The sequence below is a fragment of the Sesamum indicum genome, linkage group LG4, assembly GCF_026168435.1.
Source record: "Sesamum indicum cultivar Baizhima isolate 11 linkage group LG4, ASM2616843v1, whole genome shotgun sequence".
Classification (NCBI taxonomy): Eukaryota; Viridiplantae; Streptophyta; class Magnoliopsida; order Lamiales; family Pedaliaceae; genus Sesamum; species Sesamum indicum.
In genome coordinates, this window is record NC_142660.1 from 4,382,792 (window position 1) to 4,443,739 (window position 60,948).

The 60,948-nt window shown below is 34.3% G+C and overlaps 2 long non-coding RNA genes across 4 annotated transcripts; one reads left to right on the forward strand and one right to left on the reverse strand.

Annotated features, from left to right (window-relative positions):
- Positions 1 to 40,902: 40,902 nt before the first annotated feature.
- Positions 40,903 to 44,827, forward strand: LOC110011444 (uncharacterized). 3 transcript variants are annotated; one of them, XR_016065251.1, is made up of 7 exons: positions 40,903 to 41,181; positions 41,824 to 41,889; positions 42,332 to 42,515; positions 43,409 to 43,560; positions 43,802 to 44,018; positions 44,137 to 44,284; positions 44,450 to 44,827. It is a non-coding gene; the product is annotated as an uncharacterized LOC110011444 (long non-coding RNA). The 3 variants fall into 3 exon arrangements; XR_016065250.1 differs by having other exon boundaries at positions 40,903 to 41,889; XR_016065252.1 differs by lacking the exon at positions 41,824 to 41,889.
- A 6,888-nt stretch (positions 44,828 to 51,715) lies between these two features.
- LOC148788284 (uncharacterized) lies at positions 51,716 to 54,086 on the reverse strand. Its single transcript, XR_016065071.1, has 3 exons — positions 53,961 to 54,086; positions 51,953 to 52,037; positions 51,716 to 51,873 (listed from the first exon to the last, which is right to left on the reverse strand). It is a non-coding gene; the product is annotated as an uncharacterized LOC148788284 (long non-coding RNA).
- Positions 54,087 to 60,948: the final 6,862 nt, after the last annotated feature.

The following is a 60,948-nucleotide window of genomic DNA, read 5'->3' on the forward strand; positions in this document are numbered from 1 at the left end:
AAAGAACTTCCATGCCTGAAAAACCTAGTAGAGTAGGTCGTTGTCGTCGAATGGTTACATTTGTAACTTAGGGGGCTAATGGGTGCAGCAGCTGGAAGTTGAACTTGGAATGTTATAGAGGTGATGAAGGTGGAGGTGGCAAGGGAGGCAGAAGAAAGGTAAGGATAGGAACATAACTGAGGATGATGGAATATTGGAGATTTTGTGTTGGAGGTCCGCCATTGATGCTGCTAAAGTTTCATGGTGTTGTTCCATGGAGGTGTAAAGCTTCGACAGTCATTCGGTAAGATTCAAGATGGCTTCTTTGAGAGCTTGTATGGATTTGGTGGCATGGTAGATAGAATAAAAGCACTAATGTTAAGGTTATGTTGAGATATCTCACTTAAAAACGAGAAAAAGGCTCTAGGAAGTTTGGAGGAAAAACACAGAAGAATTTTGTGACAAGATTTCTCATGTCATTTGTCTTACTTTTCTCATGCTAAATACAAGCTAAAAAATTAATGTTTTTGATAGCAAGTGTTCCAGCCATCTTAAGTAACTCTAAAAGGACTTGTTGTCTTTTATTTCTATAAGTAAAAGTCATTACAGCAGGTAGGCTTCTTAGTGACACGATTGGGCAAGCTTGAAGATGGGTTAGTGGGCTGCTTTACTCCTTCAGCTGACTTAGGCCCACCTTCCTACACCATTGAATTGGGCTCAGTATTTCATTTGAGCCAAATGAGGGCAGACCCGATATTAATTTGATTTTACAATATATGATACAAAAAATTGCAAATAAAAAAAAATTGCATTGGTGATTCAAAATTGGTTGCAGTGCGTGCCAAAAGATTAGCTGCTCTATTTCCCTCCCGATAGCAAAAAACAGTAGAAATCTTAATAAAATCAGTTGAAATATGTCTGGAATCCTTGAGCAAAAGGATTAATCCTTCTTTGAATGTTCCTCCCTGCAAATAAGTTGGAGCAAAGTTTGAGAATGCGACTCGGCAATAAGTTTTTGTATGTTATGTTTTTAAGCAATATATAACCCATCTTGTAGTTCCCAACATTCAGTTAAGCATGTTATTGGTTGTGAAACCAATGAAAGAAAAGAAAGCCACAACAAACTTACAATATGCATCCCTGATAATTCCCCCACAACTTAAACGACCAGGGTTTCCAGAACAAGATCCATCAATATTGAACTTTTACTATTGTGTTGGACGAGGTAACCATTTGCAAACGATTGCAAATATTTTTTTTTTGTTGTTAGGTTGTTGGGCTAGGTTTATTTAATTAGATAACAGTAGGCAACCTTCAGATTTACATAAGTATTAATAGTTGTATTATTGAATATGAATGAGTTTCGACGACTCCGAATCTGCCATAATGTATTAACTAATAAAGTTTGTCTATAGGGGTTGTGTATCGATTTATGCATAATGAGAATGATGTATGTAGTTTTAAGTTCAGCAACGTTTGGTACTACATTATTTGAAATAGATGAAAATAACTGTAGTCAACAACCATATGCTCAATTTCTTCTTGTGTCACTTTGCGAAATTACAGATGGTTGAAGGAATTTCTCTCCTATCATAGAAAAAGACCGAAGTACACAGGCAAAAATGGCTAAGCAACCAAATGATAAAGATTACCTCAGGCGTAGCTTTCACCTTCCATAGAGAAGGCTAATGGAATTGGGGAATTGGATTTTGTGTTGCATATTGTATTGTGTAAACCCCATTGTCCAACGTTAGGTGATAGTACGATATCCATAAGCAATCAATGTGCCTAATGGTGTCGAAATGGTAGGGCGCCAAGGTTGGCAATCAGGTAGGCAGCATGTGTCGGTAGGGTAGTCAGTGTTGCTAGGTTGCAGCATGCGTGACAAGCCTGTGGGCATTGTGCAGATGGTTACGAGCGTTGGACGAACTTTGTGTGGATGGACGATGTGTTATGCACTCAGGTTGTGCCCCATGCATACTTTTACGGGATGCTGCATGCACAGGCAGAGTGGTTGAGGAGTTGGTTTGATGCTACGAGCGCAGGAAGCACGGGACATGCGAACGATAAGATGTTGTGCAGACAGGATGCCCTTGTGTGCGGCAGATGGATATAAGTGTAGCGCACAACACTTGAGAATTGTGTGCAACGCCAGGTAGAAGTTCGTGTAGGGCTCTACAGCTGTGGATAGGCTAACCGACATTGACAGTTATGCTTAGTAGTTGACATGGGTGGTTGCTGAGAACTTCCAGGCAATTGTGAAGAACGTGGCTGGAATAGTGGGAGGTAGTTGGTATTGTCCATAGCCTTGTCAACCACCGCCACTGGATGCTTAGTTGGCTTATTCTAATTGAGTAGTTGAGGGTTGTTCACTGCACATTTTTTTATTATTTTGGCATCAGAGATGTGCAGTGAGTTGTGTATGTAAGCCTAAGGCATTCCTTGTATTCTTGCTTTGTGATTAATATAAGGTTGGGTTAATTCTTATAACCAATTGTGCATTGGTTACATTAGTTGCTAATTGTGCATGTGTGATTGTTAACTTGCTAATCTAATTTGGAACTATATCAAACACGAGTGCTTGTGAGATTGAGTGAAGGCTGACTAGCTTTAGGCGAAACTAGGCCACATAGTGGGGGGAAATTTACTAGATATAGGACCCTTATGATTGTTGATATTAGAGCTAGGTTGCATTGGGGTTCGTGAATTTTGGGCTATGGTAGAACAAACTTCTTTGCGAAATCGTGTTGTTGAACCCAAATTCCCTACCAGTGGCACTTTCTCCATGGGTTCAGACCATATGCTTGTAGGTTGAGACACAGTAGAAATCAATTGATGATTTGCCAGGCTTTGTTGAAGGTTAGGTAACTTTTATGGTGGAGGCTGTGAGCAACCTCACTGATGCTATTGACTTAAAATTTGATGGCATGAAGATTGAGGTGAATCTATTGAAGTGTGTTATGGTTAGGGAGGAGGACCGTGCTCACTTATCCAAGATTAATGTTCCAGATTCGAAGTCCTTTTGTGGTGCTCATAGTGCCAAAGATTTTGAGAATTTTCTTATGATGTTGAGAAAGTTTTGATCACCAATATGTATTTGAAGGATGATGCGAAACTCTGGTGGTGTACACATCTATCTAACGACACCAGAGCGAACCGTGACAAGATTGAGATATGGGAGGTCATGAAGAAGGAATTAAAAGATCAGTTCCTACCTTGTAATACATCTTGGCTTGCAAGGGAGTCCCTTCAAAAGACATTTGGGTACGGTGAGAGATTATGTGAAAGAATTCAGTTCATTGATGCTTGATATGCGAGATATGTCTGAGGAGGACAAACTATTCAATACCTAATAGGGTTGCAGACTTGGGCTCGATTAAAGCATCAAGGTGTCAAGGACTTGGCTTCTGTGATTGCTAAAGTAGAGCGACTAGTGGACATCAAAATCACTAGCGGTACTAATCCAAACAAGATGAAGAAAGAGTTTGGAAGGGACAAAGGAAAGGTTGGCAAAGCGAGTAAGAATGGTAAGTTCAAATTAAAGAAAGATAAGGATGCGACAGGGACGGATAAGAAGGACACCTCCCAATCAATTGTCTATACAACAAGTAAAGGATGTTATCTTTGTAATGGTGACTATTGCATGCGAGATTGTCCCAAGCGTGGGAAGTTGAACTCTCTGGTGGCTGAGGCGAATGACGATGAGGAGGGTGGATCCTCTAGGGTCAACATTTTGCAGTTGCTTAGTGCAATGCAACAGAGGCCCCCAAAATGAGAAAAGGTTTGGTGTACGTTCGGGTGCAGGTAAATAGAAAAGAGGTGATGGTGATGATTGACACGAGTGCCACTAGCAACTTTGTGGCTAATCGTGAGATTCAGAAGTTGAGACTGCCTCTAACAGAACATTCCAGTTGTATCAAGGCTGCGCATTTTGAAGAAAAGCCGATTCAGGGTGTTGCTAGTGTGGAATTGAGGGTTAGCACTTGGCAAGGGAAGTGTAGCATGATGTTTGTCTCCTAGACGACTTTGATGTGATACTTGGGATGGATTTCTTATTATTGTTGAAAGCAACGATAATACCTTACTTGAGTCGATTGTTTATTGTTGATGTTGGTTGCCCTTCTTTTGTATAGTGTTGTATATTTGTAGGATTCCATTAAGCCAATAGAAAAGAGAGATGGCTTGTTATGGGCCATGCAGCTGAAGAACGGGTTAAGGTGTGCTCTGAAGAATTAACTTGCTACATTGATCGAAATTAAGTTAAATGTGTTTTGAGAGGTGCCAATTGAAGTAGTTCAGGTGTTGGAGGAGTTTTTGGGGATGTGTTCCCTCTCGAACTACCTAAGAAATTATCCCTATGAAGGGCCATTGATCACGGCATTGATGGAGCCAGGTGCACGGCCGTTAGCACAAGCCCCTTACAGTGTGTGTCTAATAGAGCTGGTTGAATTGCAGAAGCAATTAGATGGTTTATTGGAGACAAGGTTAATCCATCCGTCCAAGGCTTAATATGGTTTTTCGATTCTATTCCAAAGAAAGTAGGATAGGTCAATGAGAATGTGTGTGGATTACAGGGTATTGAATAAAGTGACTATAAAAAAAATTAGTACCCTATTTCTAATGCACTAGATTTGTTTGACAAACTAGCAAGAGCTAAATACTACAAGAAGATTTACTTAAGGTTATGCTATTGGCAAGTTTGTGTGGTTGTGGGAGATGAACCAAAACCAAATGTGTAATGTGGTATGGTTCTTTTGGTGATGCCGTTTGGTTTGAAAAATGCTTTGACTACATATTTTATCCTGAGGAACGACATCTTTTTGAATTCTTGGACCACTTTGTTGTCGTCTATCTTGATGACTGTCATTTATTTTGGATCGTTGACTCATCATTTGTAGTTTTTGAGAGCTCTAATACAAAAGTTGTGGGAATATGAGATGTATGCTAAAAAGGATAAGTGTGAGTTTTATCGTGAACAAATTACTTTCCTTGGGCACATGATTAGCCATGGACGGTTTCAGATGGATAGCAAGAAGGTGCAGTCTATGATGGACTGGCTAATTCCATCGAAGATGACTGAATTGCGTTCGTTTTTGGGACTCATGAATTATTACAGGCGATTCATCAAGGAATATTCCAAAACTAGTAACCCCATGACTGATTTGCTGAAGAAAAACTAGAAGTGGGAGTAGACCGTTTCCTATGTTGATGCGTTTAGGTTGCTAGACTAGGCTATCTCGTTAGAACTAGTGTGTATACTTCCTAAGTTGGACAAGCTATTTGAGGTGCTGGTAGACGCTTTTTATCGAGCACTTGGGTTTGCATTGGTACAAACACTCTATTGCATTTGAAATCTGCAAGTTAAAGAATGTTGAGTTTCGGTATAGCATACATGAAAGGAGATTACTGTTGTGGTGCATCACTTGGATGAGTTGAGGCATTATTTGTTGGAAACCAAGTTCACTATGTGTTAGAATAGGTGACCTAGAAGTCAATTAGAATGGCACACTTGTAATCCATTCTCACAATAACTTGATTGTTGGAATGGGTAACCAAAATCCAATTGGATTGGCGGTATTGAGAATCATCAAGCAATCTTTATTTAAGCAATGTTGTCCTGATGAATGTGGTAAGAATTCGTCCTCGGCATACGTATGGGTTGTGATTACCAAATTATATCAAGCAGTATTTGAACATCACAGCAGATGCCCATAGACAACTTTAACAAATGTGCAACAGTTGGACTCCACATTGGATGGCGGTCATGAAACCAACTGTTTAGGGATAGGTATGGAATGTTCTAAGTTGAGGACCTCGAGACTGGGTATTGGGAGTCCTACTGAGACTCGCATTGAGAGTCACATTCATTTGATGAGTGTCGTGCTTCATCGGCGACAGACGTGGGACGTCTATGCGATCTTAATGGGTCAATTGGATAGGTGTCGAATTAACTGAACTTACTCGCAGGGATTTTTATATAGAAGCCTTGGAGGCTTGGTCGGTATGACTTGAGTCCCCAGCTCCGATAGTACGGGAGTAATCCCCAGACTTGAGAAATTACCGCAGTCAGGTGCATGCGATGATTGTATCTGAGATTTGTGCGAGAGGTGATTGTGTCTCAAACATGGTTATCATAAGCTTTGTCTAGTGCAGTCAAAATATATAGCAAGGACGGTGAGTTCCAAGAAGAGGATCTGTCCCATGTCAAAACATGACAGAGGTACCTCCTATGTACTTGGAGATGCATCTACGCTCTATAAAACTGTGACCACGGTCATTTATCGACAAGGATGAAGAGGTTCCTAGGTCGAGCAGTTTGGCGTAACGCGATCTTAAGTATTAAGCATAGATGCTTAGTCCAGGATGGGAATCGACACCCAATTCCATACGCTAGACTAAGGCTGGGAGACGATAGAGGGAAATACCGTACCCGTATGGACTCGGGAGCCTAAAAGTTCACATGAAAATTTGCCTAGTCACTAGTGCCATGTACCGTTGCTAGATGGCCACCCATGATGACGGGTTTTCTTCATCATGAGTTGATCGAGAATTATTAATTGAATTGACTTTAATTAATAATAGTGTTGTACACTAGCCCAAGTCTGGTTGAAAGGTGAATCTAAAGAGATACACAAATCACCGAGAAGAGACGAGGGATTAATTGGGAGTTAATTTCGTAAGTAATTTGATTACTTATATATGAAAGGGATCCATTTGATTGATAAGCCCACGGATAAATTAATTAGATTAATTTATATTAGGATTGCCTTTATTATTTAATAAGTTGGACTTATTATTTAACAAAGGGTCCTTGGGCTCATATATTTAGATTAAATATATGTTGGACTTAATTAAGTGGGCATTAATTAAATTGAATTTAATTAATTGAACCTTTTATTTTAATTAATTAAAATCTCCCAAGCCCATTAATTAAGTTGGTGGAAATTATTAGAAAAGAAAATTATTGACTAACAAATTCACTTTTGGAAAGTGCCGTGTTAGTCATCCTTTGTTTGGAATAAAGTATTTTATTACCTTAGGAATGGTTAAATGAACCTAAACATATTTAAATGCATCGGTTCAAGGTATATATATGTGTATTGGTTATTTGGATAACTAATGAATGAATACACAATACACAAAATAATTTCCTACACACTCTCTACCAATCGGCCGAACACCTCTCTTCTGTACACATTTGGTGTGTATTTTTCTCCCTAATTTCTTCTAACAAAGAGAATTGATTGATCCCAATTCTGGTGTAGTGTGGAGGAAACTTTAGAGGGCTTCTACATTGAAGCCTTGCGTGAATGGATCAAAAGAAGGTGGTTCGATGTAAATCAAACAAAGAGGTAATTCTTGATTTACGCTCTAGAACCTGTCGTATTTCATTCAACCATTAGCCCCATTAACTCTATTGTCGTTTATTTTATTAACTACATCGAACGCTAAGAAACTGCAAGGGTACACCCCCTTAGAACTATGATTTTATTTCATTTTTATTTTAATTTATGCAATTTATTATCGCCGCTTTTGCTTGCGCATTCCCGAGCTGAACCACTCACACCTCGTGGTGCCTTTTCATCGATCCCATGTAATATTATTTAGTATAGAAAATGAGTATTCCCTATTGGCATTTCCTTTGTTGTGCTCGTTATATATATGTTTGTATTTCTTTTGGACATCACAACAAAGCTCACAGACCACTTTGACAACCGTGCAAGAGTTGGTCTGCTCATTGGATGGGGATCATGAAATCAACTGCCAAGAGTTGGGTCTCAAATGTTCGAAGTCAAGGACCTCGAGAATGGGTACCAAGTGTCCTATGGAGACTTGCATTAAGAGTCACATTCATTTGATGAGTGTCACGTTTCATCGGCGACAGACGTGAGACGTTTATGCGATCTTAGTGGGTCAGTTGGTTAGGTTTCAATCGACTAAACAGACTCACACGATCATCATATGGAAGCCTTGGGGGCTTGGTCGGTATGATTCGAATTCCTGACTCCGATAGTATGGGAGTAGTCCTCAAACTTGAGGAATCACGATAGTCACAAGCATACATGGACTATATCTTAGATTTATGCAAGAGGTGATCGTGTCTCAAACATGGTCATCATAAGCCTTGTCCAGTGCAGTCAAAGCATGTAGCGAGGATGGTGAGTTTCAAGAACAGGACCCGTCCCCTGTCAATACATTATAGAAGTATCTCCTATGCACTTGGACTCGATCTCAAGTATTAAATATAGATGCCCTAGACCAGGATGTGAGCCGACACCCAATTCCATGTCCTAGACTAAGGCTAGGAGACGGTAGTCGGAAGGACCGTATTCGTATGGACTCGAGAGCCTAAGAGTTCACATGGATATTCGCCAAGTCTCTAGTGTCATGGACAGTTGCTAGATGACCACCCATGGTGACGGGGTTTCTTGAGCAAGGGTTAATCGAGAATTGTTAATTAAATTTGATTTAATTAATAATAGTGTTTGACACTAGTCGAAGTCTAGTTTAAAGGTGAATCTAAAGAGTCACACACAAATCACCGAGAAGGGATGAGGAATTAATTGGGAATTAATTTCATAAATAATTGGATTAGTTACAAATGAGATAAATTCATTGGATGGAGGAGCCCAAGGATAAATTAATAGGATTGATTTATATTGGGCTTGGCATTATTATTTAATAAGTTGGACTTATTAATTAATAAAGACTTATTGGGTCATGTACTTAATTGGATTAAATATATGATGGACTTAATTTGGTGGATTTTAATTAAATTAGATTTAGTTAAAATTAGTTGGGCCTTGTATTTTTATTCCAATAAAATCGGCCAAACACCGCCTAATTAAACACATTGGATTATTCAAAGAAAGAAAATAATTGACTAGCAATTCTCACTTTTGGAAAGTGTTATGTTGGTCATTCTTTATTTTGAACAAAAAATATATTGCCTTATGGATAATGAAATGAATCTAGACACATTGTAGTACATCCATACAAGGTATATATATATATTCTAGTTAGTTATTTGGATAACTAATTATTACACAACTAAAAAAAAAGTACTCCTACCCGTAGAACTCCCTAATCGAACGCCCCCCTCTGTCTACACACTTCGTGTGTTTTCTCCCTTATTCTCTTCTAGCAAAGGAAATTAATCGCTATATTCTGGTATGGTGTGGACTTGTCTTTAGAGGACTTCTACGTTGGAGTCTTGTGTGAACAAATAAACAAAAGGAGGTTCAAAGGAAATCAAATAAGAGGTAATCCTTGATTTATATTTCTTGCGCTCCTCGATTTTAATTTCACTATAAGCCCCAATTTTTATATTTTATTTTATTAACTACATCGAACATCCGAAAACTCCAAGGGTACACCATTTAGAATCATGGTGTTATTATATTCGATTTTGAATTTATGAATTTTAATTATCGCTTTTGCTTGCGCGTTCTTGGGATGACCCACTCGCTTGCTCCCTTCACTATGGTGACTGACAATGTTGCTAACACACATTTCATAACGCAATGGAAGTTATCCCAGAAGCAAGATCATATGCAGGAGTTCTTGGAGAGTTTGAATTTGAATAGGTGCACCGGCCGAGGAAACACAATGATATGGCCGATGCTTTAAGCCAAAAATTGATTGAGAAATATGTTACTGCCTTGACAGTGGTGGAGTCTGATTTTCTTGATGAGATTCGTGAGAGTTCCCAAAAGAATGCAGGTTATCAAAAGTTAATCGAACAGGTGATAGATGGCCAAGTTTGTAAAGCTTAACTGTAGGCTGTTGTATGCTAAAGGTGAGATAGTTTTTGTGCTGACTGGTGCATTGCGTAGATCCTTATTGAGGAGACCCACGATTGTTAATGGGTTGGACATCTCGGTATTGAAAGATTGTTGGCATTAATATTTTGGCAATATTATTGTCCAAGGATGGAGGAGGATGTCAAAGCTTAAGCGAGGACTTGTTTAGTGTGTCAGTTAGATAAGGTGGAAATGAAGAAGGAAGCCGAACTAATGTAGCCATTGTCGGTTCCAGACAAACCGTGGCAATCTATTTCCATGGATTATACTTTTTTTTTTCCCTAAAGTTAACAATATGGCTTCTATATTTATTGTTTTTGATGATTTTTCCAGGTAAGCAATTTTATTACTAGCCACATGCTTGCCTCTTTAAGATAACTGTTGAATTATTTTTTAAAAACGTGACTAAGAACTTTGGTCTTCCCTACATTGTGAGTGACAGGAACACTAGATTTATTGGAGGGTTCTGGACAGCTTTGTTCAATATGATGGGCACAAAGTTCAAGGTTTTCACTGCTACCATTCCTAAACCGATGGTCAGATACAGAGGGTGAATGCAGTGTTGGAGGACTATTTGAGACATTATATGTCTGCGAGCAAGTGAGATTAGGTTGAGTTGTTGGACGTTGCCTGATTCTGTTACAATTTGCATACATCGTCTGGGACGGGTATGAGCCTTTTTGAACTAGCATGTGGCAACAATCTATTACGCCCCATGAGGTCGTTGTTCAGAAGATAGGGGGCAAGTGCCCTGCTGCCTATCGGTTTCCAAGGTCCAAGCAGGAACTGCTGGATCAAACGAATGATAGTTTGGCAAAGATACAACATAGGATGACAAAGTATGCTGATATGCAAAGACGACACGTGGAACTCAGTTTTGAGGATCATGTCTGTGGAAGCTTACCCCGCAGATTTGGAAGAAAATCAGCCTCAAGTCTGTGCATCGTGGACTGATTCCAAAATACGGCGGCCCCCTTGAGGTGTTGAACAAGGTGGGTTCATTAGCTTATAGACTGAAGTTGCATGATATGTTTAAGATTCATCCAACTTTTTATGTTAGCTTTCTAAAGAAGTTCCATGAAGTTCTAGTAGACATGGCGAGACAACAGACTCAACGTGCCCGTAATGACTAGGGAGGAATTCGAGAAAAAGTGTTGAAAATTCTTGATCATAGAACGATGGACCAAAGTAGAACAATAGACGAACGAATTATATGGTTCATTAGATGGGTGAATGTGATGCTGATGCTACTTGGCAACGCGATGTTACTTTGTGGCAGTTTGAGGAAAAGATTAATGAATATTGGGAAGCAAACGAAGGAGTAGCACTCGACGAGCGCGTCAGGCTCTTCCCATGGGGGGTTTGCAAGCTCCTTTATGCAACATCTGGTGTTAGTGCGACAAGCATGCGCATCAGTGTTCCTAGTGTTGTTGGCATGGTGCAGCACCATGTTTGTAATCAAGCAGGCAACATGTGTCCGTAGGTTGGTGAGGTTGCTAGGCTTTGGCGTGCACGTCGTGTGGGCATTGTGCGAACAGTTGCGGGCATTGGACCAACGATGTTCGGACGGACGATGGGCTATACGTGCAGGCAGTACCCCATGCATACTTTTATAGGATGCTATGCAGACAAGCAGGATGGCTGTGTTGAGTTGCCTTGATGCCGCACTACAGGCAGTGAAGGATCTCGTCGTACGGCTTGGAAAAACACAAGCGGTAGTGGTAGAGCATAAATGCATAATAATTAAAATTAAAGCGTAAAATAATGAATCCAAGGGGTGTGCCCTTGGAGTTCCCCGACATTCGATTTATAGAAAAATAAAATATACATGCACGAGGCTGAGGCAAATATGCATAAATCGAAAAGCAATATAAAAAAATAAAAAATAAGATACCTTTTCATTTTTGTAGCGTTCGGTGGAAAAATTGTTCACTTGAGGCTCCAATACAGGGCCCCTAATTTGTCCAGCACACCGGAATTGAAATCTCAGTGCTCTTTGCTACAAGAGAACAAGAGAAAAAATTGCTCCAAAAGCAAGAGAGAGGGGGCAACCGAGAGAGACTAGGAAAGAGGAGAATCTTTTTTATGCTTTTTTTGTATATTGTGTGATAATATTATTTTCTTATTAAATTATACAAAATATATAAACCTTGTATAGATGTATATGAATGTGTTCAGATACATTCATTTATCTATTTGGTATGTCTTCTTAATTACAAATCCAGAAGATGGCTAAAATTGCAATTTACTAGTCAATTATTTTCTTACCTATAATTTTCCAATGGGCTCAAAAAGGTGCATTGACCGTTTTTTGTGCTTAAAAACACAAGCCCAATTAATTTTTATTTAAATTCAATATTAATAAAAATCCATCCAATTGAGCCCAATATGTATTTAATCCAATTAAATGGATTAAATACATAAGTGGTCATTGTCTTTATTAGTTAATAAGGTCAAACTTGTTAAATAACAAAGACAAGCCCAATATAAACTAATTGCATTAATTTATCCTTGGGCCTTCCATCTATTGGATCTCCCATTTGTAAGTAATCTAATTATTTGTGGAATAAATTTCAAATTAATTTGTTATTTTTTCCGATAATTTGTGTATGACTCTTTAGGTTCACCATTCAACTAGACTTGAAGTAGTGTCTAATACTATTATTAATTCAATCTAATTTCATTAATATTTTTTTATTAACCCTTAATCAATAAAGGTCATCGCCATGGGTGGCCGTCTAGAAACAGTTCGTTGCACTAGAGACTAGGTGAATGTCCGTGTGAATATTTAGGTTCTCGAGTTCATACGGGGATGGTCCTTCTACCGTCTCCCGACCTTTAGTCTAGGGCATGAAATTTAGTGTCGATTCCCATCTTGAATCAGGCATCTATGCTTTAGTACTTGAGACCATACTAAGCTTATTGATCGACATAGGAACCTCCTTTCCTATTCGATCAACCACTGTGGCCACAAGTGTATCAGACTGAGCCTTTTGGCAGTTAGTTTCATATCGTCATCCAACGTGCGACCCAACTGCACGGTTTCAATTGGTTTGTGAGTTTTTTTATTATGTTCAAGTCGATGCAAACGTACATAATGAGCACAACAAAGTAAATGTCAAATAAGTAAATATTCATTTTATTCACTTAAAATAATATTATAAATATCGATTTATTGTCAGAACAAAATACATCCAACCAATCTAATTCGCTTTTTGGTCGTCTATCCTAATAAGCGGCACACTGCACGCTGACGGTGGGATGCTGTGCAAGCAAGCAACACCTTGGTGTGGTAGATGGATGCAGGCGTGCACACGTAGTGTCCGGTTGACGCACGAGCAACACTTGGCAAATGCGCACAGGGCTCGGTAGCTGTGTGCAGGGCTGGCAGAAGTTGGGAGTTATGATTGCCATTTGAGATGGCTGACTGATGAGCACTTCCAGGCAGTTGTGGAGAACATGACTGGAGTTGTGGGATGCGGTTGACATTGTCCATAGCCTTGACAGTCGTTGTCCACTTGGCGCTGATTGGATGCTTAGTTGACTTATTCTAATTGGTCTAGCAGTTGAGGGTTGTTCATGGCACGTTTTTGTATTATTTTGACTTCAAAGTTGCACATTAAGCTGTGTGCGGAAGCCTGATGCGTTCCTTGTATTCTTGCTTGGCGCATAATGCAAGGTTCACTTAATTCCTACAAATGATTATGCATTGCTTATAATTGCTGGTAACATGTGAATGTCTGTGCTGTTGGCTTGTTAATCTAATTGAGAACTATATCAAATACAAGCGCTTGTAAGACCAACTGAAGGGTTGACTGGTGTTTTGTGGAACTAGACTACACAACAGGTGAAACATTACTAGACATTAAAACCTCGGTGACATATGGCCACTTGTATGCATTCTTGAAGGAAAGGATCCCTAACAAATCCCAGTTCCATACGAGGAAATCTGATTGTAAACTCTTAACTCAAGTTTTTGTTACAATTTCTCTTTGTTTATGTCAATTCTCTTTTCCAAATTTTCAGAATTTTATCGACTTCAATTTCAGGTAAGCTTCTCAATTTATTCTCATTTATAATATTTTGTTTCTATAAATATAATATTCTTGCTGCTAAAGTATATTTGAACTGTTATATTTCTGCTTTGGTTTTTTAAAAGAAAAAATAATTTAAATAATAAATTTCAATATTCAAAAGTTGGTCGGATAAAAAGTTTTTTTTAATAATAGTATAATTTAGAAAATTGTGAAACTCCCTAGACATGGAAATCCTAAATTCTCCTACTTCAAATGATATACATATGGTCAAAATAAATGCAATATAGTCCAACCCTCTCATCTCCCTCAAATTGTTGCACATAGTTATGTATGCCCAACTGGCCAAGAAAGTAAGAAAAAACTAATAGCGACAAAGAGTCTTTAGAAATCAGTAGAAACATAGACCTAATAAATAATGCCACATAGAATCTCATCCCATACAAAATGAAAATCCATTTCAATACACTTCATATGCTTGTGAAGAACATGATTCGCAGTGATATTAAGTGCCGCTTGACTAGCATAATAGAGTTGTATGGATCAATTTTCTTACAACCGGTCACACCAATCTATTAGACAGTTTAGACAGGGAACCGACCGTGGTGCTAGACTGGTTCGTCTTTGGGAACTACCCTCAGTCAAAATAGGTGTCGAACAATCAAACCCATTCAAAATCGGCCCACATTACTGTAATGATGTAGTATGACACTAATTCTTGCCAACTTGCCAGCTGCATCGTGTGAAGAAGAAATAGAAGAAGTACTAGCAATAAGTAGAAGAAAGAAGAACGCCAGCAGTGAAATAGCATAACAACAAATAGCGCCTTTATTAACAAAGAAGTGCAGGCACAATTCTATAAGTGACCTTCAACATTTAAATAAAAACGTGAACGCACCTTTACTTATTTTTACATCGCACTTGTAAAGAATTAGTTATGGTAGTTATTCAGCTAAGTGATATGTATATATAGACAAGAACAGTTGTATGTTCGCTGTGAAGGAAACAAGAATCGCTTTATAACAATTCTCTCTTGCAAACACTCTCTCTGTAATTGTGAATTCATCAATGGAAGTCTTGACTTTCTTTGTGCACGCTTTCGCCATTTTTATACGGTACCAGAGCCATCAATGATGGTCTCTGGTTTGTGTTAAACAATCTTTATAGCTCTTAATCACAACATTATTTCAAGAAAGTTCAAGAAAAGGGAATGGCTGAATATCAAGAAGTTTTGAAGCTTCATCATAGTGATAACCCGGGTCAGTGCCTTGTGACAAACCCATAGACAGCTCCCACAACCTATCCTGGAGCAGATCAGTTAAAATAGCACTATGTGCCATGATGAAACTATGTTTCATCAATGGAGAAGGCATTAAACCGGCAGAGAATGGAAAAGAATTGGAGTAGTGAACTAGAGCAAACTATATGGTAACCTTTTCAATTCTTAATCTATATCCAAGAACATTATAGAAAGTTTTCTATACACATCTAGAGAATTGTGGATCGAACTTGAAATTAAAATGGTTGTGGGAGGAATTGGCATGTATTACACCCACAACTCAATGTACTTGTGGTGAATCTAAGGAAGCAGCAAATACTAAAATGGGGGATCAATTGATGCAGTTTTTAATGGGCTTACATGATGACTATGATCATGTAAGGAATCAAATACTTATGATGGATCCACTTTCTAACACTAGCAGGGCCTTTCTATGGTTTTGAGGATTGAAAAACAAAAGGAAATAAATTCAGGGCATTCTTATACAACACAAAATATGGCTATGCAAGTCTCTAAGATACTAGAAATTCAAAGAAATTCTCAGAGGAAGAGGAATTTTACAGACAAGAGAAATCAAATATGCAAAGAATGTGGTAAATCTGGACATCTGAAGGAGGTCTGCTTCGAAATTCATGGGTATCCGGATTGGTACAAGACACTAATTGAGCAAAGAAAGAAATTAGGGCCTGCAGCAAATAAAGTTGCAGCACCACCGCACCTGAGGAATCAGTACATAGTGTGGTTGATGGAAGATCCATGACAGAGATTACAAGGTCTGAGCATCACAGATACTTTGGAGGGTTTGAATCACAAATACCAGCCTCTTCAAACGAGGACAATACAGAATTTTCAGGTAAGTATTCTAGAAACACAGTATTAGATAATTTGTTTGTTGATACCTGGATTTTAGACAGTGGAGCAACCACTCACATGTGCAATGATTCTTCACTCCTTGATGAAGTTAAAACTAGTGTTCCTAATACTTATATTCACTTAGCAGATGGCACGAAACACACTATAAAATGCACAACAAAATTAACTTTATTTGATAAAATCAGTTTGGACATTGGTACCTGACTTGAAATTTAACTTGCTGTCCATTAGTAAATTATGCAATGGCTCATCCATCAGATTCAAATTTTTCAAATCTTATTTTGTGATGCAAGACCACAAGACTAAGGATGTGGTTGCAGTAGAATGCTTAGTAGGAAAATGGTATATCCTGATGAAACACTCTTTTGACAAAGATCATATAGTGGTTGTTATATCGTCCAACAGAGAATGTTAACTTAGTCCACCTTATATTTCTGCAGAAACTTGGCATAGAAGACTAAGGCATGCATCACACAATGTAATGCTTCATGCAGGAATGATAAAAGGCAATGTAACACAATCTATACTTTTTGAAGTTTGTCCTCAAGCTAAACAACAGCGGCAGCCTTGTCCCATCAAAATTGTTTCGATCTAGTTCAAATAGATATATGGGGACCATATAAAGAGTATCCAATTTCAAAATGTACATTCTTACCGACCTTAGTTGATGATTACAACAAAGCTAGTTGAACCTTTTTAATGCAATTTAAATCTCAAGCTATTAATTTGCTAATTGACTTTCATAAATTGATACTCACTCAATTTGATAAAAGAATTAAGGTCATACAAAGTGATAATGGATTTGAATTTCTTGGTGAAAAGTGTCAGAATTTCTTTAAAAGAGAAGGAATAATACATCAAACATCTTGCATTTATACTCCCTAACAAAATGGTGTTGTATAAACAAAGCACAAACACCTTTCACAAATAGCTAGAGCATCGATGTTTCAATCTAATGTGCCTAAAATGTTTTGGACACACGCAATTCTTACAACAACCTATATCATAAATAGGATACCTTCACATGTTTTAGAATGGAAAACACCATATGAAGTGTTATATAATAAATCAGTAAATTACAATCATTTCAAAACTTTTGGGTGTTTGTGTTTTGCAACAAATGTACTGTCCAATAAATCCAAAATTGATCTTAGAGCACATAAGTGTATATTCTTAGGATATGCTCCAAACCAGAAAGGTTACAAGCTATATGACTTGAATAGAAGGATTAATTTAGTCTCAAGAGATGTAACATTTAAAGTGAATGCTTTTCCTTATATGGGATAGTAGTCGATCCTGTCACTTGTCGCATATCTCAAATGCTTGATGATCTAGACCAGAATGAATTTGTTAACTTTGAGCATGCAATTCACTTTGATCAGAACTATGAAAATAGGGATTCTGCAGACAATTCACTAGAAGAAGGAAATGAAGATGTAAATCATAGACCTAATGAAACACTAAGAAGATCTTCCAGATTAAGGGTTAGACCAATAAAGTTCCAAGACATTATATGTTCTAACAGCCTTAATTCTTCTAACTTGCTTACAATCACACATGCCACTCAATGCATACTTGCTTACTCACAGCTTCCCAACTTCCACAAGAGCCTAGAACTTATGCTCATGCAGCCAACAAAAGGGAATGGAGTAAGAACTATAGGCAGCAAATGGATTTTTAAGATCAGGTCAAACCAGATGGATTCATAGAAAGATATAAGGTTAGATTAGTGGCTAAGGGTTATAACCAAATAGAAAGTATAGATTAGATTGATAGTTTCTCACCTGTGGCCAAATCTGTAACAGTGAAAGTTCTTATTGTTGTTGCTGCTAAATTAAAATGACCTTTACACCAATTAGATATAAATAATGCATTCTTGCATGGAACCTTAGATGAAGAAATATATATGAAGCCACCTGAAGGATATAATGTCTCTGAAGGGCATGTTTGCAAACTAAAAAGATCTCTTTATGTCATAAAACAAGCCTCAAAACAATGGAACTTAGAATTTACATTAAAATTTTTAAAAGTTTGCTTCATTCAGTCAAAACATGATCATTGTTTATTTACCAAACTAACACCTGCAGGATTTTTTTGTTTGCTTGTATATGTGGATAATGTCTTGATTGCAGGTCCATCAAAGCAAGTACTTACAGAAATTAAGCAATACCTAGACAGGCTTCTCACTATTAAAGACCTTGGAACAACAAGGTTTTTCCTTGGTTTGGAAATTGCAAGGTCTAATGAAGGAATTACAGTCACTCAAACAAAATATATAAGAGATATTGTGACAGATGCAGGACTTATGCAGGCTAAAGCCACTTCAACCCCTCTGCCAGCAGGTTGTAAAGTCATAGTTTCTAAAGAAGAACAAATGCTAGATCCTGAATCCTATAGAAGGCTTCTAGGCATATTGATGTACTTAGGGTTCACTAGGCCTGAAATTTGCTATGGCGCTCAACAACTTAGCTAGTTCAAGCAACACCCTTGCAAGGAACACTGGAATGCAACACTTTATCTTGTGAGATATCTTAAAGGGACTATGAACAGAGGATTGTCCTTCAGAAGAAAATTTCAATATCACTGCATTTTGTGATGCAAATTGAGCTACATGCAAGGACACTAGAAGGTCCTTGATAAGTTATTATGTGTTCCTTTGAGAAAGTTTGATATCATGGAAGATGAAGATACAGACTACCGTGGCTCGCTCTAGTGTTGAAGCAGAATATCGAAGTATGGGATCAACTACTTGTGAGTTTATGTGGATATACAACCTTCTTACAGATTTACTGATTATAGTTCCTACTTCAATTCCATTCTTTTGTGACAACCAAGCAACCCTTTACATTCTAGCTAGTCTTGTCTTCCATGCGAGAACAAAACTCCTTGAAATAGATTGCCATTTAGTATGAGATAACTACAAAGAAGGATTCCTTGCACCTAAACACATTCCAACCAAACATCAACCTCCTGATGTTTTTACCAAAGCTTTAGCAGGGTCTCAATTTATGTCTCTCATCTCCAAGTTAGGACTCATCAACATCCTTGATAAGTCCTACTTGAAGGGCAGGGTGTAAAGAAGTAGTATGACACTAATTCTTGCCAACTTGCCAGCTCCATCGTGTGAAGAAGAAGTACAAGAAGTACCAAAACTAAGTATAAGGAAGACGAAGGCCAGCAATGAAATTGCATAACAGTAAATAGCGCCTTTATTAACAAAGAAGTGCAGACACGACTCTATAAGTGACCTCCAACGCTTAAATTGAAACTTCAACATGCCTTTACTTATTTTTACATTGAACTTGTAAAGAATTAGTTATGGTAGTTATTCAGCAAACAAGAAACAATTTTTTTAACAATTTTATCTTGCGAACACTTTCTCTGCAAACACTTTTTCCATTTTCACAATTACGGACATGCATTTTGGAGTTGAACAAAAGAAGTAACGATCAACACACTTTCATTTTCCTAACCTTAAAGATAATGGTTTTTTGTCACATGGCAGAGTGATACCCTCACGTGCATGTGGTTGGGATAAAAAAATCTTTGCTAAGGTTTGTTTGGTAAAAAGTTGAGAATTCAGGTGACAGAAAGTGTTTTCTTCTATTTGGCGAGGATAGGTTGTGAGTGCCCCTTTATTTGTTGTGCAATTTCTTTTTTCTTTTTAGCGGTGTACACTAGGAAAAAAATAATTATTCCCAATATTGTAAATAATCATGGTTTAAAATTTTTTATAAATTAATAATATCCACCACAATTTCATAAAATTCATATAAAAAATAAATGATTTGTCCATAGTTAATGAACATTTGTTATGATTTTAAGTATAGTCAAAATATTTGATTTTTAGTCGAGGTTAATATTTTTGTCTTACTTGCAGAGACAACGACTAATAAACATTGAGCTTCTATAGTTAAATGGTATGTGCCACATTTTTTTCATGTTTAACCATAGTAATGAGCCATCACCAAAAATAAATATCTTTTAGTGGTGTTGTTGTTTTATACTTGAAGTATTATTAATCATAATATCCAAATTCTTGAGAAATTATTATGTTTATTGTACAATTGAAAAAGTTAAAACTTTTGACTAGTATGATGGTATTTTAATTAGAACATGTCTATATTTTATGTATCTAAATATTTTAGAGAGACTGTCATGAGTACTTGTATTCGGTGTGAATATGCTTTTGTATTTAATATTTATACAGTGTATTTCGTATTGAATAATTAGATTCTACATTGAGATTTTTTACACTAAAATGTGTTGACATTTCTGTATTTTGCATCCAATTATTAGATTTTACGTTGACATTTTCTACATTGAAACGTGTTGATATTTTTCATTTATGTTCATTGCACAGTTTCCTTCAAAGATAATCGAAATCTTGGAGAAATTATCATTTTGAATTCTTACACACCATCTACCAAACAAAATTTCTACCATAAAACCCCCAACGTTGCCTCACTCTTTTCTCGTGCAATTTCTCCTTTGATCTCTTTTTCATCATCTTGTTTACTTATATTTCTTTCTTGCTCTGTTAGTTTATATTAATATTTTTCATTTTATCTCTTTTTTATTTTATGTTTTTCTTGATGGTCGACAAAATCTGAGTGCTTCATAAATGATGACAATATTTAATTTTTTTAAAAAAAATTGGATTTAATTTTTATTTTTCTTGGTATTTTTTCATAGCCCTGAAGGAGTGGAATTGCACTAAATCAGACGCCTATCTCTCTTTTTGATGGTAAAATTATTGTTATAAAGGTTTTTATGCAAGTAAAGATTCTGATGGTAATTTATTTTTCTTTGAAAAAAGAATAAGGAAGTCTTAATTAGTTATAATCGAATGTTATTATTCTATATCTCAATTTTTAGGGGTTGGTGTTGTAAATTTTAAATGTCAATTGACCTGATTTTGTTTTTTAAGCATTTTTTTAATTATTTGTACGTATATTTATATGTTACCATGATATTAGTTTTGACCATAATTTTTATTTTGATTTAAAAATTACAATTGGAGAATTTTGCTTATTTCTAAAGTACAGCCCTATGTATCCAGTAACAAATTACTATAATTCTCTGAGCTAGTAAAAAAAAAGGGAAATTTAAAGAGTAAATCAATCCGTGTACGCCTATAATAATATACCATATACGCACATGGTTAACAAAATTTTCTTATATTATTTTAATTGTATGGTGATGTAGCCGATGATATATGCCTAGTTTATTACTGTCTACATTGGGCTGTTACATTAGGAGTACGCAGATTTGGGCTAAATTTCACTACATCGACTAGAAAGTACATGCCAAGCTGCAAGATTGTGGATGTCGATGGGGATTAAGGAAATTATCAATGAAATCACACAAATGCCCTTAAAATGGGCATTTACTACACGGTCAGGCCGAAGATCCGCGCACTCTCAATATAGATTGGGTCTGACCTGCGACCTGCTGAGGGTCGTTGATTTGCCTGATATACTACAAAGTAAGATCACAATACGTGGCATAATGCAAGTGAACCTCTTCAGATAAGCAAGTGGATCTATTCAAACATTACAAATGCATCATGTACAGTTCATTTATGGTAAGACATTTATTGCACTAAAATCTACATTAAATACATTGAGATTCTATCTCAAACTCTTTTACTGACTTAAATATCGGAGGGTTTTAGTTGGAAACCTCCCAAGCCTGCTGATTTGCTCTTTTCTCAGGTTCGAAAACCATTTCGAGAATGCGAGGTAGCTAAGCGACCAAGATCAGATGCCAAAACTATAAAAATTATGAGGAGCATCAACTGCAAGCTTCACTTGCCATTCGCCTCAAATGGGATACGCTATCACAAGGAACTCACGTTCGAGAGGGTGAGGGCACGGCCCGTGGCAATTCAAGCCTGAGATTGCGCACCTCAAAGGGGTTTCTTTTGCTTTTTAACTGACAGTATAAGATTATTAGTCTTGCCTTTGTTAGAATCTTTATTGTTATCGATACTTTCTTTTCAGTTATGATAAGTAATATAGTTTTGTTAATTCTTTTTTTTTTTTGGGGAGTCGAATTTAAATTAAATATATATGGACTATTTGCGAGATTTAGGATAATGAATACTAGGAGATGGTGTTTTTCATGTCAAGATTGGAGAAATTTCACTTACTTATTGGGTTAAATTCATTTTACCCCCTTGGTATTTTAAATTATAAAAAATTCCCCTATAAAATTTTTAATATAAAAAATCACCCCTGTATTTTTAATAAATAATCACACCGCCCCCTAGTCAAATTGAGCATATGTTTTAAAAACAATAACTAAAATGCTCCTTCTAATCAGTCGATCAAACTAGGCTATTAATATATAATTTTAATTTATAATATATAATTTATAACTATTAAAATATATTAATAATATGTATAATTATAATTTATAAAAAAATTAAAATAATAATTAAAGCCCCCATCCCCGCCCACTTTGCCCCCATTAGCCCAACTCTTTCATTGTATGGCTCGGCCCACTTAGTCACGGCCCACTGGTTTTAACCCGGCCCACCTTGTGCCCGACCCATTACCCGACTCTGACTCGGCTACTTATACTTAATCTAAAACCCTAACCCTTTCCCCCCATTTTTCTCTTGTCCCGCTGTGACGATTGCTTCTCCCTCTCTCTCTTGTTCTTCGCCACTTTATTCCGATGAAATATGCAACCACCTCTTGATTCTCACTCTCTCTTCCTTATCTCTCATCTATAAAGCCATCCATAGCTTTTCTGATTAATCGAACAAAATATTCCTCTCTCACTTTATAATCGATCTCAGTTCTTAGTGAACTGTTTCTCTAAATTAACCTTAGTGGTTCTTGTGCGGGTCTTGGTGATTGAGGTTCTTTGTGATTATTGTCATGTTGTCGAGCAACGGTGAGAGTTGCCAGCCTTTTGTGGCTGAGGTCTTGTTATTCGATTTGTTGGCTCCCTGAGGTGATCTATTAGGTTCTTTAGTTTTCTGTCATATTATTATCATTTCTATCATTGTATATTTATTCTATTTCTGAAATTATTGTATAAGGGTTTGAAAACCCAACATATGTTTCTTTCTAGTAATATAAAAAATTAACTAATAGAGGTAAATAAGTACATTATATTACATTCTTCACCTCATAAATAATAATAGTACAAGGTCAACTTTTGTCGAATTAAACATAGCACAAAATATAGAATATAGTATAGGTAATCTTCCATAATAATATATAGGTAAATATTAGAACTATGTAATAGAGTTACAATTTTTAAGATATGGATAAGTGCAACATTTATTTCTAAGGTTATGTTTCTACATGCAGCATACTCCATTGTACTATCTAGTAAAAAGGAAAATTATATTTTTAATCTCGTATATTAGGCGCTATTTTTTCTATAATTTAGTTTTGTTTGTTAAAATTTTTTAGTATTGCATCTAACAAATTGAAGAGTTTCTCAATTTTAGTCCTCTAGTGCATTTTTCGTCCAGTATTTAATGAAAAATGCATGTGAGACTATTAATGAATCCGTTAATTATGCGGACAAAAATATACGCATAAGGAATAAAATAAAAAAAAGTTTCATCTTATAGAATGCAATATAAGAAAATTATAACAAATGAGATTATATTGAAAAATGTTGTAACATATGTGACAAAAAAAATGATTTTCCACTACAAAAAAAAAGGCTGAAACTGTAACGGCTTTTTTGGAACGGTCGTATGGCCGTTCCAATACACACAGCCTTTGTAACGGATTGGACATGCTGACGTCATTAAGAGGATAATTAAAAGAAACATTTGGTAGCAGCCAAACCCGTTATAAAATTAGTGTGTGCCTAAAACCGTTATAATTTTGTAGCCCGTTACTATTTTGTTATGATTATTGTAACTGCTATCTATTTTTGTAATGGATAATTTTCTAGATATCAAGCAGCTACAAAGGCGGTGGCAAAAATCGTTCCAGAGTACATGAAAAGACGATGTTGTAAAATTCGTCACATTAGAGACGGGTTCTTTTGTGAAGGCCGTTACAAAATAACGACTACATTTTCTAATGGCTAATTTTCAATGACTATCTTTGGCATTCCAAATGTCGTTATAAAAGTCGTTAAAAAAAACTTATATATATTCATTTCATTTCATTTGTTATAAAAATTACTATACTAACAACAAATACTCTCCAACACTCTGATTTTCATGCATATACATTTGACTAGCTTGTAGATTATTACTCGAATGTTGGACCGTCAATTAGTGCTAATCATCACTTAACTTGATTGACCAGGTAACAACGACTAATTTAATCCTTTATTGTGTTTAATTAAATTAATTGTAGTATATTTACTTATTTTAGTTGTATGATTTTTTTATTAATCTTATATCATGTTAATTATATGTAGTCTCCTAAATACTGTACGTAGTACTGTTATATTTATAAATATGTAGGTCATCAAATTAGAAAATTAATTAGATATATTTTTATATGTGAATATAGTGATATATCATCATGTTACGAAAATTGGGAATGTGGATGTATAATAACAACCTCTCATGGAGGACAAGTCGGACATCAGAGTTTGAGGATGGGCTTAAGACTTTCATGAAAATGGGAAAAGAGTTAGCGTAGACATGTGGATGGAGACAAAATTAAGTGTCATTGCCGAAAATACAAAAACTCAAAGTTCAGAACACACGATGATGTCAGTTATCACTTGTCTATGTGAAGATTTATTCTAAAATATTGTAATTGGACTTCTCATGGCGAGATAGGGTGCAGAAAAGTACTTTGACGCTGTGACTGTCCCTCAAGTGCCTGAGGAGCAAACCCAGCTGGCCATGTCGAGGATAATTATTCACATTACGATAATGAACAACTTATGGGTTGGGTGCATCAAATGGGTTTTGATGCGGCCGATTTGAGTTATTTTTCTGCTTCTCACGATGTTTTGCCTGATGATTGTATGATGTCCTACCCTGTTGATGCTGGTCCTTCTTCATATTGTTATGACGGTGGCCCCTATGATTATGAGTCAGGGTTGGCAGACCATTTTTAAGTGTAGTGCATGTTACCTACCAGCCATTGTGGAATGGTTGCACCCAATCTCAATTGGCAACTGTTGCTGAGTTGATGGATATCAAGGTGGACAGCCATATTTCTGAGCGATCATAAGATCGAATTTCCTAGTGGGCTAATAGAGTATTGCTCCCGGGTCATACCCTGCCGAGAGACTATTACAGTATGAAAAAGTTGATAAAAGATTTGGGTTTACCCATTGAGAGGATTGATGCGTGTACGACTGCATGTTGTACTTGAAGGACGATGTCGAGTGGGAGTACTGCAAATTTTGTGGGGACGCTAGGTACAAGCCGACTCGAGGGCGAGACCACACTGCAAGAAGTCCTCGTATGCCGTCCTTATGTACCTACCGCTTACTCTCTGTCTACAGAGGTTATATTCTTCAAAAGCAACTGTCAAACACATGACATGGCATGCCACACATTAAATGGGGGAGGGATCAATGTGTCATCCATCTAATGCCAAAGCTTGGAAGCATTTTGATCGGATGTATCCCGATTCTGCAGAAGAGCCGCATAATATTCGGTTGGGCCTTTGCACAGACGGTTTTGCGCTTCACGGTTAGTACAGTTGTACTTCTTTATGTTGTCGCATTATCATTACACCATACAATCTCCTCCCTGGTATGTGTATGAGTTCTGAGTACATGTTCCTGACGATGGTGGTCCCTGGCCCTTCTAATCCGAAGCGTCTGATCGATGTGTAATTGAAACCATTGATCCAAAAGCTACTGCAATTGTGGAATATGGGTGTTCGGACGTACGACAATGCTACGGACAACGCATTCATCATGTGGGCGGCGTTGATGTGGATGGTGAACAGCCTACCCGCTTATAGGATGGCATCTAGGTGGAATACGAATGGTGTTATGGGTTGCCCAATTCGTGTGGATAGCACACGGGCATTCCATCTATAGCACAGTAGAGATGCGTGCTATTTTGACTGCCACAAATAGTTTCTCCCTGAGCACCATCCCTACCGAAGGAACAAGAAAGCCTTCACGAAAGAACCGTGTTGAATATAAGCTTGCACGTCCGAGGCTGATAGGAGACCAGATCCTAGATTGGGTTGCAGACATTAGTCCTTCCGTTGACATTCCCTTCCGGTTGTGGAAGCGACCACAAGTGGACGAAGAAAAACATCTTTTTTGGGATCTGCCATACTAATCTACGCATCTTATTCGACACAATGCTGATGTCATGCACATTGAGAAAAATATGTTTGGTTATATATGAATGCACATAGGGATTTGAAGATCATCTGTAACCGCCTGGAGCTTGAGTTGAATGAATGTAGAGCTAGAACATTATGCCTAAAGCAGTTTATACCCTGATGAAGGAGTAGAAGAGGAGGATATTTGGATGGATTCGTGGCCTTAGGTTTCCTGATAGCTACGCGTCTAACCTTGCCCGCTGCGTTGACATGACAGAATTGCGGGATGGAGCATCTCATTGTGCACCTGCCGTATAAAGCTCGTGTAGGGGCGGGCAGTGGAATATAGATGGATGAACCCATTTGAAAGGTTCCTATGGGAGTTGATGAAAATGGTGAAAAGTAAAACACATGAAGAAGCATCAATTGTCGAGGAAATCAGTTTGTTTTCTTCATAGTACTTTAAGCCTAACGCGCCTTCCAAACAAAGCATGCCTCGTAGGAATGATGAGCGCACGAGCAGCAATGCTGGAATCTAGGTGTCTATTTTCAACTACCCTGGTAGGGCTAGTGGGGCCTTGAAGAAGCTTGGTTCAAACGACATGTAAGTTAATCTATTTTTTTAATTTTTAAAAATATGTTGTGTCCAAGTTCAAAATATTTGATTAATATATGAACGTGTAGGTACATTCCAAGTTAAACTACACTGGCAACAAGCTCCTGAAGTGTCATTATTGGGGTCCAAGTGCAGAAGTGACGTCGATGCCTTGCTACTTTGTGAACAGGTACAACTTCCAGACAGAACGTCACAACCACGGCAAGTCAACAATGAACTGTGGGGCCGTGTGTCAAAAATTCATCGTATACAGACGAGGACAATGACTTATATGGAATCAGCAAAGAGATCATTCAATTGGCCTATCCACTTATTTCGAACTTGTATATCGTTCTATTCAAGTGTCGTTGGGTCGATCCACTAAGAGGTATGAAGGTACATCCACGCTATCATCTCGTTGATATAAATTTCAGAAATGTGTACCAAAAGAATTAGCCATTCATACTTGCACAACAAGTAGTGCAAGTGTACTATATTGAGTACACAAGTATGAAAAGGGACAAAGGTCTTATGAACCCTTTTCACAGTTTCAAAGGCTACCAGCCATACAAACATGATCGCCACGTTAACACTAATGTTTATTATTAATCCTTTTGGAACATTACACACACTCTGGCTTGGTCTTTTTGTACAGATTTATTTGCAGGTGTTGTGCGATCCACGACATGGTGGGATAACAAAAACCATTGTGACTAGCCATAATTTTTCTAGGACACTTGTTCGGGTCTTTTATTGTAAGGGAGTAGTACCCCTTATTTATTGTTGCTCTATTTGTAAGGGAGTAGTACTCCTTGTTTATGGCTTTACTAGAAATTCTATGGAGGTAGCTCTCCCCACTGTAACTATTTTGTGCATTTTAATATAGAAGGACTGGGGACTCCGAAAAGCTCCCCCCACCTCTAGGTGGTTTCTTTTTTAAAAAAAAAAAGTATGAAGAGCGACAAAGTGGATCTGATGGTTGTCTGCATAACAAAGGCTCAGAAAGTTGTTGATGAGTCCAAATGGTCTGAGATTGCATATCAGCCATAGAGAGTCGTACTAATCCCTGAAGTTGCTACGGACAGTCAGTCGTACGATCTATGTGATCCCACTGGTTTACAAATTGTGGTTGATCTTTCAATTGCACACCAGCAGGTTGTAGGTACTTTACGGATTGAAGCTGGTAAAACTGATAATGAAGATGAAGAGGATGATAAAGACAACTTCGAGGACTACAAGACTGACGATGATGGATACGAGGCTACATAATGTATATTTTTTTAATGGAAATATTTTCTATTGCAATGTTGTAAAATAAAAAAAAATTATAATTTTTTTTAACTTTTTTAAATACTTATTATTTGGAACGATCAATTTATTAAAAAAATCGTTACAAAGGCCATTATAAAATAAGGCGATCAACTTTTGTCAACAGGCGGGAAGTAAAATTATGTAACGACCAAATTTCAAAAAGCCATTACAAAATTCATTACAAACTAAAATTTTTTGAAATCAAAATAAAAGAACAGGTGCGAATTTTAATTTTGATCGGTCGTTACGAAGTCTGTTACAGATGCCATTACAATGATAAATTATACCAACTCTTACAAAAGCAGTTACAGAAAATGAGTCATCTCATAAATTCAAATCGAAATATACACTATCGTACATTCGAGCACGCGGTTCATACCAAATTTAAATATATATAAATATGTACCATTAAATCATATTAGACGGTATGATTTTAAATCGCATGGCTTTCCAGGGATGATATGTTGAAATCTGTATAACCAAATTAACGTAATTTGTTCTTAATATGTTTGCAAGAGATGGTCTTGAGGATGATGGAGGATTGTCAGAGACAACATAATAGCAATGAAAAGCATCGATTGTCCGCTTAAGGCTCCATGGCCCGGACGAGCAGCAAGTCTAGTGTAGCACTCCCTACTCGCTACATCTAATTATCACTGTTTCATCCTTTCTTTAATCAAAACTCATTCTATAAGTAATTCTCTTTCAACTCGTTCTATATATATATTATATTGATAAATTAGAATTTATTTTACAAGTTGAAAGAGAATTACTTATAGAATGAGTTTTGATTAAAGAAAGGATGAAACAGTGATAATTAGATGTAGCGAGTAGGGAGTGCTACATCTGGTAGTCAGCAGCAGGTGGCCGGAAGAGGGGCCGAGTATTCGGTCTAGGCTCTAAGACCCATCACTTGATTGTTGGACCATCCCAGGCGACCCAGTTGACTGCTCCCTTGCCCTCGCCACCACAACCGCAACGCCCTAACATAGATGATCGGGTGTCGGCGCTCGAGCGCTACATCAGAAGCGTGATTCAAACTGGCCCGAGTAATCTAGCACCCGAGCCTCCAGGTGATCCCCCGGTACCCGATGACGACAAACACGCGACTGTTGGGGATAATAATTTAGTTTAGGATTCTTTTTGGTAGTTTGTAAAAATACAATTTTATAAGTATTATTTTAATTTTTGTAATTAAATTGTTTTTTTGTATAATGTGTGTTTTATATAAATTTATTTACTTAGTTTTACCAAATATAAATTTAAAATATATTAAAAAAATTTAAATAAAATAAATATTAAAATATATTAAAAAATAACAAATTTTGTAACTGCATTTGTAATGACTTTTGTAATACACCAATATAATGTAAAATCATCAGACCGTTACGGATAATGTGCCAAAAATAGTTACAAATTAAATACGGGGCCGTTCCAAAAATCGTTACAAAATGAGTGAAAAAAACAGTTACAAATGCAGTGCCAAAAATAGATACAAATATAATAGAAAACAATTATAAAGAGCATTACAAAAACCATTCCAAATATCTGGCAAAATCATACCTAAATGTGTTACAAAGGCCGTTACGAGAACATTCATATCAAATCCAACCTAACAGTTACAAAAGCCTTTCCAACTTAATTTTATTTCATGTTACTAGTTTTGTAACAACTACAGTAGACCGTTACAATAGCCATTACAATTTGTAATGGCTTTTTGACAAGCTGTTACAAATACTTTGTAACGCCTCGTTTAGCCGCGGTAGGCCTAGCCGTTCCAAAAGAAAAAATATTATAAAATTTAAAAAAACCGTTCCAATAAAATAATTTTTTTATAGCGTTCCAACAAAAGTCATTACACCATGAAGAAAAGATCAAATTCTAACATTAAAATAAAACATAAAATAAATATATCTTATATTTAAGTTCTAAATAAAAATATATGGCTTCAGAAATATACATAATTAATTCATTTTTAAAAAGTAAACAACTATTAATCTTCAATTAATTAATGTACGTAATGAAAAAAGTTTAATAATTCAAATTGGTAAAATTATTATGATCATATCTAGAGTTTTTAGGAATTGCATAAATATATATATATATATACCAAGAATAATTTTAATATAACAACCATAATTGAAATCATGTAAGGAAATATGAAGATCTAAAATATATAATAAATATAACAATAAATTATATAAAGATTATGCAAATAGAATTTGTAAGAAGTATATTTTATGAAGCAGAAATTAAAGACAATTATGAGTAGAAGAAAACTTACTTGAATATCAGAATTTGAATAGAAAGAATTTACAGAACAATTGAATGTACAGAGATATTAATTATCCAAGACATCCGATTTATGTAATATGAAAGAAGAACTGAATGAAGAAGAACTAGACGAAGAACAAGAGAAAGAACTTCTAAGAAGCAAATGCCAGTGAGTGTGTGTGAGAAAAGCTCTCAAAGATAAGTTGTGATTTTTTCTCCTACAATTGCTTCCGTTTATATAAATGAAGAAATGATTGATCTTCTCCTCCATCATGAACTTCAATTATTTTGCTGATTGTGGCTGTCTTTCAAGCTTCCATAATGCAGCTAGTGAGCTGGAAAACCTGAAATGAATTTTTGAATTTTTTATTTTTGAATTTTTTTTTCCATCATTATTACATTATTGTTACATCATTCTCAATTTTGCATGGAATTGTTACATCAAATTAAATTGGACTAAAACTACCAAAACAATTATGGAATTGGACTAAAAATACCAAAACAATCATCTTTATTTTCGTCTCCCAGATGAATTGGCGATAGAGTCTTCTTTGTTACTTTGTATTTCTTCAAGAATTTTTGCATTTCCTCCGTGGTTGTTGCTTTGGCAATTATTGCAAATAAATTATTTTTCCTCAGTACAAAATTGTTCTTGCTCCTAATTAATCTCTTTGCCAAGAATTGTTCATGTCTTGTATACTGTGGGATTTTGTTTGAACCATTCCAAAATTGTTGTTTGTTCAAAAGTTTCTGTGTTCATTTTGTCCCACCATTTTATGCAACATTTCTTTCCCAGGGAAAATATGACCGTGTCTTCATCAATTTGGATGGGTTTGAATTGAGGTTCGATATTCAGAATCCAGGTCAGATTAAATTGAATGTAAACTTTGAGTATATTGGGAAGGTGTTGTCCTGGAAACATACTGATCTTGAGATTTTTCATAAAGAATTTAAATGCTCTCTTAGACCGATTTCGAAAGAATTTGTGGTTTTGGACCGAAATAATACCACCATCTGACAAATCAATTTGGAATTTTTTTCTGGAGAAATCTTGGTACCGAAAAAGAAATAGAAAGACATGGTATTTTTCTCATTTTGTTTAAAAAGAAAATGTTGAAAGGCTTTGATGTAATCCCAATAGGAAATTAATGGATATTTTTTATTTGAAATATTTTTGAGCTCATAATAGAGAATGAAATTTATGAAAAATTTTCTGTAGCCAATTTGTGAGGAGTTAGCTGGGGTTCCTTTAGGGGGCATATTTTGAATAAAAATAAATCTTGTTGAGACAAGAATGTCTTCATAGAATTGTTGGATTTTGAGAGGATCTTCATATATCCTGTTATGATTTTCATCAACGACCATGGTTTCCATTAGAACAGGATTATCTTGAGTTTGTTCGTTAATCCATTCATCCTCAATTATACAATCGAGGTGAAAATCTACTTTCTCATAATATGGGGAGATTGGTGAATTGGATTGGGAACTAGTAGGTCTAGTATTAGAAGTCCCTGCTATATCCTTGTAAGTTTGAGTGAGTTTGGAAGGGACAAGAGGAATTGGTTTCCCCAACGGGGTAAATCTGTTGTTAATTTGGATGACAGTTTGTGGTAATGTTGGTGTTTTTGAGGTTGTCTGGGTGAGACTTTGTGTTTTTGGTTGGAGAGATGGGGGCAAAATTCGTAATGGTTTTGCATTTTGAGGACTTTGTGGTTTCACGATTTGAAGATTTTGGGGTTTTAATTGGGTCTTCTCTGGTGTTAGAGAAGAGTATTCTAATTCCAGAATTTGGGCTGTTTGTTTTGCTAAAGGGCTTACCTTTAACTTTGATTCTTCACTTGATTTTGACATCCCTGCAAAAATTCTCTTGTCAAATAGTCAGGAATGTGATTGTGAGCTCCCTTAATATATTCAATATCAAAATCAAATACAGATAATAAAGCTTGCCATCTGGCAAAAATTTGTTTTGAAACTAAATTTTTAACATCTTTTGTAAGTACATCTTTTGCAGCTTGACAATCAATTTTTAAAAGAAATTTCTGATTTAATAAATCATCTTGGAATTTAGAAATGCATAAGACAATAGATAATATTTCCTTTTTTATTGTAGGATAATTTTTTTGAGCTGTAGTTTTCCAAATTCGAAAATAATATCTTACTATTGTTTCTTTATTATTAATAATTTGACTAAGAATACCTCAATATCCTAGTTCAGATGCATCTGTTTGTACAATTTTTGGTGCAGTTGGATGATATATACTTAGACAAAGGATTTATTTAATTTTTATTTTTAATTTTTTCACTAAATCTGTATGAATTTGAGTCCAAGGAGGTGGTGGAGTTTTTAATCTTTCATATAATAGTTTATATATTTGTCTAAGATTTGGGTAGAAATCTGAAACATAATTTAGGCTTCCTAAGAATCTTTGTCATTGAGTTTTATCTAAAATTTGGTCCGGAAATTTTTTTCCAAAACTTAGAGATCTTTGAATGATGTCCTAAAAATCTAATATTAGTTTGGAAGAGGTTTATTTGGGAGCTGAAATAACTAAGCCATTATCTTTAATTAGTTTAAGAAATATTTGTAGATGTTTCCAGTGTTTTTCCATAATAGTGAAAGAAGTATATGGAGTGAAAATGTCATTCATAATTTTTTTGGAATTCTGAAAGATCATTTTTAAACCCAAATGCATAACATTCCACTCAAATTGGCCAACAGGGAGAGTAAAAGTTGTTTTATATCTATCTTTTTCATCAATTTGAATTTGCCAGAATCCTGATTTCATATCAAATTTAGAAAATATTTTTGCATTATAAAGTCTTTTAAGAAGATCTGTCTTATTAGGTATGGGATACCTAATACATCTTAATGTTTTATTTAAAGATTTATAATTTATAACTAACCTAGGTGTCCCTCTTTCTAATTTTGCATTTTTCTGGACATAAAGAGCTGGATAAGACCAAGGAGACTTTGAAGGGCGAATTAATTTTTTATTAAGAAGATCTTGAATTTCTTTTTTGCAATATTCTAGTAATTCTTGGTTCATTTGAATTGGCCTAACTTTAGTGGGAATTTGTCTTTTGTCAAAATCTGTTTTTAAGGGAGAGTAATAACATGTTTTTTTCTTTCCCAAAATGCATTTGCTAATTCTAAACAAACTTGGCTTTGAATTTGATTTTGAAATTCAAGAATTTTCTTTTGAGTGAAAGGTGCAGAAATTTGTTCTTCTATTTTCTTGTGAGAAATTTCGTCTTTCAAAAAGAGAATTTGTTTTTCTTTATTACTAATTTCTTGAAATATAAAAATATCTTGGACTTCTTTAATATCTCTTTGGGTTACAAGAAATTGAAATTGAAATAAGATATCTTTTCCCATTACTTTGGTCCTAATCCCTTCAGAACTTACATTAATTGGATAAAGCATTTGAAGAAAAGCATTTTCTGAAATTATTGGAGTATTAAGATCTTTAACTAGCACAAAACTAGCTTTGAAACAAATTCCATTATTACAAATATGGGCTTTTGAAAGTTTGAAGTTAATTTTAAGACTAGCTAAATTAGTAGCTGAGAGTTTTTCTTTAGTTTTTTCAAAATATTTAGTGGGGATTAATCCTTCTTGAATACAATTCATGTCTGCTCCCGAATCCATTAAAGCGATGGCAGTTAATTTAAAATCTTCAATAACTAAATTAATTTTTACATACCATTTTGGATAAGCAATTCTAGAGATAGTATTAACAAAAGATTCTTCTTCTTTAGAGACTTTAGATGGAGATATTTTATTGGAATTTTCTTTGAAAATTTGATTTTGAAGTTTTCTGATTTAAATTTTTTATTCTAATTAATCATGGTTTTGTTTTAAAGTTTTAACTTCCTTTTTTAATTGTCTAACTTCATGTTTTAGGTCAGATATTGATACTTTAGAATTAGAAGAATCAAACATATTCATGATTTTTGAGAAATCTATTTTAGGAGGGGGTTTTGTTTTATGAGGATTTTGGATTTTGTCAATAAGAACTAAGATTAACGAAAATTGGTTAGTTAAGGTAGCTTTTTGCTGAGCAACTAGTACATTCATTATTATCTTCTAAATTAGAGTTTTGGGATTCTTCTTCTTCTGAGGAATATCCTTCATCTGTTTGGATTTGATCTAATTGTTCTTCTAAACTAGAATTTTCGATTTCAAATATTTTTAAATCTTCTTCATCTAGGATTCTTAATAATTGATTTGTTAACTCTTCTCCTAAACTTAATTCATAAATTTTCTTTCGCATGCTATAGCTAGTGGCATAATGACCTGATTTTTGGCATTTATGACGTATAATGCAATTAGGGACACTAGAATATTTTAACTTTAAAAAAAAATTTCTTTGGAAATTAGGTTTAGAAGAGGGTTTAGTAGGGGATTTAAAAGGAGTTTTCTTTGATGATCTATGCATATGATTGTTATAGTGTTTTGACTTTGATGATGATGATGGTGACCTTATCTTTTGAAATTCAAATTGTTCACACCAACTTCCTAACTCTTTTCTAGTAGTAAGATTTTGTTTCTTTAATTGGGCTTTTAATGTTAAATCATTGCATAATTGTAATCCTACTAGATTAACATGATTTATAATTTCTCAATAAGAAAAGGAATGCAATATTTTCGTATTTTTCTTTAGTTTTTATACGGACTTTTTCTGCAAACGATTTTGGTAATCCTGAAATAAACTTTTCTTTTCAGAAATAACTATTTGCATCATTTCTTTCATAAATTTTGGATAAAAAGACATCTTTATATCATCTAAAATCATGGAGTTTTCTACACTTTAAATTTTGTAAAAATTCTGTATTTCTTTCTTGATATATTTGAGGATTTTCAATAAAATGAGTAGTAGTTGTATATATTAGAGAAGATATTGCATTAGAAATGGGTCTTCCTTCATCGTTATTAATAATATTTCCTTTTGAATCTCTTTTAACACTTGAAAGAATTTGAGTTTTGGCTTCATCAGTTATAATATTATCCCACCAACCTTTGTGCCCTTGCTGTGAAAACCAGAGAAACCCCTATTCGGGACAAAAATTCAGGTCACACAAAATAAACCCGAACCTGATCAGGACAAGGTAAAAAGAAATTTTTTTATAAAAAATAAGTAAAAATTAAAAAAATATAAAAAATCAAGGATAAGACTGTCGTCAGAAAACGATAAAAGCCAACAATCAGCAAAGTAGGAAAGCCAGTTGGAAATCATGTGACCGACAAACCGTTATGACCGACAACTAGAAATCACGAGGCGATGGCAAATGCAATGATGTCGTCACAAAATAAGTTTGGAGTCCGAATTTGAAGTCCACGGATGCCTATAAATAAAGATTCAATGAAGCAGAACGGCGACTTCAGAAAACTTCTCCTACTCTTCAAAGCATTAGAATTCTGAGTCTTTTTCAATCTTTTGTAGTATTTTAATTTTTCAGTTTATGGGAGTTTTCCCAACAAGTCAAGTCCTCTACACCATGAGAGACTAAAACAGTTGTCTCCTCCAATGGAGGAATAATATCCATGTAATATTCTCTATATTTCTTCAATAAAAGTTAGGCTTCTGTTCAACCTGTTTGTCCAAAATTCTATTAATTCCCTATATTAGAATCCCTTTTACGCCCTAAGGTAGGAAACGAAATAGGGCTGTGTTGTTTTGTTACTGAAGGACCCAAGTTCTTGCGGACCATCTGCTGCGGTAGTGTGGTTGGAGGAAGTATGTAAAACCGAGGGCTTGGAATACCCGGAAACAGAGCGGTCAAAGCAAGGTACGAAGTTATGGGGTCTTAATTTATTTCGGAAGCACGTTGGGCCATTTTTAGAGCATTAAAATGGACTATTAGACTTTATTACTAAAGAAGGACAAAATGGGCATAAAATTGGCTGAAGGACTGAATCTAAGCAAAAAAGAAAGGTACAGGATTAAAACTGATATTGTCAAAGTTAAATACCAAAAGGATTTTAGGACATAAATAGAGGACTATTCGAATCTTTCTCCCATGATTTTTTCTCCTACAATTGCTTCTATTTATAGAAATAAGAAATGATTGATCTTCTCCTCCATCATACACTTGAATTATTTTACTGATTGTGATTGTCTTTCAAGCTTCTATAATACAGCTAGTAGACTGCAAAAGCTTAAATTAATTTTTGGATTTTATATATATATATATATATTTATATACACTCCAATTCTTGTCCATCAAACTAGAGATTTTAAATTGATGGAGACGAGAACGAATGAAAGAGAAAGTGAAAGATTGAATTAAACAGACAAGAAAGAGAGAAAGAAGAAGGGAAGAAAGAAACATTTTAATTTCATCTACAAAGTTGAAGTTTTCCTTCTATTCAATTCCAGTCACAACCTTTTCAAATATTATTATCCTAATGTATTTGTTTTCATTGTAAAAAGACAAGTATACCCCTACTTAAATATTATTAATTATATTATGGAATATTTAATATTAAAACACTAATATTTTTTAATCCAAAATATTTGAAAAGAATCTGAACATGAATGAGTCCAATTACAAAAGGTAATTTAATACCCCATAACAATTGAAAATTGGGAAAAATACAAGCAACTCCCTTATGATATTGCAAATGAGTACATTACCCCCTTATGAAAAAACAAATAGTGATTTACCTTCCTATAATTTCTAAAATGAAGCAATTTACCTCCTTATATAAGGAGGTAAATTGCTTCATTTTAAAAAATGCAGGGGGGTAAACTGCTATAATTTTTTTTCATACCGGTGTATGTGCATATTTTTAATATTATATGGAGATAAATTACTATTCATTCACACAAGACACTTCAATAACCTCAATTACACAAGGTTTTTAATTAAATTGTTGGCTTCTGGAAGAATTCTGCTTTGCAGCACCAAGGGAAATGGGTATCATAGACAAGAGGTTGTGGAAGAGCCCGTGACTGATCCAGTTTCAGGAGATAAGCCAATACAGAAACTTTTTCCATTGTATCTGCTATTTTGTTTTATGTGGATTAATAAATCAACTCATGCTCCTTGATATATACTTATTTAATCCTTGATCTTGGTATTTCATCTTATTGCATCATATTCTACAGTAGAGGATTGGAAGAAGCCTCCAGTTCTTGACTCTTAAGGATAAAGAATTCTTCATCAAATCAATTCTGCCATAGTCTTTCATATTCATATTCTGCTTAACACAAGCCAATTTTCATATTCAAATCAATAATTAAACAAAAAAATATCTATAGTATTTAAAATTTATAACATAATAATTGATGATATTTAATGGTTATTTACAAAATATTGTTCAGTAAAATAATTGAATATTGAATTTTATACAAGTTTAGACTATTATATATAGGAAGAATGTCATTGAAATGACATAATTATATAATTCGAAATTTATAAAAATATTATAGAATTTATAAAGTTACGCCCATAGCACGAGCTTCATGCTAGTTCATAATATAATACAATTGGTGCTCCTAAAATCACTTGGATTATATTTCCAGGTACTTTACTGCAATGCTATTCCTTTACCTTCTATATCTGTTTTTAGTACAATAGTTTGATGCCAGATTAAACTTGTTCTTCCTTCATCTCTATGACAGAGACTGAAAGTACCGGATTGAAAGATGAACTCTCAACTTCAATCACTCCAATCAATTTCCTACAAAAACCACATAGATTAATATGATAAAAGTACTGGTCCTGTGACAGACAATCCAATCAACACACACCAAATGCACGGGTCCTGGTCCATTTTATTGTTCTTTTACCAAATTTTAGGGCATTCCCTATCAACATTGTTCTGCAGGAGCATTTAACTGCAAACTTCAAATTCTTGGAGGCAACAAGTTTGAATATGATCTACAGTAGCTCCAAATTCTGGGTATTTGAGGTGGCGCGCATGCGCTGCTTATTGTTTTAGTGGGTGTGTGGAACACTGAAATGTATGACTACGAAGATTAGGAGGGGTTGTGAAAAGCTATTGAAGGAAGAAAATGATGTGGAAATTGAAGAGATGAGAGAAACAAGTGAAAATTTGATGAGAAAATGTGTAAACGAAAAGTAATAAGTAGAAAAGAAATGGAATATATGCTCTTCATTTAATTTATAAAAATTAATAAGTATGGCACATTCTATATAGGTACTTAATTTTTAAAATATATATTGTTTTATTTATTTTTATGGAGTAAAAAAGTATCTTAAAAATATATATTAAGATAATAAGTTAATATAAATATTTTGATTTATAAAAAATTATTGACAAACAAAAGATAATAAATAACGGTTGAGGAATAAAAAATGCATGTTTGAAAAAAAATAACAATCAAAAGATAGTTAAAAGTAATTAATTAATTTTAAAATTTTAAAAATAATAGTGATGCCAGTAAAAGGTTTGTTCTTCTATGGATTTTGGATTTTTGAGTTCTTTGATCCAAGTTTTCCCCAAAATCGAAATTTGTGCTTGATCGAAAAAATCTGGAAATTAATATAGGATAAATTGCAATCTACCTGCTTTTGTTATGGAGAATAGGTAAACAACCCTCTTATGAAAAATAAAATAACAATTTACCTACTTATACTTTAAAAAATGAAATAATTTACTTCCTTATCTAAAATAATAAATTACTTCATTTTTTAAAGCATAAAAAGATAAAATACTATTTCTTTTTGATAAAAAGATAATTTATTCATTTTTAATATCATAAAAAAATAAATTGTTATTCACCCTACTAATATATAAGGTCTCTCATTAATCAAGTCTTTCTATTTCAATGTTGTCATTTGATTGCAGGGTTGATCGAGAGCTAAGTATAGGAGACGACGCATTGGTAAGGTTAGGAATGCTTGTTCCTTTTGTTGTCGATATGCTTATTGAGAGATTTACTTTTGAGATGTTGACTAGGCACCGACATGGAATCAACTTGATTTTCTGGCTTATGAAAAATCTTTGCAGCGGCAGGCGGACGGGAGCTGGTAGAGGGTTGTGGTGGCGGGTGGGTTAGGGAAGGATTCTGGAGGTAGCTATATATATATATATAGAGTTTAATGCAATTTACTCTCTTATAATGTTGTAAATAAGTAAATTACTTTTTTATAAAAAATAAATAACAATTTTTTCCTTGATATTTTTTAAAATAGAATAATTTACCCCATGTCTAGGGAGGTAATTGTTTAATTTTAAAAAACATATAAGGCTAAATTGCTGCATTTTAAAAAGCACATGGAGGTAAATTACTAATTTTTTTTCATAGGGGATAATTTGCACATTTACAATATCACAGGAGGCTAAATTGCATTTTTTTCCTATATATATATTACAATCGTAATATTTATCTATATCTATATCGATATAATAAATAATATTTATTTATTTATACTATATAAAAGATTCATATATACTAAATATCTATCTATGTATATTATTATAAAAGAAAATTTTTTGTCGTACCAACTTTTAAATACAAAAATTTATCATTCATTTTATTTTTTTCTTTAAAAAATCTGATCAAATTAGTAATTTCAATAGTTTTTAATAATTTCACATTATATTTTTTTGTTTCTCTTAACCACCCACTATTCCATATTTTTCTCTCGCTTTCACTTTTTTATATTTATTATAATTTATAATTATAATTAATTCTTTTCACAATTTTTTTCTTATTATCTCACACTAAAATTTTCTTTTATTCCCGCTTAAGATGAAAAACTAGTAATAAATACCAAAATAATGTATAAATTTGGACCATTCATCATATTAAATCCTGAACGTTGATTTAGATAAACTAATATGAACCGTTAGATTGATGATAAATAAGATTATTGAGTTTACTTATCTGTGAACCTTTAACTCAGACCATTGCAATTAACATTTTCATTCTTTACTTCAAATTTATCTTCAAATAAATCCAAGAGAAAAAACTATTATCATTATACTTTATCTTATGCTCAATCAAAAGGAATATGAAAAATCTTATATCAAGAAAACTTATTTCATCTTATTTTTTCAAATAGAAATAAAATGAGATCACAATTACTCATAATGTTAAACTCCCATTTTGAGTCTTTTCTTAACTTATTATTGTGGAATAAAGTGACCCTGCAAATGTAAAAAAACACTCGATTTACAAAAGAGAAATGTTTTACGTTTTACGTCACAACAACAAAAGTTGGCAGCAGTAACTATAGTATATTGGAATCTCTTAACTCATATTATATGGCAATATATATATATATATATATATAGAATGATGGATATATAATTTAAGAAATTTTATTAATTATATGGTAATTGTATCATATTTGTATCTGATTAGTTTAGTTATACTAAATTAATTTGAATAAAAAAAATTAAAATATGAATAAGATACACTTGTCATATTATTAATTTAATTCTACTATATTTAATTTGGATAAAAAATTTTAAAAATAGAAATAATATATACTTGCTTTGTTTTTAATTTGTTTCTACTCAATTTATATGCGGTAAGAATTATTAGAAATACCGATGGTCTCCCTCTCCCGTGCTTGCTTCCAAGTTCCATTTAAGAGTATTAAGCGAGAGATACGAAGAGACAACTCTGCAGCTAGGAAGGAATTCAAGATCATACCCATCTTCCCTTTCCTTTTTCACAGACATGCATACCGACTTTGAAGGTTTTTTATTCTGAGAGTTTCTGTCTTCGTTCGTACATTCTCAACTCATTTTGGCCAACAGGGCTAAGAGTAAGATCAGCAGTTCCAACTTCACATCGATTTACTATGGCTTTTGGGGGTATGTCATATTCAGTTTCGTATCTCTTTCTTTTCATTTTGTATTTGTAATTCTTCGCATAAGGACTTCCGATCCGGGTTATTACAATGATACTAATGGTTGAAGATAAGAGTTTCATCAGTCGTTAGAGAATAAGTTTCAATTTTAACATGAGTTAAAAAAATAAATATTGGAGAAAGAAGATGTCTTTGTGTGTTATCTCACTGTTCAAAGAAAAGAGTTACTGTTGTAGTCATTAGTTAGTGAAAATGTTTCAATGTAAAATTACTGAAGAAAGAAGATGTCTTTGTGTATTTGTTCCACTGTTGTGTGGATTTTCTTGACTTTTGAGTGTTTGTGTTGGACTGTTCCAATTTTCAGTTTTGTGTAAGAAGCTTGAAGAATGAATAACATCCCTTGCTTTCCCGTTAGAGAAACCTATGAATATATATATCTTTGTTTGTCTGACTTTATATCTCGTTGTTTGTTTGATTCACTGGTCGTCTGAATTTTCTTGACTTTTCCAAACAATCAGCGAAACAAACACTTCCGTTTTGAGTTATGCATGAGAAGATTCAAGACTAAATTTACATAGATTTCTTTCCCGATTCAAAAATTCATAAATATTTATTTGTTTGTTTGACTTTATATATCTCTGTGAAGAGTTGAGGTAAGCCTGGGCAACGTGTCCTTTCTAACTCAAATGGTAAAAGACTTCGAATTACTCAGGTAAGATCCACCACATCCCCGCTTAAAACAAAATTGAACTGTTCTTTGTTATATTTTTTTGATTATTGTGTGTGATAGAGCATGATCTCTTATTCAAAACTGCTTAGAACAAATCTGAAATAGTCTTTGTTATATTTGTTTTATTCTCGTGTATGATATGATAGCACTTGATAACATATTGAACAGTATTAAGAACAAAATTGAATTCATTTCTTGTTATATTTGTTTGATTTTTGTGTTTGTTAAAGTTGATGTCATATTGAATATTGTTTATAACAAAATTGAACCATCTTTTATTCTATTTGTTTGATTTTTGTGTGTGATAGAACTTGATATCATATTCAATACTATTTAGAACAAAATTGAACTGTTCTTTCTTATATTTGTTTGATTGTTGTGTGTGATTAACTTGATATCATGTTGAATACTTATTGTCTTTTAGGCGTCTTTGGGGATTGGCAATGCGACGGAAAAGACCATTGTCCAATGTAGTGTTGGGAGGAAGAGGAGACCAATTATCCTGTGTGCTTTGGTACCATGTAAAGTTGAGTCATGTCGTTTGGAGTTGGAGACATTGATGAAAATGAGACATAGCGAGCTGCTAGTTTCGCCACCTTCCCCGATAAGTTCGTAATATATTTGATGTTGAATCTTGATTATGTGCTTAGTTTGTTTGAAATTATTATGATTTCGTATAAATATTTTGTAGGTTTAGTCTCATATCCATAATATTAGTTGGTCAGCTTTCTTTCTACACACTTGTATGTTTAAGGCAACCTATGTTAAATTAAATATCATTGTAATTCTGTTGTTGATGTTTTATAAGGATATTTTCATTCCTATGCGATAGTTACACTTACACAACTTTCCCAATAATTATTAGTATATATAAAGCATTGTATGTTTATGTCAAGATAATTATTATTTTTTACGTATGTTAAAGGAGAAGATTGTTCCTATTAAATTGGTTAAACAACTTTCTGTAATAATGTTTGTGTTTAAAAGTTTAAATAAACATCCGCTAAATTCTTCGGACTATCTAGCTACTCTATAAATTATTTAGGGAAGTTCCATTCTTATGACATGATAACTTTCTCATTGAAGATAATAAATTTAGTTTGGATAAATAAATTTACATGTCAAATATATTGTATTTCTTTTAGTATTGCAAATAGTAGATGATGTCATGTTTTTTTCTTTATTCGCGGTTATAAACGCATGTATCTTGTTAGCTCTCAGAGTGAAAATCAAAGAGTCATTTTGAAAAATTAAGTAGGTTTAGGTATCTAGTATTACAGAGAGAATTAACGTATTTGTGTGTTGGGAACAATTTGTCAATGAAAAGCAAACTAGACATGGTGACATGATATAAAACTCTGGAATACTATATGCTGGTATTCCAAAATTCTTTAGTTTTTTTGGGTGCTTGATCATGTATGCTAACACTATTGATTGTTTTGGTATATCTAGTTTTAGTTAGACCATTTGTTTGATTTAAGCATTGAGATAATGTTGTCAGGAAAAAAGAAGACTAAGGAACCTAGGTTCAAACGTCTCAAGAAGAAGTTTGATGTTGAGTTTGATCAAGAGCAAAGATGAACCTGTTGGCAGCCATGACTGTGAACTGAAGGAAAACGAAGATGTAATTGAGGCAAGTTGTCAACAACAAAGGTAATATGGATAATTGATTATAACTTTGTAATAAATTTCTTATGTGGATTATTTTTCTTAAATTTATCTTCTTTGTTCAAAAACAATAATTTCTTTAACTTTGTTATGTTCCATTTCGAGGCGCATTGAACAACTTCTTATTTATTGGTGTTTCTTAATTTTCGCTTTGAATTATTCACACAAGGTGGAAAGTTGCAGTATGAGTCTAATCCTCATTGTGATGTATTTTGTATTTTGATAGAGATACAAAAATAGGTGAAGAGAAAGAAATTTCCCAACAGATGGAACCCCAAAAAGTTGGTGATGATTATGCCAAACTGCGAACGAGAAAATGGTGAATGTAAGGATTTGATGGTGGTTCATGATAATGTCAAGAGTAAGGATATTGTTGGAGAGAAAGGAACACACACAATGCAGATCACGTCCGATCATTTTCAACCAAATGACTCCACAGATGCGTAAGAATGTCCTTTCCTTTGAACTCAAAACTGAAAAATGTTGTGTTTTCAATGGTAATATTGTTCATTTTGTTACCTATCTTAAAATTTCATATTGTTTATTTGTTGATTTATGAAGGCTTGTGTTAAGTGATAAGGATCAATCTCAAGAGGAGATGATGGTGATTATTGATAGTCTAAAAAAATAGAGGTGTTGTTGGAGATGATGGCACACACTCAGCTCAGAATGTGTGTGATCACATTCAACCGAATGACTCAACAAATATGTAAGAATGCCTTTCCCTTTCAACTCAAAATAGAAAAAGGTTTGAACTGATTTCATACATAATATAACCTTATGTTGCTGGCGATCTTTTATTCAAGTAAATCTTTATAAACTATATTTAAACACGGAAGATGATTTGACCATGTCCTTGGTCTTGTGTTGTTAGCTGTGAAAGTGATTTGGAATCGAAGAAGGTGGATGATATAGGTGGATTGATGGGGTCTTCAGCTGAGGCTGCAAATTTGAAGAGTGCGATTGAAGTCGTGATGATAAATCAAGGACTTGATATATCTAATAAGAAGGATATACCGACAGATTATGATGAAGCTATGATTGATGCGTGAGTTTTCTTTTATCTTTTCTAGAGATGCTAAAGGTTCAATGTCTCTCCAATATCATAAGATTTTAAGTGTGTGGTCTTTCAATATTCTTGAGTTAATGATGAGCAAATGTAGAGTACAGAAAGCCTGATATATGAGTTTGTAGATTTTTTTGTCAAGCACAAATTTCACTAGAGTAAAATTTGTTGTCATCTTTTTTTCTACTTTCAGTGCTGTCATTTGGTTGTAGCTTTTATCATTGCAGTGATTTTAACATTGTACATGACGCACTTCCCATGGATACTCAGTCCAAGTCCAAGAAGAGGACTTTGGAGAAAAAAAAAATAACTAAAAGTAAAATAAATAAATCAGAAGTAAAAGTGGAAGGTATTTTTGGTAAAAGCAGCAATATGGTTCAGAATGAAGGGAAGGTAGTTATGTATGAGCCAAATGAGGAAAAGGCGGTCGGGTACAAGCAGGATGATGAAACACAGTCTTTACCGAATGGGTTGATTATTGAAGAATTGGCTAAGAGAGATCCTAAAGAAAAATTAGCTCTACGTGGGAGAAAGGTACGTTCATGTCAGCATAATTTTCGCACGTAGAGCTAATTTTCCTTTACGATCTCTCTTAGCCAATTCTTCAATAATCAACTCATTCGGTAAAGACTGTGCTTCATCATCCTGCTTGTACCCGACCACCTTTTCCTCATTTGGCTCTTACACAACTCCCTTCCCTTCATTCTGAACCATATTGCATATGCTTGTACTAGAACTACCTTCCACTTTTACTTCTGATTTATTTATTTTAATTTTAGATATTTTCTTTTTCTCCAAAGTCCTCTTCTTGGACATGGACTTAGTATCCATAGGAAGTGCGTCATGTACAATGTTAAAATCACTGCAATGATAAAAGCTACAATCAAATGACAGCACTCCAAGTAGAAAAAGAGATGACAACAAATTTTACTCTAGTGAAATTTGTGCTTGACAAAAAAATCTGCAAACTCATATATCAGGCTTTCTGTACTCTACATTTGCTCATCATTAACTCAAGAATATTGAAAGACCACACACTTAAAATCTTATGATATTGGAGAGATATTGAACCTTTAGCATCTCTAGCAAAGATAAAAGAAAACTCACGCATCAATCATTGCTTCATAATAATCTGTCGGTATATCCTTCTTATTAGATATATCAAGTCCTTGATTTATCATCACGACTTCAATCACACTCTTCAAATTTGCAGCCTCAGCTGAAGACCCCATCAATCCACCTATATCATCCACCTTCTTCGATTCCAAATCACTTTCACAGCTAACAACACAAGACCAAGGACATGGTCACAATCATCTTCCGTGTTTAAATATAGTTTATAAAGATTTACTTGAATAAAAGATCGCCAGCAACATAAGGTTATATTATGTATGAAATCAGTTCAAACCTTTTTCTATTTTGAGTTCAAAGGGAAAGGAATTCTTACATATTTGTTGAGTCATTCGGTTGAATGTGATCACACACATTCTGAGCTGAGTGTGTGCCATCATCTCCAACAACACATCTATTTTTTTAGACTATCAATAATCACCATCATCTCCACTTGAGATCGATCTTTATCACTTAACATAAGCCTTCATAAATCAACAAATAAACAATATGGAATTTTAAGATAGGTAACAAAATGAACAATATTACCATTGAAAACACAACATTTTTCAGTTTTGAGTTCAAAGGAAAGGACATTCTTACGCATCTGTGGAGTCATTTGGTTGAAAATGATCGGACGTGATCTGCGTTGTGTGTGTTCCTTTCTCTCCAACAATATCGCTACTCTTGACATTATCATGAACCACCATCAAATCCTTACATTCAGCATTTTCTCGTTCGTAGTTTGGCATAATCATCACCAACTTTTTGGGGTTCCATCTGTTGGGAAATTTCTTTCTCTTCACCTATTTTTGTATCTCTATCAAAATACAAAATACATCACAATGAGGATTAGACTCATACTGCAACTTTCCACCTTGTGTGAATAATTCAAAGCGAAAATTAAGAAACACCAATAAATAAGAAGTTGTTGAATGCGACTCGAAATGGAACATAACAAAGTTAAAGAAATTATTGTTTTTGAACAAAGAAGATAAATTTAAGAAAAATAATCCACATAAGAAACTTATTACAAAGTTATAATCAGTTATCCATGTTACCTTCGTTGTTGATAACTTGCCTCAATTACATCTTCGTTTTCCTTCAGTTCACAGTCATGGCTGCCAACAGCTTCACTCTCGATGAACCCATCATTTTGATCAAACTCAACATCAAACTTCTTCTTGAGCCGTTTGAACCTAGGTTCCTTAGTCTTCTTTTTTCCTGACAACATTATCTCAATGCTTAAATCAAACAAATGGTCTAACTAAAACTAGATATACCAAAACAATCAATAGTGTTAGCATACATGATCAAGCATCCAAAAAGATTAAAGAATTTTGGAATACCAACATATAGTATTCCAAAGTTTTATATCATGTCACCATGTCTAGTTTGCTTTTCATTGACAAATTGTTCCCAACACACAAATACGTTAATTCTCTCTGTAATATTAGATACCTAAACCTACTTAATTTTCCAAAATGACTCTTTGATTTTCACTCTGAGAGCTAACAAGATACATGCGTTTATAACCGCGAATAAAGGAAAAAACATGACATCATCTACTATTTGCAATACTAAAAGAAATACAATATATTTGACATGTAAATTTATTTATCCAAACTAAATTTATTATCTTCAATGAGAAAGTTATCATGTCATAAGAATGGAACTTCCCTAAATAATTTATAGAGTAGCTAGATAGTCCGAAGAATTTAGCGGATGTTTATTTAAACTTTTAAACACAAACATTATTACAGAAAGTTGTTTAACCAATTTAATAGGAACAATCTTCTCCTTTAACATACGTAAAAAATAATAATTATCTTGACATAAACATACAATGCTTTATATATACTAATAATTATTGGGAAAGTTGTGTAACTATCGCATAGGAATGAAAATATCCTTATAAAACATCAACAACAGAATTACAATGATATTTAATTTAACATAGGTTGCCTTAAACATACAAGTGTGTAGAAAGAAAGCTGACCAACTAATATTATGGATATGAGACTAAACCTACAAAATATTTATACGAAATCATAATAATTTCAAACAAACTAAGCACATAATCAAGATTCAACATCAAATATATGACGAACTTATCGGGGTAGATGGCGAAACTGGTAGCTCGCTATGTCTCATTCTCATCAATGTCTTTGGACAAATCAAGCTTGTATCTAAAAAATTTCTCAAGCAAAAACAGTTTACTCGGGAGGGAAGTCTCAGTGTAAAGCTCTTCTAATTTTTCCCATAAAGCTCTTGCAGAATTTTATTTACCAACTTTTCTAAACACAAATTCAGACAGATTTAATATAATCAAAGAATACGCATACTCATCATTTTCCAACATTTTTTCTTCAGAAATGTTATCAGAATATTTGCCATCTATGGCCCTGAAAATTTTTTGTTGGATCAAAATTCCTTTCATTTTTTGTTGCCAAATCGAAAAATCACTTTTTTCATTGAAAAGTTGGAGATTATAACCGGCCATATAAGAAGGATTTTAGAAAATAATTTTTAACAAATTTGAATTTTCAAAAAGGAAAATTTAACACATTGAATTTTTTTTGGCACAATTCTTTAGAAACAAAATTCACAAAAATGAAAAAACAAAGGGTAGGAAATGTCTTTAGAAAAGTTTTCAAGAATTATCACAAAGAATGGCCCAAATTCGCAGAATGATTCACAATAATAATAATGCTTGGATTTATATCTCAATAATCACAATAATTACAATTATCTCAATAAAAACAATAATCACAATTATGATAATAATAATCTCACCAATCACAAATTTCAACAAATGACAGAGACACAAATTTGAGGCGAACAAATCGCAGAAAATTTTGCAGCGGATTAATAAAATATAGCTTGAGTTCCAAAGGCGAACAAATCGCAGAGATAGATATCACAAAGATATAATAATCGAACAAATCATAGAAATATATATCACAAAGATCGAACAATCGCAGAAATATATATCACAAAAATCGAACAAATCGCAAAAATATATATCACAAAGATATAATAGCAATAAGTGTTAATATAGCCGAGGCTTCCAACTTATGTCCGGACTAGACACCCGATGTCCTCAGGAGACCGGCCAAGTGAGAGTTTAGGGGGATTTACTACAGCTAATAATAACAGTAATATCGACTGAAAGAAAATTGTGAAAATAAAACAGGAGGGATTTAAAAAACGTTACCACCACCAGGAGCCGAATTTTAGAGACGAGGCTCTGATGCCACTATAGAGTGGCAACCTCAAAATTCTAATAAACTATTACAATAATACGGAGTACAAACCTCCTTAAAATACAAACCGAATATAAATGCAGAAATATAAACAGATTATATTAATGAAATGAAGCAGTAGGCTCAGATAGAATCAGATCCAAAGCGGCCAACAAATGCCTGTAGATCGTCACAGAGACTTTAAACCACACAAGATTGAGCCCACGACTACCTCACTATCAACCGACTCAACAGATCACAACGACCTCGTTTCCTTTGGTCACAGAGACCCAGTAGTAATGTCACAAAGATTTCGGTTTCCTTTAGTCACAAAGACCCACTAATAGTGTTTATTCAAAAGCTTTTAGAAGTGAATATAGATGTTGTGTTCTTAAACCAAAAAGAGACAAAGGTATATATATGGGTCCAGAAGAGACAGTGTATGGAAGTTGAGGAAACTTTCCTAAAAGCCATTGGATTGGTTTTGGAAAGCTTCCTTCCAAAAGACGGCAGAAGAAGGAAGTAGAGACAAGGAAATCCATGGAGGATTTTAGATACAGAGAGAGAGGAGAGAAAGTCATTTCAGTGGCGCAAGAGATATAAGGGAGAAGCAACTAAATGATCAGGGTTAGGGACATACAATATATATATATATTGGAAGTTGGGTTGGGTTACCGAGTTAGGGTTGGATTGTGGGTCATGCCTAGTGTGCCGACATTGTAGGCTATTGCTTAAGGGATCAATGGGCCATAAAAAAACCCAACAAATTTTATTGCCTTCTTCTCTTGATATTGATGGAGCCACACATACGCCCCTTGCACCATGCATAATGGGTCCTGCAATTTGGTTTTTACATAACCATTTTATTCCTATTATACCACATAGCCCAGCAATTCGTAAGGAACCTTGACTACTCCACAATATTCAGCAGCTCAAAGCAACTTGAAATCCAATCAGCAGGACCCCCCATCAACTCCAACAAATGCTACGACGGCAGATTTGAGAGTGCCCAAATTAATCTAGCAATAGAACAATCGCTAGGATATATATGCTTAACGGTTTCCTTTGCCGCCCGCACAATGCTTAGTATTCGATATACATCCATATTTGATTGAGTTTTATAGTCTCCCAAAGTTTTGGTTGTGATCACTCTTTCTAGATGAATCTTATCCCATATAATATTTGTAGTCTCCCAACTTTGGGTGGCAGTAGGACTCCTTTTGTACACACTTATAAGTTGAGGATTATATGAATCTAAGAGAACACAATTCATTTGGGAAAAATGCAAGCAACCGCTTTTTGATATTGCAAATGTGCAAATTACCCTCTTATGAAAAAATAAATTTCGGTTTACTTCTTTATATTTTTTAAAATACAACAATTTACCGCCTTATGATTTTTAAAAAGTACAGGGGGGTAAATTGCTATATTTTTTTTTGTAAGGGGGTAATGTGCTCATTTTTAATATTACAGAAGATAAATTGCTATTCATCCCAATTCATTTACTGCGTATATTCTTCCTGATACTGTCTCTATTCGGCTTATTTACTTTTATGTTACAAAAAACAAATTTTTAATAAAAATATTATTCTCTTAAAAAGCATAACAATTCTATTACAAGTTATGGACAATGCCGACAAAAAGGGGTCGATCCACGACTCAATTTTTTATATTTATTTTTAAAAAATATTAATTATTATTATTACATATTAAAATTATTTAATTCTAACTTTTATATGCTTTTTAATTATAATTAATGTTAAAAATTATAATCAATTGTTATAGATGTTACATCAAATATAAATATTAAAAATATCGTCATTTTCCACAATTGTGTTGGTGGCGTTGGTGTCGAGATCTTTTTATTTTCTCACCCACATTCTGTGTTGGCTCATTTTGTTCTGTAGGGAGTGGATCAGAACGGGAAGCGCGACGCAAGCATGAAAAATCAAAAAATATGATTAAACATACAATTAAATCTCGACTACAAAAAAGGCAGGATTTAGAATGGGTTTAGGAACTGTTTTTTTGTCTTTGGAACGGTTTGCAGGACACCAAATTTATTTGGAGCCATTTTTGGAACGATTTTGTAACAGTTGAAAATTCGACCTTACAAATGGCGTTATAAAATTTTAGGAACTGCTCGAGCAAGGCGTTCCTATTTGGGACGAGAATTGTAACACTCTATGAAAATCATTCATAATATTGAATTTGTCAAAAAAATTATTATTTTTTAATTGGAACGGTTTTAAGAACAGTTAGTCTTATTTAGGAACACGTATGTAAAACTGTTTTAGTAATGCTATTAGGAACGGTCTCTCTGATTTGGAACACATACATAAAAGTGAAATAACACTGGTATTAGGAACGGTCAACCACTATTTAGGAACACTTATTTGAAATGGTTTTAGCATGGTATTTGGAATGATCAATGAAGTTTAGGAACATGTTTAAAACTGTTTTAGTAATGGTTTTTGGAACGGTCATTTAGTTAGATTTGTAACATTTCTTTACCATTACTAAAACCGTTCCTAATTTTTTAATTTATTTATATTTTATAATTTATTCATATATTTCATAAATTATAATAAATAAATAATTTATATATTTCAATAAATTTTAATATATAATTAAATTAATTTAATAAAATTTTAATTAATTATATTTATAAATTTAATTAATTAAATAAATATGAAATAATGAAATGTAGTATGAAACATGAATAAATAAGGAAAATATTATATTAATATGGAATTATCTAATTACAAAAATAAAACAAAAAATTTAAAACTTAATCTAACCCCTCCTTGTCAACAACGTCCATATCGTCCTGATTTGAGGCCCGAGGGTTTGTCGGAGGCGGTTTTGGAACGTCTTCTGTAAAACAAATAAATTATTAGTACTTTTAACCAAGAATGAATTTTTATAAAAAAAATAATATTAATAATCTACTCACCACCACCTCAGCCGCAGTCCTCCTTTCTCTCGTAGCACCTTTCAAATAACTCCATCTGCTTGGGTTGCCGACCGAGCTCTGTCTTCTGTAGAAGGAAAAAACTGTTAGCATCTTATTTATCAACATTGTCTTTTGTTCACAGATGAAGATGGATAAACTTAACTAGTTCTATTGGCAGAATTCACTTGATGGGCTAAACAGGAATGTATGATATGTTTATACGTAATTACAAAAAAATTATATATTTTGAAATAATTATCAATTATTAGAACTATTGTCCTCAATTTGTTTTCTATTTCTAATGATTATGTAACTGTATTTTAATTTGATATATTACATTAATATTGATATTGTTGACATTATTTTGTAAATAATATTATATTAGGACTATTGGTCTAATTTTGTGATTATTGACATTACTATGTAAAAATATTATTATTGAGAATATTTTCTAATTTTGTGATTATTGACATTTTTATGTAAATAATATTATTATTGGGAATACATATTGGTCTAATTTTTGTGATTATTTACATTATTATTTAAATAATATTATTATTGGGATTATAAATTGGTCTAATTTTTGTGATTATTTACATTATGGTGCAAAAAGATTATTATTGGAAATATTGATCTAATTTGTGTGATTATTTACATTATTATTTAAATAATGTTATTATTGGGATTATATAGTGGTCTAATTTTTATGATTATTTACATTGTGATGTAAAAATGTTATTATTGGGGTTATATGTTTGTCTAATTTTTTATGATTATTTACATTATGATGTCAAAATTTTATTATTGAATTATATATTGGTCTAATTTTTGTGATTATTTACATTATGATGTCAAAATGTTATTATTGAGATTATGCGATGGTCTAATTTTTGTGATTATTTACTTTGTGATGTAAAGATATTATTATTAGGATTACATATTGGTCTAATATTTGTGATTATTTATATTATGATATAAAAATATTATTATTGAGGTTATATATTGGTCTAACTTTTGTGATTATTTACATTATGATGTAAAAATGTTACAATTAGGAATATTGGTCTAATTTTTTGTGATTACTTACATTATGATGTAAAACTATTATTATTGGGAATATTGGTGTAATTTTTTTGATTATTTACATTATGATGCAATAATGTTATTATTGGAAATATTGGTCTAGTTTTTGTGATTATTTACATTATGATGTAAATTTATTTTATTGAAAATATTGGGCCAATGTCATGTAAAAAATAATATTACATCAATTAGCTTAATTATACAATAAATTGCACATTTATACAATAAATTTCACAAAAAATTTAAGCAATATGATACAATACACACAAAAAGTTGCGTAAATTACAGAATTATATAGTAAATTTCACAAATAATTACACTATACAATAAATTACACAATAATTGCATAAATTTTTTAAAAAATAGAAAATTATGAAAAATGTTAAAAATGAGCAAAAAATTGTTAAATTTTTTTACAAAAAAATTAAATACTTTTAAAATTATAAAAAATTATTACAATTTTTAATAATTACAGAAAATGATCAAAATTACCAAAAATTTAAAAAAAATACAGAAAATTATTAGAAATATTTATAAAATTTACAATTTTTTTGAAAAAAATTCAGAAAATTAAGAAAAATTAAAATTGCATAAAGTTTTCGATTTTTTTTAAATTATATAAATGTATTAAAACTTTCAGAAGATTAAAAATTGGTAAATTTACAGAAAATACAAAAATGATTCTAAAAATTACAAAAAAATTTCAGTTATATTTTCTGACAGTATGTTCAAAAATATTTTCAGAAATATATTTTGAAAATATTTTCAATTTTTTTTTGTCAAACATGTATGAAATATTTTCAGAACATGGAGAGGGAAAATGAGGTAAAGTTCGGGGAAAAGAAGAAAACTAGGGGAGGAAAAATGAAAAAGAATTGGGGGGGGGGGGATCACAAAAATAGGGGGAAAAAAATCGATCACTTACCTCTACTAGTGACGGCAGTTGACGGCGGCCGACGGCGAGGGGAGGCGAGGGGTTGGGGGGTCAGGGAAAGAGAGAGAGGAAGAGAGTGAGGGAGAGAAAGGAAGAAGAGAAAGAAAAATTTGTTAAATATTGTATGTATATTAATTTTTGGAATGAGCTTTGGAATGATTTTTTTTTTTAAATCCGCTCCATAAACCGTTCTGAATAACCAAAACGATGCCGTTTCAGTTGACAGGCATTTTTAACAATAACTCTTCCTATTTTTAAAACCGTTCCTAAAAATAAAAACGATGTCGTTTAATTCAAAACCGTCGTATTGAAGCATTTTTAACAAAACCGTTCCTATTGTGCGCCAAAATTATGTTTCCAAAAAAATCAAGAAAATAAAAAATATAGAAAAAACCGTCTTAGACATATTAATGATCAGAATAAGTAGACCATAAATTAATTAAGGCCATCAGAAACATATAATACATTGAATTAAATTGATACATGTTTAGAAGATCAAGTATAATTGGATATATAAGATTGTTAGTCTTACATAGATATAAGTATCATCTTATACTGTTGTACTTGGATCGCCTAATAACACCGGTAAAATTTTAATCAGATCGTTAGATATTACTAAATTGAAAAAAATACTATATCCGATGAAGTTTTGGACATTTTTGTTATACAAGTACTGAGATATCATATCTGATACACAATCAATAGGGCTAAAAATGATGCAACTGTCCATCAGACCATGTGATTTTAGATCAGATCACTAGATATGTTCACATATGGAAAGTATTGTTATGCGTTTAAGTTTGGAATTTATTAGGGACCCGGATGTTGAGATATCGCAATTGGGAAGTGAACGAGGAATCTGTGGACATATTTAGGAACGGTTTTAGAACTTATTTAGGAACATTTTTTGTTAATCATTTTAGGAACAGATAGTTTATACATTTATGCACGATTTTATTTAAATTCATCTTAGGAACGATCAAATATTTAAAAATCGTTCCTAAGTTTGATTTTTCCTCCACTTTTCATTTGGAGTGAAATTAATTTTTTTGAAATTAATTTTGGAACAGTTAGAATAAATTAATTGTTCCTAAATTTTGTCCCTCATTTTTTATTTATGACATTGTAATGTATTTAGGAACGGTTTTTTTAAGTGCGTTCAAAGTTGGAATGGTGTTCAGAATAGTTTGTTTATTTTTGGACCGTTCCTAAATAGAAAGATATTATTTTTTGCTTTGAAAAATAATTTTATTTGTGTGAGAATATTATTTTGCAAATTGTCCACAAAATACACTAAAAAACGTTCCAATCTGTAGCGAATTTTCGAATGGTTTTTAAAACACATTACTTCTTAAGTAAAACTTATAATTTGGAACGGTTTTAAGCATAATTTATTAAGTGTGTACTAAAATCATTCTAAATTGTACCTCATTCTGGAATAGATTTTCTAACTATCATTTTTTGGAGATCTATTATGACACAGATAGGAACAGTTTTGCAAGCCGTCCCTAATTCTAATAATGTGTTTCAAATAGAGTTCCAAGCATTAACTTTTACTATTTTAGACCGGTCTTCGGAATGGATTTTGTAATTGTTAGCTTGGAACACATGTTGAAATAGTTTGGCCGTCCCAAAATTATAACTCGAAAAAATGTGGATCATGACGTCATCTATCAATATCCTTTCAAAGCCTGTTCTAATATGGAATGGGTTTTGAAATAGTTTCCTCACCCATGCCAAATTCCTCATTTTTTTGTAGTGCTTGATGAAGGGGTATAACCTTTTAAAGATGACTAACTCCTTACCCTTGTTCCTTCCTTCGTTGACTCCTTGTGCGACAGGGGTACTCGGAGTATCAGATACAATAGGCTGCTGATTAATATATCCACATGAGTTATTTTTGTCTTCCTCCATACCCTTACCCGATTCAGCTATGGGCGGCTGCACTCGTGCCTTCTGCACGTAAATATTGATCGGCGGCTTTGGTACTTTCATGGAAGGGAAATCCTTCATGGCATGTCCGGGGCTCATGCAAGTGGTGCATTTAGGGGGCAGCCACTCGTATTCTACGTCAACCTTACATGCAATTTCTCCACCTTTCTCTGTTGGTGACATAATAACCAAATGCTTCGGGAATTTGGCATTGATGTCAAGCATGACACATACACGAGCAAAATCCAGCCTCATGCATGCGCGTGTGATCGCATCCGGATAAAGAGGTCGTCCAATGCCACTTGCAACCGTACTCAAGCCATCATTAGTCCACAATTAAACTGACAAGTGTCGAAGTTTATTCCAAACTCGGCCTTGCGTATGTTTCAGCTTACGTAGGAGCACGCCCGACTCCCATTTCTGCAATACAATTGGTTGTCCTTGGAACAACCATGGTCCGCCCTCTAGAACTTCTTCCATTGCCACTATAGTTTTGAATCGAAAGAAGAAAAATCCATTTGCCATGGCCGTGACTTCTGTTAACAATGGCCAAATAGATTTGACGTAGTCCTTTACGTGATGAAAATACGGTCTTTTGCCCAAAAAATAACCCACTGCTCTCGCATTCCAGCGACGTGAACCATCTCGAACCATATCCATCGTGGGTCGTACAATAATTTCACCATTTTTCATCATAGGTGGAACATAAGTCAATATTTTCCAAGTCGAATAATGGAAAATATTGGTAATTTTATCGTAATAATTCATGAAGTTCGAACAAGGTTGCAGTGGCACATTAACGACGAAGATTCCGGTGGGCGAAGATGTCGGTAATTGTGATGTGGCAGCTGCAGTCACGTACACTGGCGCAGCATCAATAGAAATAGCATTGGCAGTAGGCAGTTTCGGCAATTAAAGTAACGCTGCCGAAACTGCTGCAGTGGCGGTTTTAGCAGTTCCAGCCCATCCAGTCGCCGTCGCCATCTGTGCAGTGGCTGCAGTATTCGCAGCAGGGATCATCATCATCATCTCCGGTTCTCCAATGCTCTGTATCCGATCTGGGCTAGGAGTAATTGCTTGCGCAACCATGGCCATTTCAGCTCGCGCCGCTAGCAGCACTATAGAGACCCTCAGATTCAAATCTGCAGTAGTCCTATTTTTAGCGATCTGCAGCGACGACGCCAAGCAAGGAGGATGCTCCACCGCCTGTTTAGCCGTCAAGCGCACCAAACGGCAAAACAGCAGCTCCTGCGAATTCCTGTTGCCTTCTCCATATTTCGCTATCCAACGGAAGTGGAGATCATTCAGTGCGCGAACAAATTCGTCAACCCCTTTGTCGATTACTCTATTGGCCAAAACAATAAAATCTGCAAACTGAAACTCCATGGGGGACTGATTAATCGTCGGCGCATCTTCCCCGTCCAATCTTTCATCAGTCGCTGTAGTGTTGATGCTGTTCGCCTGCCCTCCATGTTCGTCAACAACATTCCCCAACTCGCCGCCGTCTATCCCCGCCACCATATCGTCTTCATCCTCGTCGGCCGCGGCGTCAACGTGAATTCCGTGTGAAGAGTGTGTAGTTTTAAATTATTAAATTGAAACTGATATTATTTAATTAAATAAATAAAAAATTAAAATCATGCGAAATGGGGTGGGCTTGTAGGACGGGTTTGGCGGGGTTGGGCTTTTAAGGGGATGGGGCAGGGTCGGGATTTTTCCAGGCGAGGCAGGGTACGGGTTCGGGGTATACGAAGAGGGGAAGGTTTGGGTCCAGGCAAGGACAAACCCGCACCAGACTTGCCCCGTTGCCATCACTACTCAGAAGTGAACTCAAGGGAGCTTGTCTGTAAGTTTAGATCCAAAAGCAGCGGTAAAAATGTATAACTAACTAACTACCTAACTAACCCCAACCAACTTGAACACCTGTCAAAATTAACAGTGGGACATAAAAACTATATATGCATGAGAAATGCATTTTCAAATATAAAAAACATGTTGTATGGATAGCGCGTCTTCCTCTTTCTTCAGCCTGGATCCTGGAGATGCTATACTATGGTTGAACTTTCATGGCCATCACCATCATTTCCAACATCCTCCCCAGAAGTTGAATGTCAATCACCGGAGATCAAACCCTACTTGCACAACAAACAATCGAAGGTAGCTCCCAAAAGAATTTTGTTAAACATGTAAGCAAGTTGTTTGCAACATGGAAGCCCTTCTTGGTAACAATCACGGACAATGTGACCGTCAATGTCCAAGTGCTTGGTTCATTCATCAGACACCTTGTTGGCCGTGATATGTAAGGCGGTCGGATTATCGCAATGCAAAGGAATGGGCGTAGGACAACAATCCCAAAATCACAAAGGATATAAGAGATCCACTTGAATTCGCAGATAGTAGGCCCCATGCTATGATATTCGGCCTCAGCAGAGGATCGAGAAACTGTACACTGCTCTTCATTTTCCAAGAAAAAAGGGCATCTCCAAGAAAAATGCAAAACCTAGTCAGAGAACGGTGCGAATCCACACAAGAACGCCAATCCGCAATATAGTAGGTTACAAGATAGGAAGGAAAGAGAAGGTCTTTAGTAGGAGACCCTTTGAAATAGCAAACCAAATGCAGCACCGCAAACCAGTGAGCCTCACATGAATTTTGGAGGAATTGGCTAAGTTGTTGAATGCCATGTTAAATATGAAGGCGCGTGAAGCTGAAATAGAGCAAACACCTCACTAACTAGGGATAAGGTTTAGGACCATTCAAGTAAGCATTAGTATGAGAATGTAATTTCATGCCCTGTGGCAAAGGAGTAGCAGCGGAAAGTGCCTGCTGAAGCCCACAATCAGTAATAATATCAAAGATTACTTGGACAGCATAATGGAGGTGCCGTGAGCAGATCCCACAATTTGGAGCCAAAGCAAATTCATCCTTGATAGCAAAAATATCGTCAAGATAGACCTTAACCTGAGAGATCAATTCTTCTGTAAGGACCATAACGAGAAAGTCATCGACATAGACCAAAAGTCCAATGCAATCATCAGTCGATACGTTTGATGAAAATGCAATATTCATGGGTAGGAGGACGAAAACCAAACAGACAATTTGGTTGGAGAATTCTCGATCCATTTATCGGAATCCTACTTTCAAACCATACAATGAGCGTTTTAGGCGGCAAACATGGCCTGGATCAACAACATAACCTTTAGGCGCGGTCATATAAATTTGTTCTTGCAAATGACCGTGAAGAAAGTCGTTATTTATATCAATCTGGTGCACGGGCCATTGAAAGTCTATAGGAACAGCCAAGCGAAGCGCACCATAACAACTTTAGCAATTGGTGAGAAGCTCTCAGTGTAATCAATCTGGGTGTAGCCCTTGGCCACTAGTCAGGTTTTGTATCGATCAATAGAATAATCATATTTCCATTTAACTTTAAAACCCACTTACCACCAATCGTCTTCTCCCCTTTAGGCAAAGGACCAACGTCCATGTCATTGTTCTCAAAGGCTATAAGCTTTTGGTTGATAGCATTCACTTATAGGGTACTAATAGAAGCCTGCTTAGAAGTCCATGGTTCCTGCAAAACAGATATTGATGCCATAAATTTCAAGGATGTAGAGGTAAAGTTTCTGTGAGTTGGTGTAGAGGCACGATCATCTATATGACATACAAAGTCATTAAGCGAAGATAGTTGCTGATGGTCCCTCAGTGACCGTCTAGGTTCTCTGTAAGGGATAGTAGTAGAATTAGAATGGGAAGAAGGTAGGAGAGATGGTTTAGGTGGAGATAAATTTATCGGTGGTGTGGGGTCAACAGCATTTGCGGCAAGTGGAATATTTGACAATGGACAGTGAGCAGGAGTAGGATTAACATGAGCAAAAGGAAACACATATTCAAGGAATTTAACATCGCGAGACACAAATTTGTGGTAAGATTCGAGATCATAGACTTTATATTGCTTTTTGACCAGGGGGTAACCCAGGAAGATACATTTAGAGGCAAGCCTATCAAATTTGGATTTATTGACAACAAAATAAAGACAACTAAATGTTTTAAGGTGTTCATACAAGGTTGGCTTGTTGTATTGAATGTGAAATGGTGTTTTACAATTAAGAAGAGGAGAGTGGAAATTATTTATGAGATAAGTAGTTGAAAGAATGGCATCACCTAAAAATTTCCTAGGAAGTAAAACCTGAAACATAACACCTCTAGAAGATGCCTAGGCTTACGGTCCACTGCTCCATTTTGCTGTGGTGTATACGTGAAACTCTTTTGTTGAATGATCCCGGGGATATGAAAGAATTTTGACATTGCTCATTGAGAAATTTCAGCCATTATATGATCTCACCCACTTTATTCTCTTGTGAAATTGTGTCTGAACAAGATGCAAAATTTTTGTAGGGTATAGAGTCTCGTGTCTCATTAGAAATGTACAAGTTGCTCTACTAAAATCATCAACAATAGTGAGAATAAATTGACACCCATAGATTGTGTGTTGCCTATAAGGTCCCCAAATATCGACATGGATAAGATCAAAGATGGAGTTGGAGCGAATGTTGCTGGAATGAAATGGTAATCTATGAAGTTTAGCTAAGGGACAGATATTATAGATGTCATTTTAAGAAGCAAAAACCAGGGTAGTAGAAGAAATATACTTCATTGAGTTCTTGGACAAATGGCCTTGTCTGTTATACCAAACATCATTATTACATGATATTGCTAAGATAGGCTGGAGTTACAACTAAAATGAACTAATGAAAGTTTATTAGGTTTATTTGCATCACAAGCGGTAGAGTCCAACACATGTACATCTAGGAGTTGGTGCCAAGCAAGCCAACTTATCCCACAATTTCTTTAATTTGGTATAGTAATTTGTCACTGACATATTTCCTTGCATGATGAATCTGATCTCACGTTGTAATTGATAGATTAATGGACCATTGCTCTCTCCATATCGAGCTTCTAATTCCATCCACAAATCCCTTGTTGAACTCACATACATGAATGCCTCAACTATATCCTTTGAAATAGAATTTAGGATCCAAGTTGT